The following is a 72089-nucleotide window of genomic DNA, read 5'->3' on the forward strand; positions in this document are numbered from 1 at the left end:
GGAGAGGCACTCTCAAGGTTAGCAAATGTTCCCTTATCTTAGTTAACTTTCCTTTCGCTCCATGTTTCTACTATCTCGAGTACTTCTTGATGTTAAATATAAGAAATAAACATGCCATGCCACGGTGACTTAGTGGCTGTGTCGTTCTGTTGTGCGAGCACTGGTTCGATTCACGGCCCCATTCTCTTGAGCGTAGAATTAAAAAAAAAAAGAAGAAACGCTCGCGTCACTGCGCCACGATTCCACATTAGAGGACCTCAGATTGTCGCGATTCATCCGGAGCCCTCCAATACGGCGACATTCACTATCTATGCTGTGCAGTTTCGTTGCGGTAATTTAATAGAAAATTTAATAGTTTTAATGCAACACATCTTAATAGGAAACATCGCTGAAATATAAGCGGAAGTAGATTGCGCTCAACTACTGCTGGCATTTATTGCCCGCATAAGAGCGACAGGGTACCACGCGGTAAGCCGGAGTTACAAATCTCACCACAGCCGTTGGCTCCGTGCATATTCTACCGGTGAAGTCGCTAGCGGCCCACATGTATAAGGCCGGTGTGTACGTAATTTGCGGCTAGTTATACGTAAGGTTTGGCGGAACGACAGCACATCGTTCTTAATAGAAGGTTTTGCTGTTCAACAACAAAGCATTTTGCTCGAGTGCAATTCTCAAGTGAAATAATAATAATAATAATAACGCGCTTACTTCGCGGCAGCCACACTAATCGTCAATCTATTGGATGATTTCGTGACCGAATACATCATCAATTTCGCGCCAAGCGCTTTGTCGCCCTCGCCATTTGCGTCATCATTAAATGATTACTTAGTGACCCCCAGACGCCGCTGTAACTCCGCGTTTCGAAGTATGATGGACAGTCGATAAAGGTGTGAAAATTACATGATTTTATGCGGATTTGCTGGAGACTTTATTGAAAGCAAGTCAAGTTGGTAGAATGACTCTTTGTGCATATTATGATGAGCCATCGTAATTAGAGAGTAATTAAACATCTAATTGTTGTACAGTCAGTCATGCTACGTTTCTTCATGAAAGGAACTGAATCAGTCAGCGACTTGAACTGCACGCGCAATGTAATTTAGTAAAAAGGCAAGCATTACTAAAAAAGAAACAAAAATCGCTATTGCTACTGACAGCTAGGCCTCTTGTTACACGTCCCGTGAAACGCCATAGTGCCTTCACCAGAGCTGTCGAGTCTGGATCACTCAGAAGTAAAATGGACGTACTTGAGGTATGCAGAATGTTGAATTTACCCTATATATATATAAGCCTAAAGCGACGTCGCCAAATGGTGCTCAGAGATCCCAGCGCACCACACGGCGATGAATCACTCGCGGCAGCCGAAACCCAATCAATCATTGGCCGTTCGAGCGCGAGCAGCGTTGACAGAAAAGGTAAACGAGCTTGGACACTACTTTACTTTTGTCAACTTGCCGCCGCTAGCCATTGCCAGATTTTTTAGAAGAAACGCGCCGAAGGAGAAAACAAGGCTCCAAGAAAGACAAGTTGAATTTCTTCCTTCGTTATTCTTTTTCATAAAAGTTGCGGCGGATCAGAAGTGGCGGTGAGCGATTGAATGACGTCATTGCAGGACCCCTAAGGCGTTCAGCCGGCGCGTCCTCCTTACGTGCTGAACTCAACAATAGATCAGAAGAATGGTACCCCGAGCCAGTTGGCGGCACCTTAAACGCATAACCTGACAGTGCAGAAGGGGAAGGGGTGAATGACACATCAGGCGCTCGTGCGCGTCTTCTCTTCCGTCACTAATCTATGTCCATAGACCGGAATTTGCAGCTCCTTAGGGGGCTGTCATCTTTTGCAGGGAACTGCGGAAATTGGCGGGAAGAACGAAAGAACCACGATAGTGATCAGCCTGTTCTTGTAGCGTGCTTGCCGCCGATTTCCGCTCGGCTGTGCACACAGTTAAATGGTGACAGGGCTAGAGATTAGGTGCACTTACTCTAAACAGGCGTGTCAGAGTAACATATTATGGTCTGTATAGTGTATACGGTTTCTGTGACAGTCTAATTTTTAAGAACCACACTTCTTTAGCTACATTTTCCAATGAACTATTGCGCGCAAACCGAAAGGGTTTTTTGGTGCTTTGTAGATTTACATGTCCTCTTTTCTGTGTCCATTAGGGACACAAAACGTGTTGTTTTATCGCTTATTCCTCACAGCCATACTGTGGACAGCAAACGATATAAGTTGGAACGTTGCTGCCGATAAAGAAAACAAAGGACCAAAGAATCGGTTTCGCTGTGTAGCATCAGCAACTTGATACGTTGTCGGTTAACCGAGGCACTGCGGCTTCTTAAGTGAGTTGAATGATCTGGCTCGTGGTCGGATACTACATGCAGCCTGTAGAGGAGTATATTGTAGAGGCAGCATGCTCGACCGATTCGATAGCTAAAGTATTATTGCGCAACAAAAGGACAAGGACGGCAGAGAAGAACACACACACACACCAAGTGCAAACTTTTAGCTTTCCTTTTTTCAACATATCTAAAGAAGATCTTAGATATGTTGATGACTTTCTTAAGATATTTAGATATGTTGATGACTTTCTAATTTTTATTGACTGCTGTTCTGGTGCCTTCATTCTGGAAACAAAGAAAGCGTTAGAAACGTTTCAAAAGTGTTTAGTTCCCCTTCAAACTACTCACGAGTTGCCCGTGGAGAGGTCTATTCACTTTCTTGATCTTCGCCTGAGCTGTCAGGATAGCCACACGTGCTGGTCGTATGAGCCGTGAGCAAACAAGCCACTTCTGCCATATACGTCCGCACATTCTAAGCTTGTTAAGCGGGCTATCATCAGTTTGTGCTTCAAGAATGCCCTTGGCAAATATTGCTGCCATGTAGTGGACGCACGTTTTGAGAAACGAACTCGACGTTTGTCCTTGGCTGGATATCCCAAGCTGATGCAGGTGTCTGTCACGGAACGCATTTTACGAGAAGCGCGACCCAGTGCGCCGAAACCTGTTGCCGATGTCTCTCCCGGCAAACGGCCCAAAGTAAGTGTTGTACCCTACATGCACGGGATATCCCATAAATTGAAAAAGATTGCCCAAAGAGCAAATGTAATAGTGGCTTTTTCTGCTCCCAACAAGCTCGGCAAGCTTTGCAAGTTGACGGATCCAAATGCCGTCCCCCCCCCCCCCCCCCCCCCCGATAAGTGCACTAAGCATAACTGAAAAAAGTTCGTCGAGTGTGCTCACCGCGTGGTGTACAATCTCCCGCTTTCATGTGGGAAGCAATACATCGGGCAAACTGGGCGTTGCCTCAATGATCGGGCTCCGCGAACACCGCAATAATGTAAAAACTGGCACCGGTGGGTTCTTGGCGATTCATTGTCGCGATCACGGCTGCAAACAAATCGAGGACGAGTGCACGATTGTGTCCCGTGGCAGGACGCAGCTTATCCGTGAAATAACTGAAGCGCAGATGATTGCAAAATTGGGTGATAAGTGTGCTAGTTTCCCTTCACTGGCTCTCACAGAAAAATAACTAAGTTTCTTTGAGGCGGCATCACTTGACTCGTAACTATGTTACACGAATACGCAATCCTCTTTAGTTCGTGTAAGCGCCTGCGCAGTCTATACTGCTTCACACATATAAACTGACTCAGCGGCACAATAAATTTAGTTGAAAGTTTGCGCTTGGTGTGTGTGTGTGTTCTTCTCTGCCGTCCTTGTCCTTTTGTTGCGCAATAATACTTCAGTAATGGACTACCAAATTGTCCGGAATGCTGCTCTCTTTCCGATTCGATAGCCCATCATTTTGCAGAAGCGAAGATTCTGAGCGCACGACCTCACCCTTTATCAACTGAAATATGCACGCGAGCGTTTATATATTACATACCACATGTCAACGGACTCACTAGGCAAGCCTAATATGTATGAACGTGCATGCAGCGCATTTCCCACTCGCAGAAATCTCGTGCTTCTTTCATATTCATATATATCTCGCGTTGATCCGTCTCCTTATTCGTGCTGTTATATACGGAGTATAGAAAACCTGATCCACGTCTGGACAAGCTTTTTTTCTTCGTTATAGGCGTCCTTGAGGAAAAGCTCGAGCCTAACAATTTATAACGGGACACTAAAGAGAGAGAGAAAAAATGTTCTTAGCTGTGTGAGTAAATTTCCTTCCACAATGCAAAAACAGCCACTCTTACCGCGAGAGTGCTGTCTTGCTCTGGTTTCTTTTTGTTTTATTTGGCATTGTTATGACGTGCGAAACCTGGTATCGCAACGCAGAAGAAGTTTTGTGAATACCAGGCTATGTCTCAGATTATCTGAATAGACGCAGTGAGAAAGGCGGCGGTGTTCTATTGTTGACTATAGGAATGAGTTACAGTTCCAATCGTTGAAAGATTTTAGGCCTAATTACTACTGATCTTGAAATTGTGACTGTTCTTCATGATCGACCGTTTCTTTTTCTGCGTTGTATTACCCACTAAGAAGGAATGTGGTTTGTTTTCTTAAGACTTCGATAATATGTTATCCTAGATTAACTAGAGTGAACGATAATGACTACAGTTTAATTTTGGGTGGCGACACAAATATTAACGTGTTGCATGATAGCTTGATTCACAGGGGCATATGACGAGTGGTTAAATCAAATTCATGTATTGATACCATTGCTAGTCCTAATCGAATTCAAGGTGTCTGCGAAAGTTTGCGCTGTGTTTCCATCATGAATTTCGACGCACAAAACGCTGAGTCAGGTGTAATTATTGCTAGTGTGAGTGATCCCCATGCCTATTATTTTACTTGCTAGTTGATCTGTGTAGCCCTTCGTGTCTTTGTAAAGATCAAACTTCACATTTCAAGATATTCACCCATTTACACTTGAGAAATTCACACTTGAGCAAGTACAAAGTGAGTGCAGAATACCAGTTCGGATTCAGAAAAGGTCGCTCAACAGAAGTACCGTTATTGATGAAAAAAAAAAAAAAGAGATCATTCTGCGATGCTCTGAAGAAGATTGAGTTACATTTGGCGTCTTCATCAATTTTTCAAAAAGCTTTCGATACTACTAATCATAATACCGTACCATCAAAACTTGACATTTATGGTTTTAGGGGAACATTTCTGAACCTAATTAGAAGTTATTTACAGTATAGACATCAGACCGTTGTTGTAGGTAACAACTATTCAAATAATTCGACTGTATTCGCCGAGTTGCCTCAAGGAAGCATTCTAGGGCCTCTATTGTTTAACCTATATGTAAATGACATAACTAATACCAACACCAAAACACAACTTTTTATTTATGCCGACGACGCTAGTTTATTCATAACTTCTAAAAACGCGAGAGATCTGCTATGTATTGACAATGCTACACTAGAACAAATAAACAAGTGGAGCTCAATAAACTCATTAACTATTATTACTACCAAAACAAAAGGTGTTTTTTCAGTCAAAGAACAAGAAGCATAGCATCGATGGACATCTAAAAATTGGAACTTTTATGGTGGTAGAGGTAGTATCACCAATTAAAAACTTGGGTGTAATTTTCCAGGAGAACAGATTGTGGAATGACCATGTTGGCATCGTTGCTAACAAGCTTGCTCCGATTGTTGGGATACCAATAAGACTACGCTCCCTGTTACCATTAAGAGCAATGCTCCTACTTTATAATTATGTTCTTTTACCTCATGTAAATCATTGTCATCGCGCATGGGGCAACACGATCAGCTATGACATCAACGTTCTTTTTTTTATTGCAATAGAAAGTCGTCCGTACAATTTTAAACTCTTAAACCAAATACAGCGAAGCTGTATATGGCTATATTCCAGCGGATCGATGTTTGTAGACCAAAAGCCGTGGGCCGATCCCGAAGATAGTGAAATACCAGGCCGACCCGCGGCTGAGGTGAAGCAGGGTGCGAGCACTCCACCAACTTACAAACACAAGTTTAATATATTGTGTTCAAATACAACCTGTATGAGATATTAAGCTGATAAGAACAGATACTACACTTTAGACCCGCGTCGGCCATGTCTACGTTCGCTCCATACACGTGTACGCCATACTGCGTATTCAAACTAGTGCCTACCAATCTGAGTGTCTTCCGTCTCCTGACGCCATGCTCTACGTAGGCTCCTTTCCTCAGTTCTGATCTGACCTTTGAAATGGGTATGCCGCGTGTTGTACGGTCTGAAGAAGAACAGCGTGGCTACCAAGAACGACGTCGTGAATAGAAAACGGAATGGGAGCAGCGGCGGCGGAAGGAGGCCACCGACGATGAGCGGGCCGCAGACGCCAAGCGTCAGCGTGCTGCACGCTAGGACCGCGACGCGGAAAGAAGTGCGAACCGTCCACGTGGCCCCGATCCCGCAAACTTGGAACGTTTCACCGGAGCAACGGTCAATCACCACATACACAGCTTCACTGGATCATCCACCTTCACGGAGTGGAATGGCACTGAATTTTTTTTTTCTTTTGTAGCTTAGATATAAGGCCGATAAATTGTTCTATGATACAATTTTACTAAAACGTTTTCTTTTTTAACGGAAAGAGAAAGCAACGTTAATTTTCTCAAGTACCTGTCAGAACTATCATTAAATACAAAAAGTTGCAGCACAAGTCCCAGGGAAACTTAAATGGCATATTCAAGTTTCAAAGAACAAACTATACGGGAATCAAATTCTGCGCCGTGCGTTGTCATCATTACTCGGCTGTCTTCATTAATAACCTAGATTTATTAACCTTTCAATATGCATCCAAACTTGACGTTCATACTTTTATTTGCGTTTTTGTTTGCGTTGTCTGTTTGTTTTCTTCTCCTCTTTTTTTATTTTTTTTTGCTATGGGGGTAAACAGATTTCAAGGGGCAATTGCACAGTAACGCACATATTTATTGGTGTATTGCAATTAATGTTTGCCTTAAGCGAAAAGCGATTTATGTTTTGCATTTAAGAGTGTTTTTTTTTTCTGTATGTTGTATGAAATTCGTGCCTCTGCACCCATGTCGGTGTTTTCTGCTGTGCAAAAATAACTTTGAACATTGTCTCAACACACCTATTTGATATGTGCATTGTATTGCCCAGGTTAGGTGCTACATGCTTATATATATGTTCATGCGTTGTATTAACGCACGTTTTGGTAAGTGCTGCCAAAGAAACCCGTTGGGGACACTGATCTAGTCAAGCCGTATGTCTGGCTTTTTGTCTGTGCCTCTGTCATGTGTATCTTGTACGGATGCGAAATAAAGTTCAAGTTCTTTTAAGTTCTAAAGATGCCTCGTAAACGCACGTTGCGGTTGAACGCATTCGCTTCTTCGGACCGCCCCGTTACGACTATGTAGAAACAGGGAGAACCCGACTTCATGCGCCTTTCCGTGACACGAGCCTATATGGTTTATGTGGCCTGATTTAAAGTGCCTTTTTGTGAACTGTCTTATGTTGTGTCTATATACGTTAACTAATATCGTGTCTATTTATGTGACCAATCGTCCTTATTTCGGAGGCCTTTATGCTGCTCAGTGCCACCTTGCGTTGTACATATTCAGGTATTGTTTTAATAATTATTACTTTGTACTCAGTTAATGTGAAAATTAGCAATTGGTCCCACTTAAATGCGCCGACACCGAGTATTAACCAACCATGTATTAAAGAAAGAAAGAAAGGGTGGGGGGTTGAGGGGGAAGGTCCAGATAACAAACTCTTAATTTCCACTTGTCTACCCTGCACTCCGGGGTCGCACTTCGGAATTCTCAGAGAAAAGGACGGTCGTGGCTCCGAACGGTCGTTTCCTGTTTACCATTGAACGTGCCGATATCAGCGCGTTCACTTTGTGAGAAACGGGCACACACGGCTTCTTGCTCTGTGTGGCGACGTGACAACGCCGCCGGCGCGGACGTCATGCACGACGGCCTCCTCGCGTACCAACACCCGGAAACAAGAGGAAAACGCGTGCAAAATGACCGCGGCGTACGCAAACAACAGAACCGCGAGCACTCATCTTTCTCGGGTCGTGCGAACGTTCTGACGCTGGTTCCCCAGGCACCCTTTTCCTTTGAGGCATTCGGCATATACAGTCGCCACGACAGCTGTGTGCACTTCGTTTCCCACAGCTGTGCGGTTAGATTAGATATCGGTGGTTCGGTCCTGTTTTTCCAGCTCCTTTCTCGCCGCAGAAGAGCTGCTCCGGAGGTAATTGGACGCGGCTGTGGCTCGAACGGACACCCTGTCAGCAACAAGGCACGGAGCCCAGAAAGTTGCTTTAAGGTGTTCACAGTGACTCAAAAAAAAAAAAAAGAAAAATAGGTGAAACGTGACTAAATTTATTATGCATTCTTGTTTTACTCCAGCTTCTGTCTAACGTGCTTCAGCTGTGAATTTTCGTTCTGCGCAATGCACAAATAATGGTTTTGAACCGATTAATTGTCTGAACATATATTTTTTTCGTGTGCATACTGTATTGGTAGAATTACATTTTATGCACGTATTCTAGGTAATTACGTATTCATCTATGTGTTGTGTTTATTGCGTGCTTGGAATTAACGTGTTGCCAATTACCGATGGGAACACATGTAGTCGAGCCGAATTAGTGACTTTCTGGTCTGTGCCCGCCCCGTGTCGTCTGCACGTTGTATGGAAGCGAAATAAATAAGGTTTCATTGGATACTTATGCGCATGCGCATGTTGCTCTTTCCGGAAACGAAAGACGTTCCACCACCACTCGTTTACCTTCTTTAACTCTCTTCTTGCTCGATGTTCCGAATTGCTGATGTTTGTTCTTGGCTGCATATGATTATTTCGCTCAATTTTTGCTACATGATATGATCCGCCCTAGTTGCTTAGTGGCTGAGGTGTTGGGCTGCTTAACACGAAGTCGCGGGATCAAATCCCGGCCACGGCGGCCACATTTTGATGGGGGCGAAATGCGAAAACAACCGTGTACTTAGATTTAGATGCACGTTAAAACCCCAGGTGGTTCAATTTATTCCGGGGTCCCCCCCTACGGCGTGCCTTCGTGATTTTGGCACGTAAAACCTCATAATTTTTTTTCTACATGATATGCGAAAATGAATAACCGCTACACACAAAAGGTGACTAAATTTTTTATTTGCTCTGATTTTTATGAGACTTTGGACTATATACAGTCACGCTGCCTGCCAGCAAAGATTTACCATAAATTTTTTAAAAGGTTTATGGCAAAGTCATAATGTCATTTTAACGTGAATAAAACAAAAGCACTTCCGCGCCGCCACCTAGTAAAGCACACGCACGTACAACGCGTGCGCGCAAGCCCCCCCACACAGACGCGTGGCACGCAGGCACGCTAAATCGCTGTAGTCTTTCATCGCACATTTCTTATTTGACATGGGCTATAAGTCGCACACAGCGATCCAGTAGAGACTGCGTCATAGAGACAAGCTGCCACGCATCGCTTGAAATTGAGGCTCGCGCGGGTACATGCAAACATCAATTGTCTACTTCATGATCGAACATGCAGTAGTAATGCCTCCACGCTTGAGGCAGCCACTTTTCGGCCTCAGCTAGCTTAATTCGCGTGCCCGCTAAATTACTCTTAGTCCATCATTGTCCACCAGTGCCTTCGACAGTAATGTCCCGGACATGACGATTGCAACAAAACGTCTTGCAGGAAGGCGCTGAGAAATCTAAATGTATAGAAATTAAGTAAACGAAAGACCGAACAAGAAACCATCAATCGTGGAAGCGTGCTTCGAACAAACATCTGGGTAGGGCAGCTGGTGACTCATCATGTCCACCATTGAAAAATGCCAAGTGACAGAAAATAAAGGATAAATTTTCTTTCACATAATCTTCCTTAGAGATAGTTTGCAACGCTAGTGATCGAGTCCTGCTTCTACAGGGTCACCCCAAAAAGGACCCCAGTTTGAGATGTCAAACGAAGCAGTGACAAGTTATGAGTCATCCCCTTCTTCGTACAAGGGTCTATCGTTATTTCTGGTGAACGACAGTATCAGCGCGATGACTCATGCTTTCAGTAGGCTGATGCTGGAGTCATGCTGGTGACTCATGCTGGTGACTCATGCTCGAAAGTTGGCCGTGCAAAGCTAAAGGAAAAGTTCGGTGCGTGTAGAACTATTAAACGTGCTGCGGTGAGTCACTCAGGATGAGTCAGGCGGGTGAGTCAGGCGGGTGAGTCAGGCGGGTGAGTCATGCGGGCGGTGAAGAAGAGTCAGTGTAATCCTGGCTCACCATGTCCACCATTGAAACATGTCGGTGCGTGTTTAACTATTAAACGTGCTGAGGTGAGTCACTCAGGATGAGTCAGGCGGGTGAGTCATGTGGGCGGTGAAGAAGAGTCAGTGTAATCCTGGCTTCATTGTATGCTACATACAGAAGGAGAAACACAGGAAAGGCAATGAGGTTAGGCAGATGAGGTATGGTTTGCTACCCTTCACAGTAAGAAAAGCCATTTAAGAAGATAGGATGGGAGGAAGGTATGTATCGAAGCGGAAATCAGCGCACAATATTCTGAAGCGGAACACGTCACTATACCGGATTTTTATTTCTTTTTCTGGAAGGTCAACTTTTTCATAGAATCGCCTGCATGTGTCAGGTAGCACAAGTCTAACCCTTGATTTAAATTACTCGATGAGGCGACTATTACTTCTACGAGAAATAAATATGGCTAAATAAATAATTAACCTATTGACCCTATCCAACCTTATTTAATTATTTTACGGCACATATTTTAATCTACGAATTATAGCCGGAGAGTTCGCAAGGCGTATCCACTTGGCACGAATTCTCTGGACTGCAGCAGTTTCGAGATAATGATTTTCGAATTGTCCGACGAAGTGCATTGGTATTCCAGTTACTTTCGTGCTCCAATGCATAAAGCAGCGTTTTCTAAGAAGTAACTGGAACGCCAACGCATTTCGACGGACACTTCGAAAATGAATATCTCGAAATTGGTGCAGTCCTGAGAATTCGTTCCAAGTGGATGCGCCTTGCGAACTCACCTACTATAATTAGTAGATTGAAATATCTGTCGTAAAGTAATTAATTATAAAGCTTATTAGCGTAATTTTTCATGATTTAATATTTTAAGCATTTTGATTTCTCCTGGAAGTAATGGTCGCCTCATCGAGTAATATAGATCAAGGATTAGAACTGTGCTACCTGACGCAGGCGATTCTTGAAAACTTTGGACCGTCTAAAAAAAAAAAAAAAAAAGACATCCGGTATAGTGACGTGTGCCGCTTCAGACCGTTGTGCGCTGATTTCCGCGTCGATACATGCATACCTCCCATCCTATCTCTTGAAATTCCTTTTCTTACCGTGAAGGGTAGCAAACCATACCTCATCTGCTTAACCTCATTGCCTTTCCTGTGTTTCTCTTTCTGTATGTACCATACAATGAAGCCAGGATTACACTGAGTCTTCACCGCCCGCATGACTCACCAACCTGACTCATCCTGAGTGACTCACCTCAGCACGTTTATTAGTTAAACACGCACCGAGCTTTTCCTTCAGGTTTGCACGGCCAACTTTCGAGCATGAGTCACCAGCATGACTCCAGCATCAGCCTACTGAAAGCATGAGTCATCGCGCTGACACTGTCGTTCACCAGAAATAACGATAGACCCTTGTACGAAGAAGGGGATGACTCATAACTTGTCACTGCTTCGTTTGACCTTTCAAACTGGGGTCTTTTTTGGGGTGGCCCAGCAGAAGCATGACTCGATTACTAGCGTTGCAAACTATCTCTAAGGAAGATTACATGAAAGAAAATGTATCCTTTATTTTCAGTCACTTGGCATTTTTCAATGGTGGACATGATGATCGAGTCACCAGCTACCCTACCGAGATATTTGTTCGAAGCACGCTTCCACAATCCGCCTTTTGCATTGCGCTGAGGCGTCACCTAGCAGGCTCCGAGAAAAAATGTACGGCGTCGGGGCGCCGCGGGAAGCAGAGATGAAATGGTTGTGTGCATTTGTCAGTCGTTGTAATTTTTGTTTTGTGACTGGCCGCTTCCTGGACAGGACGCCAAGGCGGGCAACGACTCTGCTGAGACTTGCAACCGCAACTCGTCGAAAGATGATGACGGGATTTCGTGCAGCTATATATACGCCGACAAAACCAGTCACCGTGCGATGTGCCTCTGAACGAATACATCGTATACCGTAACGCGCACGACCGACCGGCCAATCGACGACTGCGAAGCTGCGCACCTCCGCCACCGGCGACACATACATCAGCTGCAGCTTCTGTTCCAAGCAAAATAACTTCCCCTAGATGAAGTGGTGCGTAAATTCTACATCTTATGAAAAACGATATCCACTGTCAAACGCTGAAACACGAACGAGAGCTCCGATACTTGTCGAGCTCAGCTGCAGTGCACGGCTACCGACGGCAGACGACCGGCTCGGCTGTGCTCGCATCGCAGCCGACGGCGCCGCTAATATCAGCGTATTTTCTTCTTTGTGTACAATTATTGCGAAGAGCGACAACAACGGTAAGAAAATATTGCGGCTTGTGAGCGTCGGCGATTCATTCCGAAGTGCCGTCCGCTTTAGCTTTAAGTGAACCGGCGAAGGCCTAGCGACGATATCGGCGCCGTCGAGCGATCGGTGGCGGTGACGCTGCCGCCCGAATGGGTCCCGGTCTCGTCCTCTCTACGGCAAGGAAATCTCGCCGTTCGCGAGGAAAACCACCGTCGAACGGCGGCCTGCGAATGGCAAACGGCGAGTTACCGTGCCGGTAACGTGGACAGGCCTTAGCCGAGACTATAGGCGCTTCTCGGCTACCCGCTGCCGTGCCAGCCCGTGCTCATGCGAAGCGTGCCGCGATAGACCGTGTGTTGCGCGAACGTCTGGAAAGGCCAACACTGTCGCACTCTGTTCGCGCAGCTAATCAGACCGCTAAGCCCGACTGTGTTGGAACGTGACTCATTTGGCACTTGCGTCGCGGGCTGTAATTTATAAGATTCGCAAAAAGGGCGCACAAGCGAGCAACACGACGAGGAAGAACAGGGAGCGCGCGTACCTGCTAGCAAACAAACCGGAAGTCGTAGGTTCTTAATTGTTTGACCAATGGACATCGTCACCGCCGTTGACATCAGCAGATGCACCCTGGTGACATCGTGACGACCGCTGGGGATACCGGAAAGGCCAGGAGAGGAGGACGGCATTAAAAAAAAATATTTTGGGGTGCGCTCGCGGCGCTGCAGCGCTTCAGCGTTTGGCATCGATGATCGTGACGGCATTCTGAACTCGATGCGCGTGTTTACTTGAAATGTTCAAAAAATATCTGAGGTGGTTTAGGGGCCCTTTAAGCAGAAACTTGGAGGTCAACAAAGAAGCTCGAGAACAAGTTAACCGCACAAAGAGCGATGGAACGAAAAAACTTAGGCCTAACGTTAAGAGACAGGAAGAGAGCGGCGTGGATCAGAGAACAAACGGGGATAGCCGATATTCTTTATATGTTGACATTAAGGGGGAAAATGGAGCTAGGCGGGCCATCTAATGCGTAGGATGGATAACCGGTGGATCATTACAGTTACGAACTCATATTCCTTCCTTATTGGAATGCCCAACAGCCATCCATGCGATATGTGCAGCAGCGATGAGACGCTCACACATTATCAGTGTCAGCCCGCGCTATAGGCACCGGGCGCGGGATGAATTTGGACCGGTGGCGCCTTCATGCGGCTTCGCCGTGAAAGTAATGGCATGTGGCGGCCGGGCCGCGCGCAGCAGGCGCTGCCGTGAAACTAAGTCTGATCAAACATGTTGCGTTTTTGGGTGCACCAACAGTTACTGAAACATGACTGAAGCTGGTTACGCCATTCAATTCAATCGTTGTTCATCGAGGCATGGCGTTTTTCAGGCGGAAAGTCTGTATATGTGCGGTCTGTAGGCAACAGTGCGTTCAGTGCTCAGAAATTGAAACGCGATACTCGAATCGCATGGTCGCCAGCGCTTTTTGCACTGACTGTGAGCGCTGGGGGCACCGAACTGATGCATTGTGGTGTAGAGGGAAAGCGAAAACCTTCGTAACGCATTATGACTGCATTTGGTCCCACGGCGCTCACCTGTGGTTCGAAAAGAAAAAAAAAAAAAACGGCGGCAGCCGCGCGCTGCCAGCGCTTCAATCGCTGGGTACTGTACATTTCCGACGCTGATTTGCTATGGTCTAGTTCTAACGTTAATAAGAGAGCCGTTCATACGCAAGAGCTTCGTGTCCCACTTGCGTGTCTTCGCCTCCACAGTGTAATGGCTCCGGAGCTTGGGCACCGAAGGCGAACACTCAGATTTGTAGTCATTTTGCCGTCTTATCAGTGTATCAGTCTTCCTTTTAATGTACATTTTCCTTCCTAGCTATTCCCAACTCTGGTTGAGTCCGGCAAATGACTGTGCTGTGCATCGACGGCGAACGCCAACTCAGTGGCGTGTTCACACTCGCCGCCACCGACGGCTCCCGTCGCGCTAAGCTACATAAAATGGGCCGTGACTGAAGATTGGGCTAGTTTATAAGCAATTAAGAATGGGGAAGCATTGCAAAGATAAAAGAACTACAACGGACAGAGAACGACTGACACATGTGCGATCGGCGAAGCAGCTCAAGAAACAGAATAAGGAAGACGTATGTCTCCTTTTTTTTCTGTCCATAATTGTTGTGTTCTTCGCCTATTTACATGATTAAATACGCGAGAATGTTAACGCGCACAGCAAAATAACATCTGGAACATAACTACTGGAGTTCCACGTCTTAGCTTGCCGCGGTGAGCTCCGTTCACGTGGTGCATTTGCATCGCAATTTGCGCTCGTTTTCTGCTTTATATACTACTTCATGCCACGAATGTGATCTGCCTCGCACAAGTGACGACCTTTCTCAAAAGAAGACACGCGTAAATGCGTTTTCCGGTGCGTCAGCCCTTATAACCCGCAGTGCCAAATCACTGGAAGCACCGAGCGCCTTGGTCCCGTCGTCTGCTTCACATGCCAGTGCTTTGACAGGTGCCGTTCGTGGCGCTGTTCGCCAGCATATCGTAGAGTCACTGGAAAATTTTTAGAGTATCGCATTTGTTTTCCGCGCGCCGCCGCCTGCCGCGGCCACCGGTGATTGGGGCGCTCGTGTCACGTGACCTTTTGCCGCCATATTTCTTCCAAGCCCTTTCAGTTGGCATGTCGAACCCGTAGCGTACGCACCGCGCACGGAGAGCACTTCGCCGTTTCGTTCAACGCTTGCGTTGCGCTTGCGAACACAGGCGTCAGCAATAACCCATCATCATGCCTGGTTGCTTTGCCTTCGGGTGTAGCAACCGAACGGAGTCCGGGAAGGCATTTTTCTCTATTCCGTGCGGGAAGGACGACGGTGAACGACGTTCTGCGTGGCTCCACAGAATTGGCCGCAATAACTTCGCGCCCTCGAAGAACACCCGCTTGTGCGAGGTAAGTTTCTTGAATAACTAGTTTGCTGGACAGTTATTGCTTTCAAGCGACTGTACTTGCGTGTGACCGCTAAACTTTACCTCTCCAGTTCACGCTCATCGCTCTGGGTGCGGCTATTGAACACTATGTAGCTAGCACACGTGGTTTTGAGTGAGCTGCTCTGTTCGCGTGGCTCGCTTTGTTTCACGCTATTGAAAATCGCCCAGTACCTATCTTTCAAGTAAGGTCTCCGGTTCGCGCGGCCCGCTCTGCTTTGCGCTTTGTTTCCAGCAAACTGTTCAGTTCGCGCGGCTTGCTTTGTTTTACGCTATTGAAAATTGCCCAGTACCTATGTTTCAAGTCACTTAGTGCTGTTGAAAACATCGCACTACGAACTTTCTAGCAAGCTCTCCACTGTTTCATTCGGTTTGCGCGCCGCGTTTGAAGAAAACGTACATACATGTCAAGCAACCTGCAGTGCTTGATTCGCGCGGCTCGATGGAAACAACAAACATGCATTTCAAGTGAGCATGTTGTGCTACAGAGTAAAAGGAGGTGGTTCCCATGAATAATGTGTTTTAAACAGGCACCAGGTCTATACAGAAAATGTTGCTTCAAAATGTCTTCTATTGATTTCCTGACTCTTTTTTTTTTGCGACTACTTACACTTTAGATATTTTAAGCACTGTCACAGGGTAGGTTTATTAACATTCCTATTTTTCTTTGTTTTCTCCATGGACAAACTATAGGACCATTTCATTCCCGATGATTTTGAGAAACCAAGAGTCGAATCGGAAGACCGGTATGCTGTTGTCATGCTTGACGAAATAAATTGTTGTTGTGACTGTTGTGAAATAAATATGTTGCTTGCCTCCACATCTTACTTTGTGACTGCATGCTGTTCTGAAAATGTGAATTTTGCTGACAGCATGAAGCAATTCGGGGACAAATGGTATGGTGTCCCTTATACAGGGAGGCTGTAAAATAGTAATTTTTATTGCAAACCTGCTACAGCATGATTACGAATGCTTGTCAACTGGCACAGCACCTCTATAAACAGCCTCATACATCTTTTTATGCCGTGAGTGCAGCGACAAGAACATCATTTAAAAAATAGAAGTGCTCAATGTTACAATTCCGTTTCAGAAACCTAGTTTTTACCGTGTCTTCGCAACTTTTTTTTTTCGAAAACGTCTTTTTGTGTTAATGATCCGATTCACATAAAGGGTACACAATAAAAGGAGCATGATCGAAAATAAATATAGGAAAACGGCACCACTGTTTAGTACTGGCAATGTCAACACAATACTCCAGAACACAGTAACAGATTGGAAATAAGTGCACTAGAAGGTTGACATTATCAAAGGTATAAAAAAAAAAACATTCGTACACATTCATTATAGCCGTATGCGGATACCTGCTTGAGTTTCGCGTGAATTAAAAGCTTTTAACCAGTCGTTTACAACGTTACCTTCAGAGAGCTTATTTCACAAATCGACGAGAACATTACAAGCACGCATTCGCAAACACTCCAGTATCCGCAAGACGCGAAGTTTGCTTGCAGAGGCTGCTGGCGTTTTATCACTGATACGTGACAGGCAACTTTATAAATCTACATAAAAATTACTGCTTACACTTCGCTCCGATTATACAGATAAACAAGCGCAGCAGTAAGCTGTTTACATTTGCTTGCTTTTGTACTTCGAAAGGACGCGAACGAGCACTATGAAGGCAACCTGAACACCCACTGCATATTCCATCGGCTGTCAAGCTGCGTTTTTAGCGCAAACACAACCTCAGGGCCCAGTTTTCGTGTAAAAGACGTTTCAAGCGAATTCACTGGGCGCATACAAGTATGTTTGCAGCAGCTCTGCACATAGCACTTGACGCAAGACGAAGTCCAAAAGCGACACGTAGAGCATCGGTTCGCGAGCATCGGAACCATCGCCGCACATTTTATACATTCCGTCGCTTACCGCGCAGTACGTTCATTTCCGTCGATATCCTGCTGTCACTTGTGGCATCCACTTGAAGAAAAACACAAAAATAATCCAGTTTCGCGAAACGGGACTCGAAATCTAGGGGGGAAATTCGTCAGTTAAATCAACGCTACTCAATGCACGCTGGCACCGCTACAGCGCGTCGGCGGTCTGGAAGGAACATGGCCGCCGCCACCCAATGTTGCCGGCATGCCGCGTACCTTTGCGGTACTCTGTTTTTCCAGTGATTCTAGCATATCGCCGGCGTGGCGCCTTACAACGGCCGCCCGGTGCCGTATATTCTAGGCACTATAGTTCAGGAGAACCCCCGTAGACACTAGCGCCACTTTTCCCTCTAGGTTTTTTATTTAGAAACTTTATGTTTGCGGTACTCTGTTTTCCAGTGACTCTAAGGGTGCCTCGATGCCAGCGCCGCTTTTCAGGGTGGGGACTAGTGGGGACAGCCGTTGAACCGCCCGGCGCCGCCGCATGCCGCCGCTATGGCTTTTCGACGCCATGTTAGTTCTTCATTCTATGGACGACTGTCGAGCTGAACGGACGCGCGCTCAATTAGCTCTTCTTGTGGTGTTGTGAAGCGACAGCTCGTGTTTTGTGTAGTCCCATGTGATGTTCGTTCTTGTTAACGAAACATGACGGGCTGTTGTGTCGCTCTGTGCACTGGATCGACCGCAAAAGAGCCGCGGGTATTTTGTCACCCCCGCGACGTTGACCGAATGAAGAAATGGGCAGCGGAAGTAAAGCGTGACAACTGAGTACCGGCGGATACAACGAAGGTATGCGAGTGAGGATCATGATTTTGTTAAGAATAATGTCCCTTTGTGACCCTTTTCATTTTCACAGAGAAATCGTTTGTATAGGTTGGCGGGCCTTTTCTAGTGATTATAAGGCTGCAGTATGGTGCGATCGCTGTGTTTTACTTGTTGCAACGGCGTAGGTTTATTCTAGATGTTTGTGAATCGACCTTTTTTTTTGTAGCTAGAAGTATTATGGCACATGTAAACTCATTTCGTGGATACGCGACCGATGACTGTACCTACCTGGTCGATTTTTTTCTCAGCAATAATTAAACAAGCACAACGCGTCACTCGGTCGGATGAGAGTGATGAGAGAAGAGAGTTCATTCTCGACTTAGAGGAAGTTTCTTCTCTTGAGGAAGATGTGCTCGCCCACTTGGCAGGTTTTTTTTTTAAAGCCGGTTATCCATACTGTGGAACACTGTTCTGTGTGCATGTACATGTTAACGGCTGAAGAACCTGGACCACCAAGTTCACCAAGAACACCACCGTACTCAACTAAATGAAAATGTCCAAGGCAGCAAATTTTAATTCATGCAAGCAGACAAATTCTGCACTTAGGCGAGAGTGCTCTAGTGCTCTCAAGTCTTTTGCAGAAGCTCGAGATCTGAGCTGTCATTGAAAGCACTGAAAGAAATTATTGGAAAAAATGTAACCTTGAAAGGAAAACTGATGTTATCAATCAGCACAAAGATGTGATTGGAATACTTGATGGGGGCGAAATGCGAAAACACCCGTCTACTTCGATTTAGGTGCACGTTAAAGAACCCCAGGTGGTCCAAATTATTCCGGAGTCCCCCACTACGGCGTGCCCCATAATCATATCGTGGTTTTGACACGTAAAACCCCATAATTTTTTTCGGAATACTTCTTGAGTGATTTGTGTCCAAACATCTCTGCATCTATCTGAGATGGCTTAACAGTTCTGAAAAGGCAGCCGAGTGTTATGCTAGCAAGACTGTAGCATGTACGAGCGTGCAGTATGGCAACCACATTTTAACCAGATAGCCTCACTGAGAGCTTATAAAATGATTTAATTAGTGCTTGCTTTGGTAAATAAATTGTGTTTGAGAGTTTAAAACTGTTCTTAGTGCATTTTTCTTCTTCAGTAGGCACCTGAAGTGCTGCAGGCCTACTCACGCGACGTCTTCTAATTTATCAGGAGTTGTTGCTGGGCTAATTGGTTCATCTTATATGCGCTAGTCAGTGTGAGTGCTGGCAGCAAAACGTTAGCCGTTATTTTTTAAAGCATCTTAGTGCACTGGATGTAGATGACCCGTTTACTGTGAAGAATTCAACAGATGTGACGCAGTATTTGCAAAACCTGGAATCCGGTGGGTCTGCCTGCACACTGGATGTCAAAGATTTGTTTTACTCAGTTTCACATGCAGAACTGTTTCTGATTGTCCGGGCCTGCATCAAACAAAATGGTGTTCTAGCTTTTAAAAGAGGTGCAGGCACATCTGTTGATAACTTTACGACTTTACTAGAAATTTATCTTTGGCTCTTGTCTCTTATGATGATTGTGTTTACATTCAGCGTAACGGTATTTGCATCCATTCCTGGGTCGCGCCAGTGTTATGTAACATCTTTTTTATCTGCTATTGACCTAGACTTGGCTTGTGTTTTTGACGGTGCAAAAGTTTTTTAGGTATGTGCACGATTTCTTGGTGATTTTAAAACCTAACCTTTCTGTAATGACCACTAATACAGTGGAAGAATTTTTAGCGCTATTTAGACAACATGCCAAAAGGCTTTCCTTTACACATGAGCTTCCTTTACATGACAAGCTGTGGTGTTTAGATTAGTCTATTCTTGTCTGAATGACACATTTGTTGGGCGTACTGCCTGTGCTCACGCAAAGAACTTGCCTTCGACTCGTAGCTTCTAAAAAGGGCAATAGTCATGTGTCTTGAGTCGTCGTTGGTGAGGACTTGCTCTCACAAAATGCAGGAAAGCTGCGATCAGCCGGATACCCTTGTTCTGTCATGGTCGCAGTTGCGGAAAACCTCCTTCAAAAATTGAAGGGTAAGTGGAAAAAAGGCCTCAGGTTGTTCCGCACATGCATACAGTACAGTGGCCCACAATCTAAAAAAGGTGGCCAGTAGGTACAAAGTACCTATTGTTTTTTTTTTTTGGCTCCACGGAAGCTTGCTGGCTTGTGCCCGTGCATCGCAGACCCTCAGAAATTGACCCGCTGTGGTAAAAATCATACAAGGCCGTATATGACTTGCATGGTCAGTGTGGTGTACGAAATTCCACTTGATTGCGGCAGGGACTATATCGGTCAGACAGGCCATTGCATCAATGATAGGGTAAGGGAACACGAGCTGTCTGTCAAGAGTAAGATTAGTGCACATTTAGCTATGCACTGCAATTCCTGCACAAGTGAGGCAGACTTTTTCAATATCCGCATTCTTGGCAAAAGCAAAGATTCCCTGGCAAGGGAATTAAGGGTATTTCATTGCTATGAAACGTGACATCTGTGTCAGCACTACGTCTGTGGCTTTATGCACTACTGAACTTAAGTTTCTGCACTATATGATTGGGTAATGAGGCAAACTGAGTTATGTGCGCAAATGTACGTGCGCATAAGGCCACCTTCTATAAATTTGACCCTTGTCTGCTTTCAATAAACTAGTTGCAAGTGACGCTCTTTCCTGTCCTGATCCTTTTTTTCCGTCCTTGGTTGCGTCTAAACACTACGCAATAAGGCTTCTAATTTTTCTCCTAGTTTCATAAATATGAAGGGAAAACCACAAGAAGCTAGATTACTATTAAAAGAGCTTCAAACTTAAAATTTAATCCAAGTGTACAATTCCAGTAATACTTGTGGGGTGTTTACTAGTGAGATGAGTAAATAAAAAAGGGGGTAACCTCGCAAATAAATCGTGCCCCCTTCAGGTTGCAATACACGCGAAAAGTGTCGGACAACTTCTTTTGAAACAAGCACTCTATGCAAGCAAACTGTTTATTAGATGGTAAAGCCAAAAATCTGCATTTAAATCGCGTTGGTATCGCCCTTAGCATGCCCTTTCTGGCCGCTGGTTAATCTGCAGATAAAATGCGCTGCTGCAATGAGGTTGGGACATGAATCGAAAATGGGGTAAGTCTCGGTGTCGCTGATGTGAATCGTTGGGTCGCCACACGAAATTAGTGCAAAAGCAGCGGGCAGGAAGTCCGATCCTAATATCATCTGATGAGCGCACGTTGAAAGCACCGCAAGTTGAACATGATGACGAATACTGTCTATCAGAACTCGAGCTGTGCACTATCCGGTAGGAAAGATGGGAACGTCATTGGCACCACATAGGACCGGACCAACATATGGCGTTCGCACTTTTCACAGATGGAAGCACAGTTCACGATGTATAACAGAAATACCGGCTCCAGTATCTACAAGGGCGTCGACAGAAACACCTTCCACACAAACCAAGAGCAAATTGGCGGGGCGAGCAGGAGGAATTGGGATAGTCCGATACAATGCAGTTACTCCTCCAAAAACTGCAGCCTCTAGTTTTCCGAATGGGTGTCCACAACATGGGAAGCAGCACGCAAGGGCGAAGAGGAACGGTGGTAAGGTGAAGGAGAACGACGCCGGGGCGATCGGGATGCTCGAGCCATGTCCTGGGAAGGGGAAGGAGAGCGACCAGAAGAGGTTGTTTGCAGTCCGGGAACATAGGAATCGAACCCTGGTGTCCTGTCTCGCTGAAAGGTGGCATAGCCTCGCCTTTTGCCTGGGTGACTCCCGGGAACATAGGAGTCAAGCCTAGGTGTGCTGTCTTCCTCAGGTAGCATGGCCCCGCCTTTCATCTTGCTGACACCGACGGCAGTAGCGAGAAATGTGGCCGTGAGTACCACAGTAGAAACAAACGGTGCGACGACCACCACGGAGTGTACTACGGCTGTGCAGGAGTATTCGCTGCCAGCGAAGCTAGGGGGTCGCGATAAGCTTGGGCAGGTGGAGACAGAACGGTCGAGGGAGGCCGGGAGGCAATTTCGGCATAACTTGGCGGACGAAATGGTCCAGTAGACTTGTCCATTTGGGCATTTGTCATCGATTCCAGTTCGTCCTTGATGTCACGCAGTCCAGAAGGAGTGGGGCGAACGGTTGCAAGCATCGCAGGTCCAGAAAGATGTCCGTGAAGTTCCTCCCTGATCAGAGTGTGTATCGGGGCTCGCCACTCAGCATCACCGTTAAAACGAGGGTCACAAGAGGCGCGTGGCAGGCGAATAGATTGGAGCATGTCTAGACGTTGGCATGCTGTGATATCACCAACGCAGTTTGGGCTCTGCATGACGAGAGCATTAAAGGCGACTGTGTTGATGCCCTTCAGTATGTGGCGAATGCGGTCAGCTTCCGCCATGTCACTCTGTGCGCGGCAGCAGAGAGCGAGGACGTCCTCAATGTAGGATGCATAAGACCCGTCCTGTTCTTGTATGCGCGTTGCCAGCCTCTGTTTCGCGACTTCGGAGCGTCCAGAGGACATGCCGAATATATGGCAAAATTGCTGGGTGAATGATGGCCAGTCCGAAAAGTCACTTTCATGGTTATAAAACCACGTCTTCGCAACTCGGTTAGGTAAAAAGTGACATACCGCAATTTTTGCGTGTCGTCCCAATGGTTGACGTCGGTGGCTCTGTTGTAGTGATCAAGCCAATCTTCCATGTCGTCGCCACGGGAAGATCCACGCCGCGGCAAAGATGGGAGGATCTCGTTGTTTGGTGTTCACCATCCAGGTAGGCCCAGCTGGCTGAGCAGAGATGGTAGCAGCACTGGTGGATGGGTAGCTTTCTGTCATCACCGTGTTAGGCAAGAGGCAAGCGACGACCAGACTTGAGCTCCAGGGAAATCGGGAAAGTAAGAGGAGGTGGGAATTGAAGCACACTCACCACCTGTGAGACGTCACCCCATGCAATGCCTTTATTTCCGAGCAGCTGCCCAAGGCAGAGACGAAGCACCGCACAAGACAAAAAATGATGAGTCGAATGTACAAATGACAATATGCCCAAAATGTGCTCACAATATATATATATATATATATATATATATATATATATTGGGAGGAAGAAGATCGGCACGCTGAACAGCCCGTTGCCATCGTGTGGCTCGTACCCAGTTCGCTCTTTGGCTACGCCCTACCTGCTGTTGCTGTGTTTCTTGCTGCCGCTATATGACCCAAATAAACCCTCTTTACAATTAGTGGAGGTGCTGGGTACGACCGGAAATCTGGAACTTCGCAACCGGACACTACAGCCTGTCTTCATTATGCCCGAAGAAGGAACACCACAACCCGCTGCCTCGGTGACTACCTTGGTCTGCCCTGGCCCGTTACGTCAACGCGACCCACCCATCTTCAGTGGTACAGAAGATCATGACGTAGAAGACTGGCTCGCTGAATACGACCGGGTGAGCACCCACAACGACTGGGACGACACCCAAAAGCGGAATTACGTGTCGTTTTACTTGAGCGGTGTCGCCAGCGTGTGGCACCGAAACCACAAATGTGATCTCAGGACTTGGGCGGCCTTCAAAGCTAGCGTAACGGAGGTATTTGGGTGCTCCGCTGTTCGCAAGCTTCGCACCGAGCAACATTTGCGTGGTCGTGCACAACAGAGCGGGGAGACATTTTACCAGTTACATAGAAAATGTTGTCGACCTCTGTAACCGCGTTGACGCCGCAATGGCTGATGCCGAGAAGATCAGCCACATCTTAAAGGGCATTGAAGACGACGCCTTCGAGATGCTGCTGGCGAAAAACCCGTCAACAGTATCAGAACTCGTCAATCTCTGCAAAAGCTTCGATGAACTGCGCAAACAATGCGTAGCTACTCGCCAATCTCTTCCACAGGCCATTTCAATGTCGAGCTTGGCTGTTGCCCCGGATAACACTTCCCTTTAACACAGATCAAGGACTTCGTCTGTGAAGAAGTTGCCCGTCAGGTTTCGCTGATGCCGCTTACATACGGCCCGTCGAGTTCTCCATTGGTGCCTGCTCTGCACTATGTCATCAAGGAGCAGGTAGCCGACCACGTTCCACCTTCGTTCCATCAGGCTCCGACTGCCGCTCCCCTGACGTACGCCGAAGTCACTGCGAGACCTGGCCTGCAGACCTACGGTCCACTTCGTCCGCCTTTGCGCCCACCTGTATCCCCTCCCGCTCGACCAGTGGTACAGCGTGCACGACCTCAAGACCATTGGCGCACGGATGACAACCGTCCGATTTGTTGTTATTGTGGCCGTGCTGCACACGTGGCACGTCACTGTCGCCTGCTTGCACCGAACGTCTCCAACAACGTGCCTCCATATGCGCCACGTTTCCAACAACGGCGCAATTATTCGAACAGCTATGATTCTTCTGCTGCTGCGGAGACCGCCTTCTCCGTTCGCCGTTGACCATCTCCTTACCAGCGCTCCGTTTCGCCCATGCACCGTCGGCGGAGCCCTCTGCGCCAGGAAAACTAAATATCGCAGTTCAGGAGGCAAGAACTGCCGTGTCAGCAAAATGTATAAGGCCTCATAGTTCCCGAAAAACGTTATGAATATTGACGCTAGCCCTTGTCGACACTGGCGCTGCACTTTCTGCGATAGATGCCCATTTTGCCGCCAAATTGGAAAAGTGACGACACCGCTTTCTGGATTATTCCTTTGGACGGCCAACGCGCAGCACGTCGAGCCATCCGGTGCCTGCACTGCTCATGTCATTCAGGAGGTTCTATATGTCATTGAAATCATTGTGTTGCCATCATGTTCTCACGACGTCATATTAAGATGGGACTTTCTCTCCGCACATCATGCGATCATCGACTGCGCCTGCGCCAAAATTGAGCTGTTTCCGTTTTCTACAGATATTATCCATGCCAACGAGGACTCTTGTTGCAAAATCACCGTTTCAGATTATACCATTATACCTGCCTGGTGTTCTGCTCTTGTCAGTGTATCTTGTGCCTATGTAGATGCCGGCACAGTACTCTTCACGCCCTCTGAACTTCTCGTTCGCCGCCGATCACTACCACTGCCGTTCGCTGTTCTCGAGTTTATCACTGGCGTCTCTCTGATGTGGGTGTCAAACCCGTCGGCCGAACCAATTACTTTACGCCGCCGTGAAAGCCTTAGGAGAGCAGAGTCACTGGCTTCACCTTCAATCTTTGGCACAATGGATGACTCCGCTTATCTTGCCGCACTCGAAGAATTGCCTCCTCAGTCGCTGCCGCATTCTTTTACGCCGTCTATTGCCAGTGACCTTACGACGACGCAGTGAGCCGAACTTCTTCACTTGCTCCAAGGCTTCTCTTCCTCTTTTGACTGTCAAGCAACGTCACTTGGCCATATGACTGTTTCGCACACTATCAACACCGGAAGACATGCACCCATTCGGCAGCATCCATACCGAGTATCGGCGAGCGAAAGACACGTCATCGATGACCAGGTGAACGATATGCTCAAACGCGGTGTCATCCAGCCTTCTAGTAGTCCCTGGGCATCACCAGTCGTCCTGGTTAAGAAAAAAGATGGCGCCATACGATTTTGCGTTGATTATCGAAGGGTTAACAAGATTACTTGAAAGGATGTATACCCGTTGCCACGTATAGACAACGCACTTGACTGTTTACAAGGAGCGGAGTTTTTTTCCTCCTTAGATCTCTGCTCTGGCTACTAGCAGGTGCCCATGGCTGATGCTGACTGTCCAAAAACCGTGTTTGTAGCACCAGATGGCTTGTACGAATTCACTGTCATGCCCTTTGGTCTCTGCAACGCACCCGCCACCTTTGAACGCATGTTGAACGGCATCTTGCGCAGCCTGAAGTGGCATACTTGTCTCTGCTACCTTGATGACGTCGTGTTTTCTCCAGCTTTTCCGACCCATCTTCGCCGTTTACATCAAGTTTGACCTGTCTCCGGACTCCTGGACTCCAGCTGAACTTGATAAAGTGCCTATTTGCAGCTAGAAAACTGACTATACTAGGCCACATTGTCTCCAAAGAAGGCATTCTTACTGACCGTGCTAAACTTCGTGCCGCATCCGAATTCCCGAAGCCCACTAACTTGAAAGCACTACGCAGCTTCATTGGACTATGCTCCCATTTTCGACGATTCATTCGCAATTTCGCTAATGTGATCGCACCCCTCAACCAACTTCTCCAAGGCGACAATGCACTTTCTAATTGGTCGGAAGCCTCTGAGAAAGCGTTTACCACTCTTTGCCACCTACTTACATCTCCGCCAATCTTGCGCCATTTTGACCCAAGCCTACCACAGAACTTCACACGGACGCCAGTGGTGTAGGCCTTGGTGCTGTGCTCGCACAACGTAAGAACACTAATGCCGAATACGTGGTGGCTTATGCCAGTCGTGCCCTTACAAAACCTGAGGTCAATTACACGGTAACCGAAAAAGAGTGCTTGTCCATCGTATGGGCACTTCAAAAATTTTGCCCATATCTCTACGGTCGACCCTTTGATGTGGTGACGGATCATCACGCTCTTTGCTGGTTATCTAACCTCAAAGACCCGTCGGGTCGCCTCGCTCGGTGGGCCCTCCGCCTCCACGAATGCGATATCCGTGTCGTCTATCGCTCTGGATGCAGACACTGACGCCGATGCCCTCTCACGCTTCCCAGTTACTTCAGACGCCAGTACTCCTACCGACAGTCATGATATCTCCCCACTTGACATCATGGACATGGCTTCGGAGCAACGAAAAGACCCATGGATTGTCACGATATTCGATATTTTGTCCATCCCTCCAGCGGCTTCGGCAACTCGAGCGTCACGCTGACATGCCCAGCATTTCGCCATCCGCGACGGACTTTTAAACTGCCACAACTACCACAGTGACGGCCGCACATGGCTTTTAGTCGTGCCCTGCCACCTTCGCACCGATTTATGCTCCGCTTTTCACTCCGACCCCCAGTGTGGTCACGGCACAGTGTCGAAGACCTACACACGGCTTCGCCTACGCCACTATTGGCGCAGCATGTACACCTTCATCCGCAAATACGTACGTCTCTGCATTGCCTGCCAGCGACGCAAATGTGTCTCGCACCTCTCCAGCCACTTCCCTGCCCAGCTCACCCATTTGAGCGTGTCAGCATTGATTTACATGGGCCTCTTCCATCTACTGGCACTGCAACTGATGGATTGTCGTCGCCGTAGATCATTTGACACTGTATGCTGAAACCGCCGCCTTACCTGCCGCATCAGCAAAAGACGTCACCTCATTCATTCTACACTAACTTTGTTCTCCGCCATGGTGCACCTCGTGAACTGCTGAGCGATCAGGGTCATGTATTCCTCTCGGACGTGCTGAAGTCACTACTATCGGAATGCCAAATTATTCACCGCACAACTACCGCCTATCACCCACAGACGAATGGTTTTAACTGAACAATTCAATCAACAGAACTCTTGGTGACATGCTATCAATGTATGTGGCGTCAGACCATTCCAACTGGGATGTTGTACTTCCCTTCGTCACATACGCATATAACACTGCCTCCCAAGCCACTACCGGATTCTCACCATTCTTTCTGCTGCACGGCCGCCAGCCCTCCAGCACCATTGATACGGTTTTCCCGTACCGACGAGACCCTGCCGACTGCTCACCTGTTGCTATGGTCGCTCATCATGCCGAGAAATGCCAACAACTTGCCTGTTCGTTGACGTTTGCTCAACAGTGTTGCCAAAGACAGCATCATGACCTCAAACCACCTCACCCTCTCGCCATCGACTCCCCCGTGTGGGTTTGGGTCCTGCCTATTGCTGCTCCTGGTCTTTCGTCGAAGCTCCTTCCCAAGTACCACGGGCCCTACCGGGTGGTTGCGCAAACATCAGCAGTTAATTACGTGGTTGAATCCATGTCGTCATCTTCCGATCTCCGTCGTCGCGGGCGACAGACTATACACATTGACCGGCTCAAGCCGTACTACGATCCACTGCACTCTCCCTAGTTCGCCAGGATGGCTACTCTTCCATACCGGGGGTGATTGTCAGGAAGATGGCATGCTGAACAGCCCCGTTGCCATCGTGTGGCTCGTACCCAGTTCGCTCTCTGGCTGCGCCCTACCTGCTTGTGCTGCGTTTCTCGCTGCCGCTCTGCCACCCAAATAAAGCCTCTTTACAATATATAATATATATATATATATATGCATACATGGGTGAGGTTTGGAAAGCTGGTCAGGTCCCAGCGCCACCCGGACAAATGAAAACTTTACGCCTATGTGCAAAACACTGGGATACCATATAGATGGCTGGTCGCTTCATGTGCGCTGTCTTCCCAGGAGCCTTTGGAGGTCGCGTAATCACAAGTTTTGAAGCGAGAGGCAGCACGAATCGTACGCTCACCGCTGCTGGTTCTCTTCATCATGCCAGCGTTGTCACAGAGTGTTCACGGTCGTCGAGTGAGATCTGATAATGCTTGCTTCTGCGCGCTTAAATGACATCATGTTTTATAATTTAATAGGTAGGCGATCGTTTACTGCAGTTTATATGATCGATAAGACTACGAACCTTACTTTGTGTGTAGTCGGGTACAACTTTAGAAGACAGGAGAGGCCCCGCCCAGTTGACCAAAGCGCAGCAGCCAATTCCTCCGCGACTAAAATAGTCCCGCTCAAAAATCGTGACTGCTTCTAAAACGTGTATTTGTCGGTATAAATAAGATTTGTGTATCTTGACGATTGGTTTCGTAAAACTATCGTGATGGAAATGCTACAGCACATGCCGGATCGAGAGAGAAAAATAACTCCATGCCTTCTACAACGCTGTGCGTCGTCTGCTACGGAGCAAGATCAACGGCAGCAGGCGTGTAATTATAAAGCAGTCGCTGGCTTAATAGCATAAGATTCATGTATACTTTTTGTGTGTTTGCACAAGCTTATTTTTTAATTAATATTTTTTCTCTTTTTTTCGCGGTTGCAAACCTGTGATCTTGTGAGTTCGCGCACGATCACGAGCGGCATTCCGTGCCAGTTTTTTGCCATGGAGCCCAGCGAGGTGACATCGAAACGCGATCCTTTGTTGGCGAACGAGCCTTGTGTCGCCTCGATGGCCACGCCACCAAGGAGCCTCGGCAAGAACAAGAGCGGCCACATCCTGAACAGCGATTCACGCAACATGATCTTCCACTGCTACACATTTTGGCGTAACATGCAGCCTGAACGCAGCGGGGAGGACGCGAGCAACTTTCTCGCCAACATGCTCGGTGTCAGCGAAAGGACTGTGTTCAGGGTGAGGGAGGAAGTTAAAGCTTCGGATTTTTCGGGTGGCAAACTGACGACGCCCTCGCGAAAGCGCCCACGCAATGCGGTGAAGAGAAGACGCAGCGCGAAGTTTGACAGCTTCACGTTGTGCGTGCTGAGGTCATGTGTGCACGGTTTCTTTTGCCGCAACGAGATATCGGCGGTCGAGAAGAAAACTACCGAGATCTCGGAGCGTATGGAACTCCCATCACTAAGGTGGTGTACTGTGCGTCGCCTGCTTGCCGAGATCGGCTTCAAGCACGAAAAGAGAAGCCGCAACTCGCTGCTTATCGACCGGGATGACATCACCGATTGGCGGAATCGCTACCTCCGTGACGTAGAGCGCTACCGGGCGGAAGGCCGAAAAATCTACCTGGACGAGACATGGGTGACGGCGGGACACACTCGGTCGATCGTGTGGACAGACACCGTGGTGCAGAAGTGCAGACGCCTGTTTGCTCGAGCAAATGACCTGATGACGGGTCTAAAACAACCTTCTGGGAAAGGTCAGCGCCTGATAGTGACACACATCGGCAGCGAGGATGGTTTCATCGACGGCTGCTTGGATGTATTCCGAGGCCAAAAGACAGGCGACTACCACAAGGAAATGGATGGCAATCGCTTTGAGGGCTGGTTCAATGATGTTCTGCAGAAGTTGCCAGCTGGTAGCGTCATTGTTTAAACAATGCACCTTACCATAGCCGGCGAGAAGAGAAATTGCCGATGATGGCCTGGAAGAAGGAAAAGATACAGGAGTGGCTCACAAGCAAGAGCATCACCTACGGTGAGAGGATGATAAAGAAGCAGCTGCTTGAGCTGGTGGCATCTGTAAAGTCACGCCTTCTAAGCTACATTGTAGACAACACAGCTGTAAGGGCCGGTTGCATTGTACTCAGGCTGCCGCCGTATCACTGTGAATTTAATCCCATTGAGCTTGTGTGGGCCAAGGTCAAAAATGGCATCGCTGCAGACAACAGAGACTTTAAGCTGTCCACGGTTGACGTCATCTTGAGGGAGAAAATCAAGCAGGTAACGGCGGAACACTGGAGGAAGAGCATTCAGCATGTGATGGACTTGGAGGCAAAGTTCAGACTCGACACGTCTGGGAGTGAGCACATTCAACCCATCATCATCCAGCTGCGTGAAGAAGACACTGAAGAAAGCGACTCCGACTGCGAGCTGTCTGGCATTGAGCCACTCGACGAAGCATAAAGGCTTTTTATTAACGAAAGAACAGCCCCTATTAGGGCTACCAAAATTTTGCCGGTGGGTTCGCAACAGACAACCATCCGTTATGTGACCTCTCAAATAATAAGCAGTTACATTTACGGCATATTCCTTATAATAGAAGCTAAATTCTGATAAGCAACGTCCTGCACAAATTGTGCTCGATTTAACAAGTGGCATAGAAACACATTTAAATGCTGGTATATCTGAATTGAAACACTATTGTTAACCCTGATTATCGTTGGCGGGCTCAAGATGCTCATTCAGGCAGCCACCGTCGACTTTTACGTGCCCCATAGTGAAATAGCAGTAGTCAGAGCACGCTTTATGGTTCTGTTAGCAGTCTGCACTGGAAATCACAGTCATGTTATAGCGAGTGCTGGTGAAATAGCAGCAGACAACACGAAACTGACAGCCACTGTCAGCAGCTTGAATACCAAAGCACATTCATGTGGTTGCATTGTTTATTTTGTTATCTGGCTCACACAAGTCATGCGAATAAGAGAACAAATATAAGACATCATTAGCTTAGTGAGGCCCAAAATGCTCATTCAGGCAGCCACCGTCGAGTTTGACGCAGCCCATAGTGAAATCGCAGTAGTCAGAGCATGCTTTATGGTTCTCTTAGCAGTCTGCACTGGAAATTGAAGTGTTGTCATAGTGTTGTCATAGCCAATTTTCAATTTATTAATCTGACTTGAGCAAGTAATGCGAATGCAAGCTCAATTATTAACGTGATTAACTTTGCTCGCATTTTTTGTCATATTTACGTACCAGAAAAATGCACAGCAAAATTGAACGTGTTTTAGTGAGTCACTTTGTTCATTACAAGCCGTAGGCAAAGTGACGGACATGTTCGGACAGTGATATTGGTGAAGTAGTAAATGGTGAAAGTTGCAAAAGCTCTCACAGCACTCCTTTGCTGGACTCCATTCACTAGGAAACTGCATTTGTAATGATGAAAACGTCAAGACAGGAAATGATACCCCACACCACAATGTTATATATGTGTACCACCAGATGTGACGGGCCGCAAAACCATCTGTTTATTAAGACTGAATGTAACAACATAGCAAGGTGCTGTTTCACAATATGGCACCTTTTCATGTGCACTTCTGGCAAGCTACCGTATGCAGTGATGCATAAAGACATTAACAGGGGTAAGAGACGAAGTAACTGTGCAAGCCACGTGATGCTTTTAACATTTTGTATCTGTCAATGTTTCTGTTGTCACAGCTGATAAAACTTTCTTTCGTGCAAGTTGGTTAATCATGTTGCAGCAACAGCACAAGAAGCAAAGGTCAGAATAGTAGGAGAAAACAAAGCAAGGTGACAGACTGAGGAGACAAGGTAGACAAGAGAGAATGGCTTTAATGACATCGAAGAGGCCAGCCCTGCTATTCCCAGGACTTGGTGCGTTGAATAAGACGAGTTAATGGAATTGTAAAGACATGGCTGCAGCATGCTTACAAGAACAATTGCAAAAATAAAAGGATCGAAATAGGAATAAATACATACACACACGGAAGAACTCACATATTCACACACATGAACACAAACGCGAGCGCGAAAACTAAGATCTAAAATACAAAAAAAAGGGCAAAATAACTAATATAAACAAACACACAAGAAACACACACATTTAACGCAGACGCGAGTAGAACTGTTAGGAGTCAGTTCACAAGCAGCTGTGCCTACTTTGTCGTACTTTTTTTCTAATGTACCTATTGGCTCTGTTGCCTTCACTGTCATAGGAATTTTTTAGTAGTGACATATCACGACAAAGCGCAAAGCTGTGTTGTGGGAAAGCAAGTCGAGCGCTGGCAGCACAGCTTATGCGCGATTGTGTCACAGCAGGCTTTCTACAGCTGGCGCGTGCAGTAAGCGAAGAGTTCTAAGCCACACAGCGACGCGAATTCATGCCAAGCTTCCTTGTAACGGCACCAGTGTATCAGTCATAATTTTATATTAGCATTGAGACTGACATTAAGGAAACAAACACTGCTTCCAAATGCCTGACCGCTAACAATCCAATGACATTCGCTCAAGCAGCGCGTGTTCACTGATTGTTAGCATTGGTGGAAAGCAATCAATCGAAGGTGCTACACAACACTCGAACGACGCTGCTAGACGCTCGGCTATCTTATCACACTGCTGCCAATGATCGGTCGTTTGCACGCTGAGCTGGCAGCAACGAATCTTTGCGTTGGTCGTTGCTTTCACAAATTTTTCTGTTGAGAAACTCGCAGGTTGGTTTCATCTGCGCATGCTTTTCTCATTTATCCTGATAATGGTTTTGCTCCATCACATCACCATGTCCGACGAGAAACGCAGGGGCACAGTACACAAACACAACCGCCGCACACAGTAGGTACCAGACTTTGGCGAACTCTCCTCATCGTAACTTCACTTATGAGCAAAACAAAACACCACGGAACAAACACGCACGATGTTTTTTTGCAGCGGTATGTCGCCACGGGATCCTGTTTCCACACGCAGCGCAGCGTCACCGATCTGTGCTGCAATCTTTCTTCGCCGGCTCACGGCTCAGAACAAACGCATGCGGCACAAATTGTGCATCGTAAGCTCACAATAATATTTCCGGCATGACAGACCACCACAAACAATTCGAATTCACTCTGACGAAGCGAGACACACAGAGCTGACGCGACCGGCCCAGTTCGAAGCGAGGGCGGCCATGTTAGGCATGTTCTCCGTCGGCGGGGACACCAGCTGTCTGGCTCATGACGTCACCTGAAGTGCGCGCCTATTGGTGGAGGCTGGTGTGCATCCGCCTTTGAGGGGCAAATGCCGCAGCCTTCTAAAGTTGTATCCGACTATAGTTGTCTAATACTTTGATATTGTTATCAACGCTTCGCGTTTTGTAAAAAACTGCGGCCTTATTTATTTATCATTCATTTATTTGTTTTGTAAAGGGGGTTTATTTGGGTCGTAGAGTGGCAGCGAGAAACGCAGCACCAGCAGGTAGGGCGTAGCCAGAGAGCGAACTGGGTACAAACCACACGATGGCAACGGGGCTGTTCAGCGTGCCGATCTTCTTCCTCACAGTTTATTTATTTACGATGTTGCATGTCTCATTGGCCGAGGCAAGCGGAAAAAAGAAAAAATGTGTAGAATATGCAACGATTTAAGCACACATTTAATGGGAATCCGACAAGTGCATCAGACACCTGCAATGCAATGAGCTCACGGAGAAATGATACGTTCTGTGGAATAACTGCCTGGGGTTGGACAATACAATACAGATTGCAGCATAGTGAACTATACGCCATGTGATGTACGTACTAGTCCGGTGCGTTGCCAACACAGATGCGCCGGGCAACCATAATTCACACTGTGCTGTTGCAAGAGCAGATGAGGGAACATGATTCAGGATCTTTCTTCTGTGCCTGATCGCAACATTACGAAAACCAGCTATTGCAGAAGGTTGTATATGTAAAGGGAAGAAACGTGTATGCACAACCTGGTGTCGAGGACATGCTTCGGTCGGATATGTGGAGAGCAGCCTTATTTGGTAGCGCTTATCACCACATGTATCTTTATTCCGTTATTTCTGGGGTTTTACTTGCCAAAACCAGTTCTGATTATGAATCACGGCGTAGTGGAGGGCTCCGGATTAACTTTGACCACTGGGGTTCTTTAACGTGCACTACAACGCAAGCACACGCGCCTTCTTGCATTACCCCTCCAATGAAATGCTGTCTGACGAATCTGAAACACTGGTGTTTTTTAGCAGAGATATGCAGTGTAGAATATCTTTCAACTCCGATGACCCCTTTGAATATGACTGCCCTGTGCCCCTCTCCACTGGCCTGTATGTTTACTACTAATTTCGGGAGGCATTGCTCGTCTCCTCCTGATATGCGCAATATGTTCATGTATGTGTTTCTTTTTCCTATTATTATTCAGTTACTTTTTGTGCTTTATAATAGGCACCCAAAACTGGCGCCAATGGCAAAGAAAATAGCGGTGGAATAAAAATCGCTTCATGGACTGCTCCATGGACGTGGACTGCTCCTGTCAGACTGCGCCGACCTCTCGGACAAGCAGCTCACCGCTAGAACTGCAACCGACCACAAGTGTAGGTATTCCCCATAGCAGCATTTACAAGTTGAAACTTCTGAGTGGCTTTTGTAGTGCATTGCTTGTTGTGAAAAGGCTTCGGTTGTTTCTAACATCTGGGGGCCTTAACGTAACTTTGCAAAATGTCTGCACGTGTCTGTGGGTCTTTGTGAAAGTGAAAGTTTATTTTCTTTTCAACGAAAAGAGCGCACCAAGACAAAAGGCAAGAGCCTGACGAGGTCCTGATCACCCGTGGAATAGCTGGCACTGTGCACAAGCACTTCACAACAAATTCTCAGTGAATTTCTCAAGCCTTGCAAAAAGCATTAGGCAGTAAGAACATGCATGAAATTTGAACAAGAAAAGAATAACTGAATCGCATACACAACTTATCGTGTGAGCAGTATAAAGAAAAATAATTTTTTACAAACATGAAAATGACAGTCCTAAAACACAGAAACAATATCACAAAGCTGGCATCAAGTGTGTAAGAAAAAAACATCTCAAAGGTAAAAAATGAATGCAAAGTCGGTTGACAAAATAAATATCTTATTCCGTTTGTTCCAATAGGCGGTTTTTAATTATAAATTTAAAACGTTTTTGTGGAAGGTAATATTCAATTTCAAAGGGAAATCGATTTATTACTGTAGGAATTTGGTAGCTTAGTGTTTGCTTGCCGTAATTAGTGCGTGTGATTGTAACAAGTTTACGTTTCGTCTGGAAAGCATATCGGCTGCTGGAATTGTCTGGACAAGAAAAGAACAATTGATGTCGATGGATGTACTTAAGTAGACAGAAATTATATACTTCCTTTGCATTAAGGATGCCATGTTTCTGAAATAGTGGTGAGGTAGGTAAATCTGAAGGTCTGCCATGAAACCCCTCAATAGCACGCAAAGCGCGTTTCTGAATTGAAATTAATTTAAGGTAATTGCTGGACGTCATAGTTCCCGAAACAAGAATACAGTATGATAACCTTGAGTACAGGAGTGCGTAATACATGGATATCTTTAACCAGGGGGGCAACAAATGAGATATCTTATGCAAATAACTGACTGTTTTACTTAGATCGGACGTTAATTTGTTGGTGTGAAAATTCCAAGAAAGATTCTCATTGAACCAAACACCAAGAAATTTCTGGTTTGAAACTCGCTTTAATTCATTATGCTCGTAGACAATTTTGAGAGTGATACTTTCAACTGTATTGATAGGATGAAAAATAATGTAGTTTGTTAGTGATACATTAAGGCTTAGCCTATTGGTCATTACTCAGTTATGTAGCTTAAATATGCATTTGCTGTAGCCTCCATTTGGGACAAGGAGTGGGATGCAAAAAATATATTCCTATCGTCAGCGTACATGACCAGATTAGGCAATTCGGATATGTTAGCAATGTCATTTATGTATACTAAAAACAACGGTCCTAATATTGATCCTTGAGGAACACCATGCTGAATTTCCAATTTCTCTGAAGGTACGCCATTGACCTGAACATACTGCAATCTGTTATTTATAGCTCTTTAGCAAGTCAGATGGAATACCACGTATGCCATAACTGTTAAGCTTGTGTAGCAGGGTGTTGTGATGAACGCAGTCGAATGCCTTTCGGAAATCTAAGAAAAGGCCAAGAGTGTAATGTTTCATTTTGATGTTCTTAATACTTTTGTCTTTTACTGTTATCAGGGCTTGCTCAGTTGATTTTTCAGGAATCCATACTGCGAGGAAGTAATAACATTGTACTTATTGAAAAAATTTTCGAGACGAGTATTAATGACTGTGATGTTTTTTGTCACCGATCTCGGGGGCGTGCGGGTGTTAGAAGAGATGGAGAAGGAAGACGGGATGGCGACACAGCAAACGAGGATTTAATATGTACAGAGATGGTGAACTCACGCGGCACACAACACTAAAACCGAAAGTCAAAACTAAAGGCACGCGAAACTAGACATAACTCAACAAAAAATGCTTGCTCAATACAAAATACAAAACTCTGACTAAATACCAAAACTACCCGAAAAATAATCTATCACTGTCTCGGAGCCTAACTCCGTCTTAGAGTTTCTACGTCAGTCTCAGCGCTGACTCGTCAAAGTCTGACCACCTTGGCCCCGGCCTAACTGCGTCGTAAACAAACGTGATCGTCTCTTACGGATCGTCGTCTTGAAGTTCTTGTCACACACGTGTCGGGCTCGTCGGAAGCGTTGAGAGTGCCGTAGGTGTCGACGCCTCGCGTTGTCTCTTTATCGGCGGTGAACTCGTCGGCGATGGCGCTCGGCGTTGCTTAGGCCCACCTGGGTAGGCCTAGCGTCGGGATGCGTCGCTACCTCTTCGTGAGTGCCGACGTGGCGTCCCGCGGAGAATCGAACGTGCCGGTCTGCCGCAGAAGGGGGATCCTCTCTGGGGTGCCCGGTCCTGCCGTGAGAGGCTGCAGCCAGTCCGGGAGCCTCGCTCGAACTTGCCGAGGTCGACGGCCACACCTTGGACGGCCAACATCACGGACTCAACCGGACCCCCAAGTCTCCCGTCGCCAGAGCGGAGCTGGCGATGCGACCTTCCTGGCTCGGAGCCACGTCGATAATTCACCGACAGCGCCGTTCATCCCCCGATCACGCCTCGGCTCACGCGCCTCGAGAGCTCGTGCCGTTCCGAACACCGTGCTTCACGTGCTCTTCTTTTTCGCGCCGCAGGCGGCCTCTTACATATGACATGGGTCCCCTTTTAAGAGTTTTTTTCTCAAAAAACTGCCTACCGTCCGTCTTCTTTTTTGGTGGTGAACTTGACTATTGTGACTTGGGTGCTTCTCTGTGCGTCGTCGGTGCTTACCGATTATCACCACACTTCACTGCACTGTTGCGCACATTTCACTGTTTGCACTGTTCACAACACTCATGAGTTCATTGTTCGCACCACTTCAAATATGTACATTTGTTTTGTCCGCGTTATGTTCTCACTGCTTAGTCAATTCATCGCCCTACTCATGTAATCTGCCCCCACGTTCTGTCGTCCCTTAATGTACTCTATGTGGAAAGTAAGGCTCCCTCTCATTATATCTGTTATACGTAGGCTTAGCTTTATATGCACGGGCTCCTCTGTTAAACACTGCATCTCGCTCCGCCCAACTTCTATTTGCTCGGGTAGGTCTGAAAATCCTTCCTCGACCTTGTTTCTCTGCCTGGGGCCTGCCCACTGTTTGCATCTTATCTTGTGTATCCTCCTTGTGCTCGACTCGTCCCGTTCCCAATTTGTGCCCCACAAATTCCCTAGTCTTGTAGCCTATCTCACACTTGGTTGGCTCTATCGTCAACCCTATGTCCTTGTCATCGGGCAATTGCCAAACAAACACCAGTCTTCTCCTCGTTTTTCCCCTTAGCCATCGTCTTTTGGCATACGTCACATGATTTTTCATATCGTTTCACGTCACTCTGCACTCCCAGCCAAAAGAACTCTTCTGTTATTTTTTGTAATGTGTCTTTGATTCCCTGGTGACCTGCCGTTACACTATCATGCCCTAACTTCAGTACTTTATTCCTCAGTTCCTTCGGGACCATCAACTGTAATACTTCCCTACCTGAACTAAATATACATTTCCGGTACAATAAATCCTTCTTTATAAACCCTGCTACTGTCCGACTCCTTTTCCTTTGCACCCGTTCTCCTATCTTCTGTTCACACTTTCTTATCGGCTCATCCTTGTTCTGCAATTCTCTAAATTCTTCTACAGTTATATTTAACCCCTTCACGGCCGTAACCTGCAATGCTGGCAAAGGTTTGATGCCCTTGCTACTTGCTCGTGTTTGTACTGCAGCTGCTACGTCTGTGTCTTGCATCTCCTCCTTTTGCTCTTCTGAGCGTTCCTTCTCTTCCACGTCCTTTTCGGTCCTCTTCCAATTTGGGTCGGGGTCATCTGCCTTCCTCACTCCCAATACATTTCCCACAATCAAATCATAGAGGGGATCGTCCACACATCTAGCTGTGACTAGTCCTGTATAGAAGGGTGTCGATATTTGTATCTGTGCCTCTGGCAGATACTTGACTGACTTGTCTACCAAGATCACTGGTTTAACGTATCCGGTCATGCTTTCATGCGACACTAAACTTTTCCTCACTAAAATTGTATTTGCTCCTGTGTCTCTCAGCACTGTAACCTTATGCCCTTCTACCTCGCCTTCCACTACAGGCATGTTCTGCCCTCTCTGTCCATCCTCTCTTGCGCTCATAATGCATGCAGTCTGATCCATGTAACTAGTCCTGCACTCATCTGCTCTGTGACCTTTCTTTTGGCACAACTGACAAACTACCGATGCTTCGTGACGATTATCTCTCACTCGACAGTTCATCGCTACATGACCCAACCGATTACATAGGAAACACCTCTGCGGTCCCCTTGGTCTGTTCATTTGTCCTTGATTCCTCACCTCTTCTACCGCTGCTGCGTGCGTATCTTTATCACTCTTTCCCAAATTCTTCAACCCTTGTGCCTCTACGAACTGTTCCGCTTGTTCTTGTAACTTTCTTTCTTTGAGGAATATTGCCAAACTGTTGCTACACCTGGCCAGAAATTGTTCACCTACGACTTTGTCACGAACTGCTTCATACGTTTTGTCAGTCTCCGAAAGCTCTATCCACCTTTCAAAATAGTTAGTCGGCACGCGAACTGTTTGCCTGTCTCCGAGTCTTCTGGCTTGCATGACCGAAACTTCTCCCGAAACCCTTCTGCCGTCAACCTGAATCTCTGTAATAAAGTATTTTTCACCTTGTCGTAGTCTAACGATTCTTCTGCTGTCATGCGCCCATATACACTCAAAGCTTCACCCACTAAACATAGGCTTAAGGCGTTAGCCCACTCGCTCTTCTCCCAGCCTTGCCCGACCGCTATTCTTTCGAACCGATGCAAATATGCATCCAAGTCGTCTCTTCGCTCGTCAAAAGGAGCCATTAATTTTCTAGGGCAAATCCGCTTTGGTCTGGAAGAAGCCGAGTCAGATGACGCCGATCCGGGTGAGCTCGTTCCGTCGCGAGAACCCGCGCCCATCTCCGCTAGTCTTATCTTAAGTTCCAAAATTTCTTTTTCATTTTTGTGCTGTTCGCGCACTCGTTCATGTTCTCGTTCGTGCTCCTTCTCTTTCTCTTGACGAGTGTACTCGAAAAAAGTCATTGTCTCGTCCTTTGACAGGTTTAAATCCTTTGCTACCGCCGCCAAACGTTCCCACTCCATCTTTGCTACTCCCGAGTATCGGTGACTGGGCTAAGATAGAATCCGGGACGGATCCTGGAATAAATCCTGGAACGGATCCTGGCAGGCTCGCCAATTGTGATGTTTTTTGTCACCGATCTCGGGAGCGTGCGGGTGTTAGAAGAGATGGAGAAGGAAGACGGGATGGCAAAACAGCAAACGAGGATTTACTATGTACAGGGATGGTGAACTCACGCGGCGCACAACACTAAAACCGAAAGTCAAAACTAAAGGCATGCGAAACTAGACATCACTCAACAAAAAATGCTTGCTCAATACAAAATACAAAACTCTGACTAAATACCAAAACTACCCGAAAAATAATCTGTCTCGGAGCCTAACTCCGTCTTAGAGTTTCTACGTCAGTCTGAGCGCTGACTCGTCAAAGTCTGACCACCTTGGCCCCGGCCTAACTGCGTCGTAAACAAAACGTGATCGTCTCTTACGGATCGTCGTCTTGAAGTTCTTGTCACACACGTGTCGGGCTCGTCGGAAGCGTTGAGAGTGCCGTAGGTGTCGACGCCTCGCGTTGTCTCTTTATCGGCGGTGAACTCGTCGGCGATGGCGCTCAGCGTTGCTTAGGCCCACCTGGGTAGGCCTAGCGTCGGGATGCGTCGCTACCTCTTCGTGAGTGCCGACGTGGCGTCCCGCGGAGAATCGAACGTGCCGGTCTGCCGCAGAAGGGGGATCCTCTCTGGGGTGCCCGGTCCTGCCGTGAGAGGCTGCAGCCAGTCCAGGAGCCTCGCTCGAACTTGCCGAGGTCGACGGCCACACACCTTGGACGGCCAACGTCATGGACTCAACCAGACCCCCAAGTCTCCCGTCGCCAGAGCGGAGCTGGAGATGCGACCTTCCTGGCCCGGAGCCACGTTGATAATCCACCGACAGCGCCGTTCATCCCTCGATCACGCCTCGGCTCACGCGCCTCGAGAGCTCGTGCCGTTCCGAACACCGTGCTTCACGTGCTCTTCTTCTTTTTCGCGCCGCAGGCGGCCTCTTACATATGACAATGACACCTTCAAAAACTTTTGATAAAACGGGTAGAACAGAAATTGGTCTATAATTAGATATGTCATTCTTTCCCCCACTTTTATAAACTGGACATACGTGCGCTATCTTCAGCTGATTTGGGTATACTCTGCTTTCTAACATACAATTTGCGATGTAACACAAGACGTCACATATTAAAGAAGATACATGCTTCAAAGGTACTGCTAGTATATCATCATGCCCAGGTGAAACATGATTTTTTACCTTATGAATTAATGAAACTATTTCGTGAGTAGTAGTAGGCATAAGCGCAATAAATTTTTTAAGGGAGTGATTAGATAAACTGTGTCTGGCACTGATGTCGTCACCGATGGACATATAGAATCTGCTACATTAATGAAAAAATCATTGAAAGTGGTTGCGAGATCAGAGCCTGTAAGCTCACCATTGGCTGTCATAATAGTAAGGGTCAGATAGCTTGATGACGTTTGGCGCCGTATTATAGCCTAGTACAGCTCATTGACAAGTACGCAGGTGCTGTCGCGAGTGCTTCGTTGGGTCTGAAAGTTTATGTAATCTATGCTGAGGTCGACGGTGATGCTGTGTTTCTTGGCTGAGGTGCTTATTGAGGCTCAGTTCACGAACCAATTTATGCGCCTGAGCGCTGCTAAAACAGGCAGGAAGGTCCTGGATGATCTCCACATTTCTATTCCTCCTACAGCCTCACGCAGGCAAGACATACCCCGTGAATGGTGGTGCTGTTTCCTGGCATTGCGTTTACCCTGCAACATGCGCCCAGATTACCACCAAGGAAGAAGAGCAGCCCGAGCTAAAGCCCTGAATGAATGCCATAGCAGTGCAGAGGGAGCCTACTTCGTCGACGCTGCGGGCCCAGTTAGAGGGTTTTTCACAGTAGGCAGTCATCCACCAAAACCAGGTAGTTGACGGTCTATCAGTAAGATGCTTGCATGCATCGATTGTAGAAGAAACCGCGATCGCCTTTGCAGCAACACACTCTTCTGCGGACTGTATACTTACCGACTAAGTACATGAAAGGACTAATTTCACATATAGCTCACGCCATGCTATGGCAGGCATGAACACGAGCCACGAGAAAGCGGCTCATCTGGGTGGCGGGTCACCAGGGGTAGCCGGAAACGAGTTAGCACACAACTTGCCCAAGCCTTCCTTCCCCAGGCTCTGTCTACCGACCCCTCAGACCACGGCATTCAGTTACCAACAACCATTACAACATACGCAGATATACTGCAACTGCATCGTCTGCAGAGACAAACTCTACCTCATCCCGCTAAGGGACTTACTAAAGCAGAAGAGACTCGTCTGCGCAGGACTCCAAACTATGTCGTACGGCAGCCCGGCCGTGCTGGCCAAAATAGATCCCGAACATTTCAACGCTACATGTAAACTCTGTGGCGGCCGGGCTGACCTCTACCACATGGTTTGGTTGTGCCAAGCAAACAGCAGCATAGAGAAAATTACGCAGCCGATGTGGGAGGGGTGGGAGGCCTTGTCCAGCCCGGCTCTCGAGCACCAGCGGAGCCTCGTGGAGCGGGCGTGGGTGGCAGCCCTGTCGAACAGAGTCCTGACCCTCTCCAGCAATAACTAATACAACATATAATGTTCAATAAATGTTTCATTCATTCATTTGCTGCCTATGCTAACTATGACAGAGCATGCTTTTTTTTTGCCAAAGTCTTCTGCGTATCCTTTGTCGAGGTGCGCCGTTTCGTCTTGCCCACTCAACACCGCTTTGTTTGCGGATTTTTATGTCATCGTCGTCACATCATGCAGTGCTCACCAAGGTGCTCACAAACCATCCAAAACAGGCGATTGCCGAGAAGGACCATGCACGCCAGAAACACCACGTGTCTGAGAGACGGGAACTTGCTTCGCAAGCCTTTTCTCAAGCCCTATATAGCATATAGTTCATCTGTAGGGTGACCAGCTAGGCCTTATTTCGTCAATCCACATGCTAACCGGGACGGGATTTCATTCTCTCAACCCGATTTTCACACAACCTGTGAACAACAGTATATTGTTACGGATTACATCGGTTAGATTAGGTTCACATAGTGATGTTTCCAGAAGTGGTTAGATAGGAAGACAGAGGACGAAGTGAAGCAGTGAGTTGAGAAGGAATCAACATCAACACAAGTTGGCTGAAGCTATGGCGTGAAGCTACAGTGTGATATATGGTGTTGGTTTATTATGGTGTGATCTCGCGGTAATTATATTTGACCGCTCACTCAGCCCACAAGCATGTCGGGTGCACGTCAAAGTGGCTGAATTTTATTTATGGCAGAGATATGAGCAGATGTCTAGCGGGTTACCTTCGTGCAGTGCTCGCAGTGGACGAACACATGTAAACAAAAATTCAGGAACAGGATTTTGCAACTAGGCATTCAACTGGCCACAGAAATGAAATGGGCACAATGGCAATAATTCCAAGCTATACTGCTGATGGCGATAAAGGTGTTCGATGGTGGCGTCATAAATTGTCATCGACATGTTTTGGTGCACTGCATGATGTGACGACGATGACATAAAAATCCGCAAACAAAGCGTTGTTGAGTGCGCAAGACGAAACGGCGCACCTCAACAAAGGATACGCAGAAGACATTGGCAAAAAAAAGCATGCTCTGCCATAGTTAGCATAGGCAGAAAATGAATGAATGAAACATTTATTGAACATTATATGTTGTATTAGTTATTGCTGGAGAAGGTCAGGACTCCGTTAGACTGGGCTGCCACCCATGCCCGCTCCACGAGGCTCCGCTAGTGCTCAAGAGTCGGGCTGGACAAGGCCTCCCACCCCTCCCACATCGGCTGCGTAATTTTCTCTTTGCTGCTGTTTGCTTGGCACAACCAAACCATGTGGTAGAGGTCAGCCCGGCCGCCACAGAGTTTACATGTAGCGTTAAAATGTTCAGGATCTATTTTGGCCAGCACGGCCGGGCTGCAGTACGACAGAGTTGGGAGCCTGCGCAGACGAGTCTCTTCTGCTTTAGCAAGTCCCTTAGCATGATGAGGTAGAGTTTGTCTCTGCAGACGATGCAGTTGCAGTATATCTGCGTATATTGTAATGGTTGTTGGTAACAATGCCGCGGTCTGAGGGGTCAGTAGACAGAGCCTGGGGAAGGAAGGCTTGGGCCGAGTTCTGTGCTAACTCGTTTCCAGGCTACCCCTGGTGACCCGCCACCCAGATGAGCCGCTTTCTCGTGGCTCGTGTTCATGCCTGCCATAGGATGGCATGAGCTATATGTGAAATTCGTCCTCTCATGTACTTAGTCGGTAAGTATACAGTCCGCAGAAGAGTGTTGCTGCAAGGGCGGTCGCGGTTTCCTCTACAATCGATGCATGCGAGCTTCTTACTGATAGACCGTCAACTGCCTGATTTTGGTGGATGACTGCTACTGTGGCTCTGGTGCCTTCACTGTCATAGGAATTTTTTAGTAGCGACATATCATGACAAAGCGCAAAGCTGTGTTGTGGGAAAGCAAGTCGAGCGCTGGCAGCACAGCTTATGCGCGATTGTGTCACAGCAGGCTTTCTACAGCTGGCGCGTGCAGTGAGCGAAGAGTTCTAAGTCACACAGCGACGCGAATTCATGCCAAGCTCCCTTGTAACGGCACCAGTGTATCAGTCATAATTTTATATTAGCATTGAGGCTGACATTAAGGAAACAAACACTGCTTCCAAACGCCTGACCGCCAACAATCCAATGACATTCGCTCAAGCAGCGCGTGTTAGTCACTGGTTGCTAGCATTGGTGGAAAGCAATCAATCGACGGTGCTACACAACACTCGAACGACGCTGCTAGACGCTCGGCTATCTTATCACACTGCTGCCAATGATCGGTCGTTTGCACGCTGAGCTGGCAGCAACGAATCTGCGTTGGAGGTTGCTTTCACAAATCTTTTCTGCTGAGAAACTCGCAGGTTGGTTTCATCTGCGCACGCTTTTCTCATTTATCCTGATAATGGTTTTGCTCCATCACTTCACCACGTCCAACGAGAAACGCAGGGGCACAGTACACAAACATACCCGCCACTCACAGTAGGTACCAGACTTTGGCAAACTCTCCTCGTCGTAACTTCACTTAGGAGCAAAACAAAAAAAAACACCACGGAACAAACACGCACAATGTTTGTTTACAGCGGTATGTCGCCGCGGGATCCTGTTTACACACGAAGCGCAGCGCAGCGTCACCGATGTTCGCTGGAATCTTTCTTCGCCGGCTCACGGCTCAGAACAAACGCACGCGGCACAAATTGTGCATCGTAAGCTCACAATACTATTTCCGGCATGACAGACCACCACAAACAATTCGAATTCACTCTGACGAAGCGAGATGCACAGAGCTGACGCGACCGGCCCAGTTCGAAGCGAGGGCGGCCATGTTAGGCATGTTCTCCGTCGGCGGGGACACCAGCCGTCCGGCTCATGACATCACCTGAAGTGCGCGCCTATTGGTGGAGGCTGGTGTGCATCCGCCTTTGAGGGGCAAATGCCGCAGCCTTCTAAAGTTTATATCCGGCTATAGAAGTTTGCAGTGATGGCGGCCCGCAGTTTCTGTCAAAAGAGTTTAAAGATTTTGCGGCTCGTTATGACTTTGTGCATACGATTTCAAGTTCACATTTTCCCAGGTCCAATGCACTCGCTAAGAAGGGCGTACATGTGGTCAAGCGGCTTCTGGGCAAGACCGGGACCAAAAAAGAGGACTTCTATTTGGGCCTTCTCAACTACAGGGTGTGTCCTCTCGAAGGTGGCCGTTCACCATCGGAACTGCTAATGGGACGAAGTCTAAGAATGCTACTTCCAGATTTTTCAGCGTCATCCTCAGGTCTCGTTTAAAAACATGTTCAAGCAAGGACCGCAGGAAGACCACTAGCTCCACTACAGAAAGGAGACGTCGTCCGAATCCTCCAAAATGGTAGATGGGATATCAAAGCGCAAGTCCAAGATCTCGTGGCCCCGAGATCGTACACCGTTCTGACTGAGGATGGCCGGATTTTCCGTCGAAATGGACAGCACCTTCGCAAAACACCTGAAGCGTTCTATCGAACCATCCATTACCAGGCGGACTACTGCGACGACGCCCCCGATTCATCTCCGAGCGCAGTCACACAGCAGAGGCAAGAACCTCCGCAAGCCACCAGCAGGCACACCAGGTGTGCTCAACATTGCAGATTCACTGCGAAGATCTACCAGACTGCGAAGACCCCCAGACCGCCTCGCCTACACGCACGGGTTCCAGCAGACTGAAACAGCCTAGAGTGTTGACTGCTACGCATCGATGTTGAGTGCTTTCAGTGCTATCTGTGTTTTCATTCTTCAAAGAAAGGATGCAACGGCCAGCCAAGACAGCGCTGTGCACAAGCCCGGCTATATATGCGTTCCCGTGTTGTGAATAAAGGCTTCTTCTTGTGGTGACCACTGTGTGCATTAGGCTCGATACATAGAGCAGGAAAAACGGGCTGTAGCCAGTAGTCTCGTGCTTTTCTGTGTTAAAAGCGTATGTAATGAAGGGCAAAATCTCGTTCCAGTTTTTATGGTCCGGTGCGACGTAAATGGACATGTTCACCAGTGTGCGGTTGGTACACTCGGTCAGCCCATTTGTTTGCGGGTGATACGGTGTCGAGTGGCAAAAGCTGGAAGCGCATAATCGAAGAAGCTCTTCCACGACATCTGCAGTAAACTGGCGGCCGCGGTCACTGATGATTATTCGAGGAAGGCCCTGATGGAGAATGATAGAATTCAGCAGAAAAAAGGAAACTTGGCTGGCGGTGGCACCGCACATCTGTAGGGAATCAATACCTAATATAACATCATGTGAGGAACGGGGGAGGATTGTAAATTCAGTCGTGAAAACTCTACCACCCAGTGACACTTATGCAGTGCAAAAACCAACAGGCCGCAACGAATCCCCGCTCACGCCACAAGATGTTGCCACTTGGTTCCATTTAAATACCACTTTGCATCCTAATAACCTTTGGAAAGCGAGACTCATCACAGAAACAAGAGCACCTGTGTCCACTAACGCCAATGTAGACACACCATCAAGGAGGACTTTTATTTGTTCAAAATTGACACAGGCGGAGGCATATCTTTCAGCAGCGAATCTCCAGCGACCTCACCTCCATTGGCCGCGCTCTCTAGTTTTCCGGTGGTGGTTATCTTGAACGACGCCGCAGTGAAGGACACCGGTGCAATCGAGGAACAGGAGGTGGCGTCACGCTACGATCGGAGGCAGGTGAGCGGTTCCGTAAGTTTCCTTGCCAAAAGTTGCTGCTAGAAGGCAATTGCGCCATAGAAGGCCGTTGGGCGCTGGGGCAGCAAGTTGATTGTACCGAGATCTTTGGCGATGAGGACAAAAACGGGATATATGGCCAAGAACGCCGCAAATGTAGCATGTTGGAAGCGGAGGGCTTCTGCGGTAGTCTTCAGAGCTGTCAGACGTCTGTACACCTAGTACGAATTACTTGGTTGTAACGCAGAGCATTGCCAGTGGTGGGGCGTCCAGAGGAACGTGGGTAACGAGGGCAAGGTTCAAATCGAGTATCCGAAGGGTAGTGGCCTCTCCATGCCGGTGCGTGTCGGTAATCTGATAAATCCGTGACGTTGACCGGTGGTTGCCATCCATTCAAACGTGGAGAAGTCGGGGCTTGCGAAAAGGAGGCATCAGATACATCAGGCAGGTGACATGTCTCATTGTGCCTGTCCAGCTCCTCGCGGACGATGTGGCGTATGGTCGATTCAAAGTCAAATGAAGAGCTCATATAGATGCTGGCCACAGTGGTAACATTGGCCAATCGGCCAAACTTTGGCGTTATTCGGCGCATCTTCAGCATCTTGAACGTACGGCAGTGCTTCATGACATCGGACACTGAAGCGAGACTGTCCTTGCCGATCAGAAAATTGCATGCATCCTATGCTATGCCCTTAAGCAGGTGCCCGACCTTGTCTTCCTCGGACATTCTTGCGTTGGCTTGCTTGCACAATTTCATGATCTCTTCGATGTAGGCAGTGCAAGTCTCACCTGGCAGTTGTGCTCTCTGTGCCAGGGTGTGCTCTGCGCGTTTTTTTGCGTCCGAGTCGCCAAAGTATTCCTTTAGGTCATGAACGAAACGCTCTCACGTTAATAATTCTTCGTGATTCTCAAACCACATCAGGGCCGTGTCAGTGAGAGCGAAGACAACATTGTTTAGTTGGTAGGTAGTGTCCCAGTCGTTGGACTTGCCTACCGTTGATAATGCCTGAGCCATTCTTCTACATCTTCACCTGCTCACGGCGAAAACCCGAGGTTCTCGGTAGTAGCGCCACATACCAGCAGGCATTGATCCCGGAGCGGGAGGTATCAGTCCCCGAGCGTCTCCTTCGTTGGCCATGTTAACAGGCGAAGGTGGTAGTCCGGCGAGGCGACGACTCCGGCGAAGAATAAATGGCTCCGGGTCCGTCGTTACTTCAAGTACCCAGCACCTTCCACTAAAACTGCTACGACGCGAGGCAGAGTTTATTAAACAGGCCTCAGGGCGAGCCTCGGACGAGCAAAAAACGTTCTTGTTGTTGTTGCCTCAAAACATGGCTCGTACCCACGAGGGGGATTGGCCACACTGGATAAAATAAAACATGCACCTAACAACGAACAAAATGGTAAAGGTGAATAATCAAAATTAAAATTTTGGCAACTCCTTAAGACAGATTTTAAGATGTCCTATAGATAAATTAACTAAATAAAAATTGAGAGAAAACTAACTACAAAAATAAACATAAAATAACATGTCCCACGGTCGGTGCCCTAGCAGCGTAACCTTCCGGATGCTTCAATAAATTTGTGAACAGCAGTGATCATAGAACCCTGACTTGTGCCTAATTGACAGGCCCCAAAAGACAAAATGTTTGGCGTTGTAAGTGCCAAACCCAGATTACTGCTTGGAAATAACAGAAACATTCTACGGAGGGAGGAGAAGCGGTGGCAAGAAAGAAAGAAATGGTCAATAGTCTCCGGTTGATTACAAAACGAGCAGAGGTCAGTGATTGATAAACCGGATCTATGAAGATAAAAATTTAGGCGGGGAACTCTGCAGCGAAAAGTTGACAGCGTCACCTCACATTGGCGTGAAAGGTACTTGCTCGTGTTCCACCGAAATTTTAAATGTTGAAAATCGTCTGAAGAAAGTATAGACGAGTCATGGCAACTCAGCAATAAAAGGCATTTAAATCTAGCTCCTGTTATAAAAGAGAAATCAGGAAGAATATTTATGACCAGACCATTTAGTGATGTCGAAGCGAGCGAGTCAGCTGATTCAATTAAAAAGATTCCACTATGTCCGGGGACCCAGACAAAGCGGACTTCGGATAAATTTTCTGGGGCAAGAGTCGAAAATATACTCAGTAGGAGTGACTGATTATTATTGGAAGTTAAATGTGTACAGACCGAAAGCGCATCTGTAACAACTATTACCTTAGAATTCTGTGGACCCAATTTTCGGATTGCAAGAATAACTGCCAGAAATTCAGCAAGAAATATTGGAGTGTAATCGGCGAGACGGAGAGCAAAAGACCAGTTGAGTTGATTCGAAAAGATGCCAACACCAGCCTTCTCTAAATTTTGTGATGCGTCCGTAGAAATAACCAAATGAGACGGAAATTGACTAAGATGGTCTTGAAGGAGACCTTCAAGTATGCGCGCAGGAAGAAGTTTTGCGTGTTTTGGAAAAATATCATCAAAAGTGAGTTTTATTTCGAATGAATTAGACTTTGGAGAAATCAGGCGCGGTAGGCTAACTTGAAGTTTTGATAACAGCGATTGAACAAAAATAACTTGTGGCTGTCGGTAACGCCGCCATGCTGTTCTGAAAAATGATTCTGGTGAATTGATGAAAACGGGTTGCAAATTGGAAAGGGGTGTATCATAAAGCTTCAGGAAAGTCAGGACAGTAAGTTGCTTAAATCTGGAATCAAGCGGAATAATTCCAGACTCCAGATAAAGAACATTATTAGCCACAAAACTTGGCAGCCCGAGGCAGAGACGCAGCGCTTGCCTTTCCAGTAGAATTAAAGGTCTTAGCTTGTATGCTGCACATCCTGAAAAAATAACACAACCAAATTCTAGAATGGGGCGGACGTAAAGCTTATAAATCATCAGCAACGTAGATCTACGCATCCCTGTGTTTTATTGCTGAACCGGCGCAACAATGCCATTGCACGTTCTCCTTTATTAGCATTTGCTTCTATTTGCTGCTGCCAGTTTAGCTTACCATCATAAGTTATCCCTAAGTACTTCAAAGTTGGAACTTGCGGAATCGGCTGATTACGATAATGAAGAGAAATAGAGACAGGAATTGACAATGGAAACACTAGTAGAGCGCATTTCTTTACGTTAAGCGAAAAAGACGGGCCGTCCAGCCAGGACTCGAGTTCAGACAAATAAGATTGCAAAATTTGGTATCACGTATTAATATCCCTTGCTGATGAGAAAAATGCAATGTCATCAGCATAGAGATAGAGTTGTACATCCTGATGGATTGGCACAGAAGATAGCAAAGTATTGAATAAAAGTGGCGAAAGAACTGATCCCTGTGGTACGCCTCTCGTCTGTTTATACGTATCCGATGTCACCCCATCCTTGAAACAAAAAAAGTTCTCTATCGAAAAGGAACTCTTGTATCCAGGCTACTAAATAGTCTGGAACAGAACAGCTAACTAATCGAGAAATTAAAATTTCATGTTTGACACTGTCATATGCTTTTGCAATATCTAAAGTTACCAATGCCGATATATCTCCTGATTGTCCTGCGAGTCGAATGCGGCTTTCTAACTCAACGTGAGCTGACCAAATGGAACAATGAGGCCTAAATCCTATTTGTCTCGAGCACAGAATACCACGAGAAGAAGTAAATTCAAGGAGCCGGACATGAATTACTTTTTCTACAATTTTGACTAGATTCGATGTAAGTGCAATTGGCCGAATGTTGTCCAAGATATATCCGAGGTTTTCTTTTTTAAGCAAAAGCACAATTTTTGCAATTTTCCAAGAGGTCGGAATCCATGTATATTGTAGTGAACAGTTAACTATATTCAAGAGCTCATCTGGGAAAGAGTTAAACAATAATTTAATCATAGTAATGGTGATACGGTCCGGTCCAGGAGCCGATTGATGTGCAGATAAGATGACATCGGATAATTCTGTCATGGTAACTTCTACAAATTCAGATGTCGAAATTTTGAACCTCCTTGGTCTGGGACAAAGCGAAGAAAAGCGTGCTTCAAGCCCTTTCGCGATATTATTTAGTGAATCCGCCGCGTCTTTGGGGGATAGAACAGCAGAAAATGACCATACGGACTGTTGAACATCTTTTTTGTTGCGTAAGAACCTAAAAAGTGCCGATCTTCTTTCTGGTTTTGACAAAGACGTATGTATTGCATTTTTTTGTTCATCTTTAGCTATCGCCACAGTTCGTTTAAATAGAGCTGCATAGAATTTATAGTCCATCCAATTTTTCGGTGAATGATTATGTTGGAGACTTTTCCACGCTGCTTTTCTTCGCCTATAATCCCGTGTGCAAGCATCTTTCCACCATGATGACTTCGACGGTGAGCTGCAAGACATAACCGTAAACTCAGCAGGCTGAATAGAAGAGTTTAAAAGCGATACGACAGAGTCAGCCCTCCGTTGTTCATCACAAGTACTCAACGCTGATAAGCCTGCATTTATAGTTGATTTATAAGTTGTATAATTAATGAGTCGTCTTTGTCGTATAATAGGAGCCTGACGTGAAAGCATAATTTCAAAAGTGATGGGTAAGTGATCGCTACTTGTTCCATTGTCAAAGGTGTCCCAAGATGAAATAGACATGTTAGCAGAGGAGAAAGTCAGATCTAATGCAGAAGAGAATCGCCCACGTAGAAAGGTAACTTGTCCTGAATTGTGACATTGAAAATTGTTGTCATGCACCCAATTCCACAACCTCTTTCCACAACCATCTGTTTTAATTCCCCAAGAAGTATGATGCGAATTAAAATCTCCTGCCAGGAGCGTTGCATTTGAACAGTTTCGGAACAGTGAGTCCAGGTGATCAGTGTTCTTGACTCCGTTCGGGAAGTACGTATTAACCACTGTAAACACAGAGCAACCTGGCAGCAAAAAATCTAATCCTAAAATTTCGCAGTCTGAACACACATGTTCAAAAGTTACAGTTACCTTATGATACATTTTGATGAAACTAGTATTAGCAGCCCACCGCCCCTACCTGGACGATCTAAACGAAATGTTCGAAAATTATTAATAGTAAATCTTTGATGTGACGAAAGCCATGATTCCTGAAGTAAAATAACATCTGGTATTATTTTGTGTACTAAATAAAGAAGGTCAACGTAACCTGAGGATATAGAGCGGCAATTCTATTGGAGAACTTTTACTGATGCTATGGCGATCCTAGAATGGATGACTCCACGGCAGAACGCAACGCATCCTGCTCGTGGTGATCACTGTTCTTTCCTTTTTTAGGCTTAGATTTAGGAGTATCCGTGGGAGAAAGTGGGGAACCCTTGCGTCTATTGCTGATGGTTCCAAGCCTCATGTGTCCAAATGAGTGGCTAGGTCCCGCAGTTGCTGAGACCGGAGAACAAACTGAGGTATCAGACTCAACCTCGGCCTGATTTTCAAAGTTTGATTCATTTGAATGGCGCGCGGGAATACTACATGGAGTGGGGTCAGCAGTAGCAGAGTGCGATTGGAGGAGGCTATTAAATTTGGCAGTTAGCATCTCAGTTATACCTTCGGCAAAAGTGTTAAACAGTCGCTCGATAACTATTGGCATTGCCTTGTCAATGGCTGCGGCTACAGCGGCCGAAACTGTGGCTTCTAGAGATGTTGACTGACAGGGAAGCAGCTGCTGCGTAACCAACATCGCGCTCCTATATTGCTGATATTGCTTCCGCATGGGAACAATGACGTTTCTCCGCGATCTCAAGCACCTGAATCTCATGGCCTCGCGCAGGGCAGTTACTATCTGTAGCACTATGAGATCCATCGCACAAGCAACACCTAGGTGCATCTTCGTCGCAGGCTGATGTAGAGTGAGAGCCGCCGCAATTACAGCATCTCACTGAAGATCTACATGCATTAGCACTGTGGCCAAATCTCCAGCAGTTTCGGCACTGCAATGGCCTAGGTGACAATGTCTCCACGCGGAACAAATACGGCCAAGCCTTCACTTCAGACGGGCGCGTTAAACCGGCGAACGAGACGATGACGCTCTCAGTTGGGACTCGGTTATCACCCACCAACCTATTGCATCTATAAACAGAAACAACACCAGCCGGAGAGAGCATCTTCAAAAGGGCCTCAGGAGTAATATCGGCAGGAACCCCGCGAACAATGTCTTTCACGCATGCGAGATGAGGAGGGACGAAAGCACGAACCGCGATGCTAGTGAATCTCGTGCAGTTAAGCAAATCATTAAGGCACTGAACGTTAGAAGACTTACATAGAATGCCTGTCTTGCCAAAACGCCTCACCTCCGAAATGTCAACGAAGTGCTCGGTAATACCGCGCAGCTCCTCCTGGAACCTTTCTGATTCGGTTAGCCGAATGGAACCACCATCCGTGGGAACGAGCGCCACGGGCAAGGTACTGACTCCGTTCCGAAGAAAACACTCCAGGGGCACCGACTCAGTGGGACGGCTAGCCGACCAGGGCGAGCCCTGGCCGGGACCGGAGACCGGCATTCACAGTCCCTGGAAAAGAAAAAAAAACCTATAGAAGAAACAAAGCCCTACGAGCAGTTAAAATGTGGCCAATCCCCTTTCGGATACGAGACAAGAGGTAGAACGGTGGCCGGAACCACAGAATCGCGAGAGCACGTCCGACAGCGATCGACAGCGTCCTGCGAAGCCAAGTTGTGTCGTCTTTCTCGTCTTCTCCGCTCACACTCCTTCCTCTTCTACTAATGCAATCACATTGACTGTGATATCACCAGCAATTTCGATGATATAGTAAAAGCAGCGGAAGTATTCTATACTCACCTGTACAGTCCCCAGAGCAGCCACGCTACCTTCATTCAAAGAGTGATGAATATTATACAGAGGCTCCTTCTATAATTAGCAATGAAGTTAGAAGGGCCTTGCAAAATATGACCCTGGGAAAAGCGACAGGAGAAGATGGAATAACAGTAGATTTACTTAAAGATGGAGGAGGCATCATGCTTGAAGAGCTTGCGGCCCTTTATACGCAATGCCCCACGACTTCAAGTGTACCAGAGAACTGGAAGAATGCCAACATTATACGAATCCATAAGAAGGAAGACGTTAAAGAATTGAATAATTATAGGTCCATAACCTTGCTTTCAGTATTCTATAAAATATACACAGAGATAATTTCCAATAAAATCACGATAACACTTCAGTCAACCAAGAGAATAAGGGGGCTTCAGGAAGGGATATCCTACCATGGATCACATCGATGTCATCAATCAGGTAATCAAAAATCTGCGGAGTACAATCAACCTCTTTATATGGTTTTCATGCATTATGAAAAAGTATTTGATTCAGTAGAGATAGATACCAGCGTTCATAGAGGCATTGAGTAATCAAGGAGTACAGGAGGCATACGTGAATATCTCGGCAAATATCTACAAAGATTCCACCGCTACCTTGGCTCTCCACAAGAAAAGCAGAAAGTTACCTATCAAGGAAGGGGTCAGGCAAGGAGACAATCTGTGCAATGCTATTTACTGCTCGCTTAGAAGTATTTAAGCTATTAGACTGGGGAAACTTAGGAATGAGGATCAACGGCAAATATCTCAGCAACCTTCAGTTTGCAGATGACAGTTGCAGATGCCGTTTTGCTAGGAAATGCTAAGTGCTGCTAGGCTTGCCGCCGACGCGCAGATTCTCGCTTGGCCACACGACATGCTTCAAGATAAGTGGCTTCTTCGGGTGTCCGGACCTTCTTTGCTCGTCCCATGTCAAGGCTACATGAACTCACCACGGAGTCAACGAGAGTTCTGCCGCCATAGCGGCGGCTCCGAGCTTTATCTCCCTGGTGACGTCGCGGTCAAGCTGTGCCTCCACACTTGTCTGGGCGGGGCGTGGCTGGTCGAAATCGGCCAAGCTGCTGCCATAGGCGCCTGCTGCAGTCACGGACACCGCGCGCATTCAGGGCGAACGCGAGGAAACGCGAACTGCTTCGGCAGCAGCTCTGCGTGCTGCCTCGGTGATGCTACAATTTTTTCTCGCTCTCATTTCCTCTCTCTCGCGAGCTTAGCGCGCGCCGCGCGCATTCTCTCCTTCAATGTCCTTAACGTCCCATGTCAAGGCAAATGTGCATAGAGAGAAGACGAAGCACGCTCCGCGAGGTGGTTGCTAGAAAACGCGTGGTGACTTCATCGTTCAGCGAGGTTTTTGTACTCGCTCCACGGACTGACTGTCAGCTTAAACAGCTCCGCTGTTAAAAGTGACTTCCGAAATGTGGTTCGTCACTACATAGCTCGATTGCTAATTGCATTACCGTTGACAGTCATCGGGACACAGGTTCTGCCGTAATTCTTGTAGTGAAACTGTTAAAGGCTCACTCTTCAATGGTCGCGTCTGACAATAGAAAAAAAAACTCGTTGGCCGTATACTGTATGTGCGAGTAAAAGCGCGCGAGGGACGCGCGCTTTCACAGGGAGCAAATGCATGGCGGAGAGCAAACGCGACTTATGTGCGAGTGAAAGCGGGCGAGGGACGCGCAGTTTCACGGGGAACGAACGCACGGCAGAGAGCACATGCGACTTCCCAGTGGAAGGGAAGCGGTGGACGAGGAGGCCATCGAGGCACCCTAGACTGCGTGTGCGTGGCCGCTCTTCCACTGCGGCGCATGCGCGCAGCCCTGCCCTTCCAGCTTCAGAAAACTACCTGCTATTTTCGAGCATGCACAAGCTTTCAGAGTGTTCCATAAATTAACCACACTTTTCAATCTCTGCGGTGAAATTTAGCCCTGTAGTCTCATATATTTAGTATGAAAACCGTTTCCTTTGCATTACAGTTTAGGTGTCGTGACACTTTCACTTGCAATTCAATTAAAAAGAAAGCACGCTTTCTTCTCTCTAAACAAAAGTAAAAAAATTGTAAACATGGGAAATGTTTGCACGTTTGCACTGCGTGCTGCAACACTTGTCAGTTTTCATGCACAAACAAGCATGGAATTTCTGTTACACATGATCAGACACAACATTATCTGTTTATTCATATGCAGAAAGTTTTGTGGGAGTCAACCAGGCGATCGTAAAAAGGAGATATTTCAGAGTTTGTACTTGATTGGACAAATCGAAGCGTAACGCTGCACCCTACCCACGTTAGCTCTTAAAAGGTCTTTATTATTTTTTTATTTAATTATAGCTAAGTGGCTTTTATTACAGAAAAAAGAGGCAAGACCTTCGCAAGCTTAGATGTGCTGGTCATTTTTCGTAAGCTCTACAGGTACTACCAGTGCTATTAAAATTTGCAGAGGTAAATACACAGGTTGAGCACTATAAGCTTCATGTACGTGATTTACCGTGACACACAGCACCGCATATATATTGTTGGTTGTGTAAACTTCACAAGCGATGCGCACTTTGGGCCTTACTTTACATTTAAACGCTTATTTATCTAAATGTGAAAGTGTACATTTTTCAAAATGGCATACGACGTTTTTCGACTGCACTTAAAATATAATTTCTGCGTATTACCATTTTTTAACAGCGGAGCTGTGTAAGCACTTGGTTAGGCCGCCTAGTGCCAACAAAAAATGTGGGCCGAACCTGGAGGTAGTGCAGAAAGGGTCCAAGCATAATGGCACATACCTCTGCGAACTAGTGAAGCTGTTTAAGCTTGAGGATGGTCAGTCGAGTGTACGCCCTACACCACCTAGATAGCATAAGGCCTACGCACACCGACCCATGATGTCATGCTACCTGGCCCGACTGCCATAGAATCTAATGGGGATGCTTTCGCATAAGCAACTGTGATTTTGGCATCACAGCTTTCGTCATGCCAGCTTTGGCAATGAAAATTTCGGACCAAGTAGCATGACGTCATAGATTGGAGTGCGTACGCCTCGGCTATCTGGATGGTACTGGTACGCCCCAAAACCTCTGCCTGGTGAGACATCACCATGCATCGCCTAGCAATGCTTCGCCACAGCTGCGCCGAGCCTCGCCGCAGCTACATGAGCCATGACGTCACCGCACCGTGCGAAGTGGTTGCCGCGGCTGCGCAGAGACGGAGCTAAGCCTTGATGTCAGTGCGCCGACCCACGAGATATATAGCTCCGCGTTGCTGCTGTGGCGACACCAAAGCTCCGCTATCTCCCGCTGAGCACATGTTGCAGAGATGGGGCGGCTGAAGAAGAGCGTCACTCCCAAAAAGAGGAAACGTGGCGCAAAAGCCGCCGCACCGCTACTCGTGAGCGAGTGACACGACTTCGGCCAAATCCCGAGGATTGTGCCGCCGAAGCAGTGGCGAAACGTCGGTGATTCCCAGAAGATTCGGAGTTACGAGCCCGCGAAGCCGAGGAAAAGCGTTTGAGCATCCAGAAGCGTCCAAATGCTTTAATGACCGAATGTTGGTTGCTCCTTGGGCTGCCGATTCCGGGGTGATCTTGCGCGAAACGTGGCTGAGTCTCAAAGCATAACCTCGCAAAAATTTGGCCGAACAGAGATAAAGCTAGGTGGGGTCGCCTGCTTCACTGTTTGCCCATTCTTTGCACCACTAGTGTGAAGCTGCCCCCAATTTTTTTTTACTTTCCGCTAATTTAGAAAACTTCATGTATATAAAAGAAAACTGTTAGGCTCGACAGAAATTCTTCGTCTACATAACATCCGCCAAATATCATCTACTCATTATTATTTCCTCGCTTTCCTTTTTTCTGATTGCACGAAACCTGCAGCAACGGTTGGAATTTGTTTAATTTATGCCAACTGAAACCGTACTATCTGATCTAGTGCAGATGTGGCAGGATAAGTCTGTTGCCAGCATCAAAATGCAGTTCTGTTCATTTTCGTTTTGCATTCCAAACTTCGCAGGGGTAATGTCACCATGCACGAGAGGATCCACACGGGCAAGCGGCCGTTCGTGTGCCACGTCTGCGACAGGGGCTTCCACCAGCGAGGGCATCTCAACAGCCACATGCTGGTCCACTTGGGGGAGAGGCCGCACAAGTGGCCAGACTGCGGCCAGCGCTTTATCCGCGCGTCACACATGGCGCTTCACCAGAAGCTGCAGCACTCGGCCGAAAGCGCTCGACATCACGTATACCCTGAGTGCGGAAAAGGCTTCACACGGAGACATCTCATCACTCACCAGCTGACCCACATGGGTACGAAGCCGAACGCCTGCTCTTAGTGCGGAATGAGGTTTGCACTGAGCAGTGATGCCACGAGGCACAAACAGGTCGTTCACAGCTGCCAGTACCCGCTACACTGCCCACACTGCGGCAAGGGGTGTGGGAACATGAACGTGCTTAGAGGCCACGTACGCGTTCATCACAATGACGAATACGATGACAACAAAGAGAAGCACGACGATCAGTAAAGACAAATGTACCCGGGGAAGAAAACCTGGATGATGCGAGACTTCAATTGGGTAACGCAGAACGAACGTGAAATTAACAATAAAACGTGGACAACTTTTTTTCGACAGTTTTGCGCAAATACGCACGATGCAAGAATTTTCTCGTAGCTCTGAGAAAAAAGTGTTGCCACTTCCGTTTTTGGAAAGTGCAAAGCTACGTGGAAGCACATGCAAATTTCGCTATAAAATAAATAAATCGAAGCCTTGCAGTGATTAAAGAAATCGCACAAGTGGACCACGACATCTATTTTTTTCTTTAACAGCCCTCTCTTCTGAGACAAACCCTTGAAGCGTTTCCTTGTAGCTCCGAGGTATACTATTGCGTAGAAGCGACGAGTGCGGTTGTTGGCAGAGTAGAAGTGCGCCCCCCCCCCCCCCCCCCGCTCCCTCCGGCGCTGGCTTCCCGCTTCCTTGCTTGCGCGTGGGAGATTGAGCGCATTCGCTCTCCGTGATAGCGCGCGTCCCCGCACGCTTCCGCTCGGGCATACGGCGCGCGGCGAAGATTTTATCTATATGGAACCTCACGGCGATGACGATGCCGACGGCAGAAATCCGGTTGAAGTGTCCATATAATTGCTATCGCAATTAAACAGCAGTTCTCCAGAAAAGAAACATGTCTTACTGGTGTAGAAGACGCACCTGTTCGTTCGGTATACGATTTAAAAAAATTAGTGACGATTTCACTCCGTGAACGTGGGTCACGTGCAAGCGTATGGGTGTCAGTCCTACACAATTGCGATAGCAACGACAAGGCACACCAGGCGCATTTCTGCAATCTTGGTCACCGCGATGTTCCGTATAAAGTCCGAAGGCGATAACATTGTATGCCTTATGTGCGAGTGAAAGCGTGCGACGGTGAGCCGAATCACGCACAGAGTAGGACAGCGGGATGGTATTGCGGGAGGGAGGGGTTTGGCTTGTACTCTGGTAGCAACTGTGAAGTTAGCGCAGCGGCGCGCACCATATCTTGCAAGCAATCTGTAGATGCGACAACTTCGGGGTCGATTGATTCGTGGTTGGCCTGCCACCCCTTGCATTGCTCCTCCGTCCTCGCACGGCCTGCGGGAACTCAATAGCGCGCACAGAACCCATAGCAATTAAGTGGCAGAGGAAGTCAACCCAGCATGCTGTGCGTGGCCATAGCCTCCAGTCCAATTTTGACGGCAGTTTTGCCGGGGAAGGAAACGTACACAAGTAGCACCTGTGTATAAGACGCACCACCGGAAAATACCGTATATACATACTAATTTCGCGTCAACAATGTTCCGCCACAACAAAATTTTCCGCCTGTCCCGTGATTTTCGTTGTAGCGGTACACACACACAGTCGACTCTCGTTACAATAGACCCTGATAATCCAACAAAAACTGACGTTTTATCAGAAGTCTATGGTATCTGAAACTGGAGGCCACCGCCGAAACACCAAAAGATTGTCAAACAGTCGCTGCATGTTTCAACTACCGTTGGAACGTAGCAACACGTCGTCGGAAAAAAAAATGAAAGGGAACTAAGGCGCGATCGTGTACGCGTTCCAAAATGGAACGGAGGCATTCCGTTCCATCGAGCCGCACACGATTGGTCAATTTGAACGTCGCGGTTGAAATTGGCCAATTGTGTGTGGCTCGATGGAACGGAACGCCTCCGTTCCATTTTGGAACGCGTACAAGATCGCGCCCCTACTCGCGAAGAAATGCATGTGCACTTTCCACATGTTTGGCAGAAAAAGGTTGTCGCAGTTTCACCTGAAAGGCGAAGCATCAATTGCGATAGCAAATTTGAAGAGAGCTATACGGAGTAATGATAGCAGCTTTATCAGCTGTATAAACTTGGACATGCAGCCGCACCGGCAACATGCAGAACTGTTGTCGACGCCGTCGGCATTTTGCCCGCGTTCGCTCAAAATGCGTGCGGCGTTGGAGACTGTTGCCGGAGCCTCTGATATAAATAGGCACTTGGTGCCGCAGCTAAGCGTCGCCTCCCTTCCCTCCCCCACGGCCTTTCGCGCGTCGGAAGAAGGCACGTTTGCTCTACATATATGGTGATTGTAGAGGAGGAAAGAGACGCCCACTTCTGCAGCCCTTAAGGGAGCACGGCGCAGAATGCGCGTTTGTTCTCCGCCGTGCGTTCACTCCCCTAAAAAGCGCGCGCCCCTCGCGCCCTTTCACTCGCACATACAGCGTTCGGCGGCGCGCGGCAACGATTTCATCTCCATTGACGTCATACGGAACCTCACGGCGACGACGATGCCGACGGCAGAAATCTGCTTTTGAGTGTCCATATAATTGCTATCGCAATAAAAATTGTGTGCAGTACACTGCTGCGGCGTGATCGAGGTCGTTCGGAGCGCGCGTTCAATTTTGCCAGGCGTGGCCTAAGTCAACTGTGCACGGCGAAACTGAACGCGCGCTCCAAATGGCGATCTCCGATCGCACCCCTACCCTCGCCTACGCTGCTAATGTGAATTACCGTATATGCTCCCAGAAATCCAATGCAAAGTTTGGTGGTGCATTTATTATGCAGGGTAAATTTTAGCGTGTTTTATGAGTAAGCGTTCTTTGTGAAACTGCTTCAAATTTGGATTTTCCTGCTCCAAAAGTAAGATTTTTCTGCTCCAAAAATTGCTCCAAATTCTATTTTGCCTGTTGCACCACTTATATAGGTATCTTAAGCATGAGTAGGCAAATAACTTGAAATCTGACTGCACATAGAAATCGCCAATTACGTTTGAATAATGATAGAGAGCAAAGTCTGTGCGTCTAAAGTACACAATAAGAAACCTTACCGTCGACAAGAAAGGCAGATTCAGCGACGCCATATGCTCCGACTACGTGGGAGGGGGGGGGGGGGGGCTCCTGGGGCTCGAGCTCTCTCCGGAGTTTTCCAGGGGGGGGGGGGGCGCTCTGCCCCCCTGCCTGCGATGTCTAACCCCCCCCCCCCTCTACTAAAACGTCCTTCCCAGAGTCCTGTTACCCAAATTGTTTATGGTTTCTATTGAGTTGCCTCCACCTTTTCCCTTCACAATTTAGTGTGGCTAATAGCTAACTGCAGCATTGTTGACGAGGGCGTGCATGGCTTTTATTCATACATTCGCTTTATTTATGAAAATCCTGACAATCGAACAACAAGCACATACGCATTTTTTCACCTTCATCATGTTATTTTAATTTCCAGTTTGAACACTATGCCCAGACACATTATATTTCAATGTGTACACAGGACAAAATTTATATTTTTAAAGAGAAAAAGGTAGCCAACTAACAATTATTTTTAATGATATGGATACCTATGTCTAGAGAATGAATATGTTGCTGTAGGTTCAGCTCGCTACAAATTGCTTTGCGCGCTTTTTTGACACTGAAAAATACCTGCAGACTTCAGTGACCCCTTCGGCAGAGTCTTATCAATAGTGTGTGAAATGCACATGAATGATAGGTGTCTCACCATTGCTTCTCTTTCCAGTAGGTAATGCTAGCGACTCGTGAAAGAAAAAAAAGCTTATGATAATTTACATTTATTGGGGATGGAAACATCGCAACGTGCATGCAGAGGCCATAAATATATATAATTAACTATATATAATTAGTAACCGAAGTGAGGCCAAGCCGGATTCACAATCAATAGCAGTCATGCGCAGCAGAGCTTTTACTAGGACTGAAAAAAAAAGAGAGGCTGCAGTTTCACCAGAAGAGCGAAGCAGCGTTAGTGATAGCGAAGCATAAGACAATTACACGAAGGAAGATTCTTCCCGTATAAATCTGTGTAAGAGCCGCACCCCCCAACTAGAACGCAAATATTTTTTTTAAATCAAACCGAGAAGTAATCGCATTCAGCGCTGATTCCGATCGTGCTGCACTGCGAATTTTCCCGCGCAGCGTACTTTTGCGCGTAGCAACTATAAAAATCAGTCGGTTACAACTTCAGAATACCGAAAAGGCGGCCCGCCCGGAACACTGAAACGCAGCAGCCAATTGCCACTGCGACTAATGAAATGGTTCCGCTGACGCGACTCGGCCCAGCTCGAAGCGTGGACTGCCATGTCTTCTGTCGACGGGGTCACCAGACTGACGTCCGGTTCATGACGTCAGTCTAGAGTGCGCGCCCATTGGTGGATGCTGTTGTGCATCTGCCTTTCAGGGGCAAATTCCGCTGCCTTCTAAAGTTGTACACGACTATAGATGGGGAGAGGAGGCGATCGCGGATGTTTACGGTGGATTTCATACTCGTAGTTGGAAAAATGAAATAAGATGGCCCTGTCCCTTGTAAGGCTCGTCAAAATTGCAGCAAAAAAGTGCGGCCCTCACACGAGTCTGTTGGTTATATCGCCTATATGAATCGTAGTAACATTTACTCACTAATTAAAATAACAAACATCGTGCAATGCACGGACCATGTAAACCTGTAAATATCCCGCTGGATGACCACGAGCAGTCACTATCACAACGCTGGCATTGTGAAGAAAGCCAGCAGAGGGGGCGAACGGTTCGTACAGCCATGCGTTTCACCGGGAGTCCAAAAATTACCTTCATCATCATCTGCATATTTTTATGTCCACAACAGGACGGCTTGTGTCAGTGATCTCCAATTACCCCTGTCTCTTAGGCTATACAATCTGCAACACTTAGGGAGCGGGAAAACAGCCTAAGAAGGAAGAAAGCGCGCACGAAGTTAGCAGCCATCCCTGCTCGTCCTTGATCATTGCACCCCCCAATGATGAACAACAATTGGATATAGCACGCGAGCCGCGTAAGCGTCAACTGCGCAGTCATTCGCAGCTGCGGCACAGCTAGATGAGAAGATGCGTGCTCTCCTCCCCATACGCACATTTGATCACGTGACTTCCAACTAACCCAAATATTGAGCGCGTGGGCACGTAATTTCCATCAAGCCGCCTTCCTTTTCGGCTCAGTGTTACCGGCTTTTTCTCGCACTCACAGCGTATGGGTCGCTCACTCATATGACTTTTGGACTTTATACGGAATATCACGGCGACGACGAGAGCAAAAATTTGCCTGGAGTGTCACTACAATTGCTGTTGCAATAAAACGAAAAGTAGAAAACAGGCGTCAAGCTCGCTTCTACCGTGGCTGCGGGCATTGCAATGTGCACCGGCTACAAACACAGCATGATCACCAACGACAAAACCAACAGTGATCACCTCGCTTATTGGTACTTCACCAGAACTCGCCTGACGCTGAAAAGGAAACGTATTTTCCACCGTATAAGCACCAACGGAAACATAACACTAGATGAGTGGGGAGACAGCGCACGCGAAGGGACCAGCTATCTCGGATGGCCAATGCTTGAACTCGGCGCAGAGTAACTCCAAAATAAAGCACATGACCCGCGTATGTATGGCAGAGGCAGGAAAAGTAGGAGTTCAGGACGTGTGTGTTCTAGCTGCTAGGCGAAAGAGAGACTAGACGCCGCTATCTAGAAGGTTCCTTGGCTCAGGTGTTACTATCAGCGAGTGACATGTACTGCCAGAGGTTCTATGAAGTACTTGACACAGTGCTGTCTTCGTTAAGCAACAGGTATTTACCGGATATGTGGCAGCATAAGCCCCACATTGAGCAGCTTGCCATAGGGAAGGAAGACGAAGCATTTATAACACTTCTATGATGACGACCTTGAACCAGGACACTTGATTTGCACAGAGATATGCTGTTGACACTTTAAGCCAGCAAAGGTCGGCATCATTACATATTCAGGGACGTCGTGCACATGTTTACGGGGGGCAAAGGCGGACACCTGCGAAACCTTTTGCTCGAAATGGTCAAGCTAAAGAAATTGCGCTGGCCATACCGGTCTCGTCGACCACATCTCGGAGCTCCTTTTCTTGCCTTCGGTGACTGAAAATGTACATGCGGTCGATGACTGGACAAACCTGTTTGAACCATCTGGCAATTTTGCACGCCCACAAAGAACTCTCCCACAAAATCAGTTTGAATAAGGTTGCCGAAGACTTCATTTCCAGTTCGTGCCCAAACAAACACTTTTTCAACTTTCAAGGATGGTGAAATCATCGCATCAGACAACGAACTGTCTTTAATAGGAGAGAGAAAGGCACCAACTTACAAGTCAAAGCAAATCACCTGGCTTAGAAAACAACACAAAAAGGTATACAAAGGAACGAAAAAGGGGTACATAACAGCCCAAGCAGAGTGAGGCCATTTGGGTAAGAAAAGACGCGTGGTTGCTCTATTTGTAAAACTCCCTAGTCTATCTCTTCATTTTCCTTCTTAATTTTTATTCGTGATATGCTGACTTTGCCGCTCAATGACACAATCCACGTTCTTATATTTGCTATCGAGTCCTTTCGCACTTTTGAGACATCGCTGTCTTATTATATATTTGTTAATATTTTTATTTATTTAGGCACCGGTTAATTTTTACTCTAGAATCCTTTATTCTGCCTTCCGGAAAATAAACGAAACCAGTGGCCTAAGGCATGCTTTGACAAGTATTGAAACTGTGGCATTATGGAGTCACATTATACTTATGCTAATAATTCTAATCATAAGTTGTGTTCAGAAATTGTTATATATCGGTTAATTTTTATGTATGTTATGTCTTCTCAATAACTGACCTTTGGTCAGGAAGATTTTTTGATTGTATTTTTTGTATTGAAGCTTTTACAAGGCGTTACATTGCTTTCTTTATAGATGTGTACTTGTGCGACTTAATACGCACAAAATGCACCTATTTCCCTAACATGTTTAACTGAATCCGCTTTTCGTATGACCCAACCAAGATACGCCACTCTCTTGGCAGTGCGAGGGAATTCAGGCCGTAAAACTGAATTGTCTTCTACTCTGAGGTCGTGCAAAAACTCATCTAAGCTCGTCACTTCAGAGAACAATCTTTCGAGGTCACACGAAGTTTCCAGTGTAACTGTTAATAAAGGTTATATATATATATATATATATATATATGCATACATGGGGGGGGGTTCGGAAAGCTGGTCAGCCCCCTCCCCTCCCTGGAAAAATTAAAGCATTCCGCCTATGAGCGACGCTATTTAATAAATGAGCCTGATGCCGTTGGTAGGTCTCCGCCTATGCTTACGTTGAGTTTCCGCATTCCAATGCCGTCCAGCAGTGAAAATGTCCAACCTCGCAGCGTACAACCGTTTATTAAGCGAAGCTATTAAAATGAAACAAAAAAGCCTTATAGGCTCTAAAGCGAAAAAAAAAACGGCGAAAACTAAGACGCAGGACCAGAGGAGGCACACACACAGTCGCCGGGCTTACAACTGATTTATTTGAAGCATCCACGTACTTTTATACGCCGCTTTTCCTGCGCAAGTGCACGTACAGAATAAAACCAATTGGACATATTGAAGAAGTCAAGCAAGCCCCGATAAAAACCGCCACTCGTCTGTAATAAGCACGGAAGGGTCGCTTATGCAAACCCGCTTGTTCTTTTTGATATAAAACGCTTTAAGCAGTTCACGCTCATGCTTGGACTTCCCCCTGCCGATAAGGCTAGTGCTGTAAAACAAAGGCGAGCAGCGTTTACAATCTTTCACATGCAACGCCAAGTTGCTCCCTGTACTCATGCTTAGCAAGTCCAAGCATGAACGCAAACTGCTTGAAGCTTTGTATATCAAAAAGATCGAGCGGGTTTGCATAAGCGACCCTTCTGTGCTTATCACAGAGGAAGAGTGGCGGTCTTTATCGAGGTTTGACTTCTTCAATGTGTCTGATTGGTTTTCTTACGTGTGCTTGCACAGGAAAAGCGGTGTACAAAAGTACGTGGATGTTTCAAATAAATCAGTTGTAAGTGCGGCGACTGTGTGTGTGTGTGCCTCCTCAGCTCCTGCATCTTGGTTATGGCTGATTTTTTTTTTTTTCGCTATAGAACATGAACCAACTAGCCCAGCAATTCACGCTTCTTTGTAGGCTCACAAGTGTCGGCGGTGGTGGTAGTGGTGGCGTCACGCTGAAAAGTGGGCCGAGCCTGGCGATAGTGTAAGAAGGGTCCAAGCTCATTGGCACATACCAGGGAAGAAAAAAAGGAGAGAAAGAAAGAGAGAGAAAGAAAACCACCACGAAGGTCTGAGAAATAGAGAAAGAGAGAGAAAAGAAGAAAGATAGAGGGAGAGAAAGAAAATCACCACGAAGGTCAGACACACGAAAACATTCGCTTACTCCCATTTTCTCGACAGGGAAAGGGCTGGTAATGTTTTTGTTACGATTCATCTTAGAATGAGCTGTAAACTCCGTCACTTGGATGGAACTACCATGGTGCAGTGATTAGAACAACTGCCTCGGAAATGAAAAAAATATATATTTTTCAATGTCAAAATATATATATTTAATTGAATTCGAGTGACTACGAATCTATATTCGTTTGCCAAACGGGTGACGGATTGAAAGAAAATTCTGCGAGCAGGTGAGCACAGTGGGTTTACATAATATCATCATCATCAGCCTATTTATGTCCACTGCAGGACGAAGGTCCCTGTGGTCTCAAATTACCCCTTTCTTGCGCTAGCTGATTCCAACTTGCACCTGCAAATTTCCTAACTTCACCCTACCTAGTTTTCTGCCGTCCTCGACTGCGCTTCCCTTCTTTTGGTATCCATTCTGCAACTCTAATCTTCCACCGGTTATTCATCCTACGCAATAAATGGCCTGCGCAGCTCCATTTCCTCTGCTTAATGTCAACTATAGTCGGATACAACTTTAGAAGACAGCGGCATTTGCCCCTCAAAGGCGGAGGCACACGAGCCGGCACCAATAGGCGCGCACTTCATGTGACGTCATGAGCCGGACGGCCCGTCTCCCCGCCGACGGAGAACATGCCTAACTTGGCCGCCCTCGCTTCGAACTGGGCCGAGTCGCGTCAGCTCTGTGCGTCTCCCTTCGTCAGAGTGAATTCGAATTGTTTGTGGTGGTCTGTCATGCCGGAAATATTATTGTGAGCTTACGATTCACAATTTGTGCCGCGTGCGTTTGTTCTGAGCCGTGAGCCGGCGAAGAAAGATTGCAGCGAACATCGGTGGCGCTGCACTGCGCTTCGTGTGGAAACAAGATCCGGCGGCGGCATACCGCTGCAAACGAACATCGTACGTGTTTGTTCCGTGGTGTTTTGTTTTGCTCCTAAGTGAAGTTACGACGAGGAAAAGTTCGCCAAAGTCTGGTACCTACTGTGAGCGGCGGGTGTGTTTGTGTACTGTGCCCCTGCGTTTCTTGTCGGACGTGGTGAAGTGATGGAGCAAAACCATTATCAGGATAAATGAGAAAAGCGTGCGCGGATGAAACCAACCTGCGAGTTTCTCAACAGAAAAGATTTGTGAAAGCAACCTCCAACGCAAAGATTTGTTGCTGCCAGCTCAGCGTGCAAACGACCGATCGTTGGCAGCAGTGTGATAAGATAGCCGAGCGTCTAGCCGCGTCGATTGATTGCTTTCCACCAATGCTAACAATCAGTGACTAACACGCGCTGCTTGAGCGAATGTCATTGGATTGTTAGCGGTCAGGCATTTGGAAGCAGTGTTTGTTTCCTTAATGTCAGTCTCAATGCTAATATAAAATTATGACTGATACACTGGTGCCGTTACAAGGAAGCTTGGCATGAATTCGCGTCGCTGTGTGGCTTAGAACTCTTCGCTTACTGCACGCGCCAGCTGTAGAAAGCCGGCAGTGACACAATCGCGCATAAGCTGTGCTGTCAGCGCTCGACTTGCTTTCCCACAACACAGCTTTGCGCTTTGTCGTGATATGTCGCTACTAAAAAATTCCTATGACAGTGAAGGCAACATAGCCAATGTGTACATTAAAAAAAAGTACGAAAAAGTAGGCACAGCTGCTTGTGAACTGACTCCTAATAGTTCTACTCGCGTCTGTGTTAAATGTGTGTGCGTGTTTTCTTGTGTGTTTGTGTGTATTTGTTATTTTGCCCTTTTTTGTATTTTAGATATTAGTTTTCGTGCTCGCGTTTGTGTTCATGTGTGTGAATATGTGAGTTCTTGCGTGCGTGTATGTATTTATTCCTATTTCTATCCTTTTATCTTTGCTTTTGTTCTTGTAAGCATGCTGCAGCCACGACTTTCTTTACAATTCCATTAACTCATCTCATTCAAAGCACCAAGTCCTGTGAATAGCAGGGCTGGCCTCTTCGATGTCATTAAACCCATTCTCTCTTGTCTACCTTGCCTCCTCAGTCTGTCACCTTGCTTTGTTTTCTCCTACTATTCTGACCTTGCTTCTTGTGCTGTTGCTGCAACGTGATTAATCAACTTGCACCAAAGAAATTTCTATCAGCTGTGACAACAGAAACATTGACAGATACAAAATGTTAAAAGCATCACGTGGCTTGCACAGTTACTTCGTCTCTTTCCCCTGTTAATGTGTTTATGCATCAGTGCATATGGTAGCTTACCAGAAGTGCACATGAGAAGGTGCCATATTGTGAAACAGCACCTTGCTATGTTGTTGCATTCAGTCTTAATAAACAGATGGTTTTGCGGCCCGTCACATGTAGTGGTACACATATATAACATTGTGCAGTGGGGTATCATTTCCTGTCATGACGCTTTCATTATTACAAATGCAGTTTTCTAGTGAATGGAGTCCAGCAAAGCAGTGCTGTGAGAGCTTTTGAAACTTTCACCATTTATTACTTCCCCAATGTCACTGTCTGAATCTGTCCGTCACTTTGCCTATGGCTTGTAATGAACAAAGTGACTCACTAAAACACGTTCAACTTTACTGAGCATTTTTACGGTACCTAAATATGACAAAAAAATGCTAGCAAAGTTAATCACGTTAATAATTGTGCTTGCATTCGCATTACTTGCTCGAGTCAGATTAATAAATTGAAAATTGGCTATGACAACACTTCAATTTTCAGTGCAGACTGCTAACGGAGCCATAAAGCGTGCTCCGACTAATTTCACTATGGGGCGCGTCAAACTCGACGGTGGCTGCCTGAATGAGCAGTTTGGGCCTCACTAAGCTAACGATGTTTTATATTTGTTCTCTTAATCGCACTACTTGTGTGAGCCAGATAACAAAATAAACAATGCAACCGCATGAATGTGCTTTGGCATTCAAGGTGCTGACAGTGGCTGTCAGTTTCGTGTTGTCTGCTGCTATTTCACCACCACTCGCTATGAAATGACTGCGATTTCCAGTGCAGACTGCTAACATAACCATAAAGGGTGCTCTGACTACTGCTATTTCACTATGGGGCGCGTCAAACTCGACGGTGGCTGCCTGAATGAACAGTTTGGGCCTCACTAAGCTAATGATGTTTTATATTTGTTCTCTTAATCGCATTACTTGTGTGAGCCAGATAATAAAATAAACAATGCAACCACATGAATCTGCTTTGGCATTCAAGCTGCTGACAGTGGCTCTCAGTTTGGTGTTGTCTGCTGCTATTTCACCACCACTCGCTATGACATGACTGTGATTTACAGTGCAGACTGCTAACAGAACCATCAAGCGTGCTCTGACTCCTGCTATTTCACTATGGGGCGCGTCAAACTCGACGGTGGCTGCCTGAATGAGCATTTGGGCCTCACTAAGCTAATGATGTCTTATATTTGTTCTCTTAATCGCTTTACTTGTGTGAGCCAGATAACAAAATAAACAATGCAACTACATGAATGGCTCCCCGAATGAGAATTTTGAGCCTGCCAACGATAATCAGGGTTAACAATAGTGTTTCAATTCAGATGTGCCAGCATTTAAATGTGTTTCTATGCCACTTCTTAAATCGAGCACAATGTGTGCAGGACGTTGCTTATCAGAATTGAGCTACTATTATAAGGAATATGCCATAAATGGAACTGCTTATTTATTTGAGAACTCACGGAATGGATGGTTGGCTGTTGCGAACCCACCGGCAAAATTTTGGTAGCCCTAATAAGGGCTGTTCTTTTGTTAATAAGAAGCGTTTATGCTTTGTCGAGTGGCTCAATGCCAGACAGCTCACAGTCAGAGTCGCTTTCTTCAGTGTCATCTTCACCCAGCTGGATGATGATGGGTTGAATGTGCTCACTCCCAGACGTGTCAAGTCTGAACTTTGCCTCCAAGTCCATCACATGCTGAATGCTCTTCCTCCAGTCTTCCGCCGTTACCTGCTTGATTTTCTCCCTCAAGATGACGTCGTCCGTGGACAGCTTGAAGTCTCTGTTGTCCGCAGCAATGCCATTTTTGACCTTGGCCCACACAAGCTCAATGGGATTAAATTTGCAGTGGTACGTCGGGAGCCTAAGTACAATGCAATCAGCCCTTACAGCTGTGTTGTTTACGATGTAGCTCAGAAAGCGTGACTTTACAGATGCCACCAGCTCAAGCAGCTGCTTCTTTATCATTCTTTCACTGTAGGTGATGTTCTTGCTTGTGAGCCACTCCTGTATCTTTTCCTTCTTCCAGGCCGTCGTCGGCAATTTCTCTTCTCGCCGGCTATGGTAAGGTTCATTGTCTAAAACAATGACGCTGCCAGCTGGCAACTTCTGCAGAACGTCATTGAACCAGCCCTCAAAGCGATTTCCGTCCATTTCCTCGTTATAGTCACCTGTCTTTTGGCCTCGGAATATATCCAAACAGCCGTCGACAAAACCATCCTCGCTGCCGATGTGCGCACGATCAGGCGCTGACCTTTCCCAGAAGGTTGTTTTAGACCCGTCGTCAGGCCATTTGCTCGAGCGAACAGGCGTCCGCGCTTCTGCACAACGGTGTCTGTCCACACGATCGACCGAGTGTGTCCCGCCGTCACCCATGTCCCGTCCAGGTAGAAGATCTTTCGGCCTTCCGCCCGGTAGCGCTCCACGTCACGGAGGTAGCGATTCCGCCAATCGGTGATGTCATCCCGGTCGATAAGCAGCGAGTTGCGGCTTCTCTTTTCGTGCTTGCAGCCGATCTCGGCAAGCAGGCGACGCACAGTACACCGCCTTAGTGATGGTAGTTCCATACGCTCCGAGAACTCGGTAGTTACCTTCTCGACCGTCGGTATCTCGTTGCGGCGAAAAAAATCGTGCACACAAGATCTCGGCGCGCACAATGTGAAGCTGTCAAACTTCGCGCTGCGTCTCCTCTTCTCCGCATTGCGTGGGCACTTTCGCGAGGGCGTCGTCAGTTTGCCACCCGAAAAATGCGAAGCTTTAACTTCCTGCCTCACCCTGAACACAGTCCTTTCGCTTACACCAAGCATGTCGGCGACAAACTTGCTCGTGTCCTCCACGCTGCGTTCAGGCTGCCTGTTACGCCAAAACGTGTAGCAGTGGAAGATCATGTTGCGTAAATCGCTGTTCAGGATGTGGCCGCTCTTGTTCTTGCCGAGTCTCCTTGGTGGTGTGGTCATCGAGCCGACACAAGGCTCGTTCGGCAACAAAGGATCGCGTTCCGATGTCATCTCGCTGGGCTCCATGGCGGAAAACTGGCACGGAATGCCGCGCGCGATCGTTCGCGAACTCACGAGAGCGCAGGTTCGCAACCGCGAAAAAAAGAACAATTAAAGATAAGCCCAACACATTAAAAAAATAAG

The 72089-nt window shown here is 47.0% G+C and overlaps 1 non-coding gene and 1 pseudogene across 1 annotated transcript; one reads left to right on the top strand and one right to left on the bottom strand.

Annotated features, from left to right (window-relative positions):
- Positions 1-5844: 5844 nt before the first annotated feature.
- Positions 5845-6025, bottom strand: LOC119465455 (U2 spliceosomal RNA; annotated as a pseudogene).
- An 11928-nt stretch (positions 6026-17953) lies between these two features.
- Positions 17954-58606, top strand: LOC119463521 (uncharacterized). The gene is made up of 3 exons (XR_007463515.1): positions 17954-18176; positions 34618-34766; positions 58044-58606. It is a non-coding gene; the product is annotated as an uncharacterized LOC119463521 (transcript).
- The last annotated feature ends 13483 nt before the right edge of the window (positions 58607-72089 follow it).

Source organism: Dermacentor silvarum, chromosome 9 (assembly GCF_013339745.2).
Source record: "Dermacentor silvarum isolate Dsil-2018 chromosome 9, BIME_Dsil_1.4, whole genome shotgun sequence".
Classification (NCBI taxonomy): Eukaryota; Metazoa; Arthropoda; class Arachnida; order Ixodida; family Ixodidae; genus Dermacentor; species Dermacentor silvarum.